Source organism: Oncorhynchus kisutch, linkage group LG5 (genome assembly GCF_002021735.2).
Source record: "Oncorhynchus kisutch isolate 150728-3 linkage group LG5, Okis_V2, whole genome shotgun sequence".
Lineage (NCBI taxonomy): Eukaryota > Metazoa > Chordata > Actinopteri > Salmoniformes > Salmonidae > Oncorhynchus > Oncorhynchus kisutch.
The window spans coordinates 48,239,966-48,311,099 of NC_034178.2; the positions used below are offsets into that span (position 1 = coordinate 48,239,966).

The following is a 71,134-nucleotide window of genomic DNA, read 5'->3' on the forward strand; positions in this document are numbered from 1 at the left end:
GACAGTCTGTGGTGCAACGTGGCGTTGGTGGATGGAGCGAGACATGATGTCCCAGATATGCTCAATTGGATTCAGGTCTGGGGAACGGGCAGGCCAGTCCATAGCATCAATGCCTTCCTCTTGCAGGAACTGCTGACACACTCCAGCCACTTGAGGTCTAGCATTGTCTTGCATTAGGAGGAACCCAGGGCCAACCGCACCAGCATATGGTCTCACAAGGGGTCTGAGGATCTCATCTCGGTACCTAATGGCAGTCAGGCTACCTCTGGCGAGCACATGGAGGGCTGTGCGGCCCCCCAAAGAAATGCCAACCCACACCATGACTGACCCACCGCCAAACCAGTCATGCTGGAGGATGTTGCAGACAGCAGAACGTTCTCCACGGCATCTCCAGACTCTGTCACGTCTGTCACATGTGCTCAGTGTGAACCTGCTTTCATCTGTGAAGAGCACAGGGCGCCAGTGGCGAATTTGCCTATCTTGGTGTTCTCTGGCAAATGCCAAACGTCCTGCACAGTGTTGGGCTGTAAGCACAACCCCCACCTGTGGACATCGGGCCCTAATACCACCCTCATGGAGTCTGTTTCTGACCGTTTGAGCAGACACATGCACATTTCTGGCCTGCTGGAGGTCACTTTACAGGGCTCTGGCAGTGGTCCTCCTGCTCCTCCTTGCACAAAGGCGGAGGTAGCGGTCCTGCTGCTGGGTTGTTGCCCTCCTACGGCGTCCTCCACGTCTCCTGGTGTACTGGCCTGTCTCCTGGTAGCGCTTCCATGCTCTGGACACTATGCTGACAGACACAGCAAACCTTCTTGCCACAGCTCGCATTGATGTGCCATCCTGGATGAGCTGCACTACCTGAGCCACTTGTGTGGGTTGTAGACTCCGTCTCATCCCACTAGAGTGAAAGCACAGAAGTGTGATTGACTTGGAGTTACATTGTGTTGTTTAAGTGTTCCCTTTATTTTTTTGAGCGGTGTATTTTGAGCACAACAGCATTTGGTTTTCGTCCCGCTTTGTTCTATGGTGCTTAAATAAATTCAGTAGTTCTAAACCTGCGACATAGGCAGGTTTCCATTGACCCATTTATATTCGACAAAACCAATGTAGCAATTAATATATATTTTTTCACATGTGTAATGAAAATGGCAGGGGTGGATTTGACTTTTGTTAAACTTTCTTTATTGCGACAAATTATGATGTAACCTGTATTTTTTTTAAAGAAATTATAATTGCCGAATCATTTTGAAGGTACGTGATGTCATCGCGTAACCATAAAGCGCCACTCCACATTTAATTCTAAATGCCTACTATACTTGCAAAGTCATTTTCAACTATAACAATTGTTTCTTTCAGGACAAGGATTGTCTTGACTTTCAAGAATGCCTTGCTTTTCTGGTTGGCTGGCAAGTTTCACCATTCAATTATTTCAGATCTACACGAGTGAAAGTTTCACCATGGCATGGACCATGGCGATATTTTTCCACACGTGAGAATTATTATAATAGGTCTATCCATGCAGGCTTTCACGGGCTACCTGAGATATGAAATGGATACAGTGCCTTCAGAAAGTATTCACAGCACATTTTGTGACACAGCCTGAATTCAAAATGGATTACATATATTTTTTCTAACTCACCCATCTACACACAACATGTTTTCAGAAGTGTTTGCTCATATATTGAAAATGAAATACAGAAATATCGCATTTACATAAGTATTCACACCCCTCGGTCAATACATGTTAGAATCATCTTTGGCAGCGAGTACAGCTGTGATTCTTTCTGAGTAAGTCTCTAAATATTGCACACCTGGGTTGTGCAATATTTGCACGTTATTCTTTCTACAATTCTTCAAGCTCTGTGAAGATGGTTGTTGATCATTGCTAGACAGACATTTCCAAATCTTGCCATAGATTTTCAAGACGATTTAAGTCAAAACTGTAGCTAGGCCTCTCAGCAACATTCAATGTCATCTTGTTAAGCAACTCCAGTGTATATTTGGCCTTGTGTTTTAGGTTATTGTCCTGCTGAAAGGTGAATTTGTTTCCCTCCCGGGTTAGGGGAGGGTTTGTCTAGCAGGGATGTCCTTGTCCTCTAGCGACTCCTGTGGCGGGCCGGGCACATGCACGCTGACACGGTGGACAGGTGTACAGTGTTTCCTCCGACACATTGGTGTGGCTGGCTTCCGGGTTAAGCGGGCATTGTGTGAAGAAGCAGTGTGGCTTGGTTAGGTCGTGTTTGCATGGAAACCAACCTTTCAGGATTATCCAAGTCGGATAAAAAAAAATGTCAGGACAGGCCGGATGGCAACAGCAAATGTGTCAATAAACTTCCCAAATGTCTACAAAAACATGCTAGACAAGGTGTTTTTGTATCTGTAGAGTTAATTATGCGGTGAAAAAGCTTGTATGTGCAAATATTGATATAATAACCAAGTCAATTTGGAGCCACGCGATATTATGTGGACCTCCCACTACGACTCGGGAAAGCATGCCGTTTTTTAGGCTAAAGATGAAATTCACAGGGTCGTGAAATTTCACGCCATTAGCTTGATGCTCCTTTCCAATAAATATTGAGGGGCTTATTTCTGGTCACAGGATGATCGATGCTTGGCTGAGCTTTTTTTAAATATTTTTTTTTACATTTTACATTTTTATTAACAACAAATCAATACAGAAAGTACATGAGGTAACACAAGTATATATAGATTATATAGATTATATACAATGGACAATCGAGCTAGGGGGTTGTTAGTAGAGTATTTAACTGTCTTAAAATACAGTTAAATGTATTTTTGTAGGGTAAGAAAATGTGTTTTTTTGTTTGTAAATTTACATTTGTGTATATGAAATTTGGCCAAAAGAATAATGAAATTAATTACATAAAAATGTTTCAGCTTATTTCTATCATATGTAAAGACTCCAAGCAGTACATCTCCACAATAGTTTAACATTTTCATAAATGTGTTCAATTATAAATCTACTGATGTCTTGCCACAGTTTTCTTACATGAATACAATGCCAAAAAAGATGCAACACTGTTTCTAGGTGGTCATTACAAAAGGAGCAATTTGAGTTGATGTTTTCCTTAAACTTCTTCATATAGTGGTTGGCAGGATAACATTTATGAATAATTTTAAAGGAAACTTCCTTAATTTTTATTAACAAGTAGGTATGTGTGTGGCAACATCCAAACTTTTTTCCAACAGATATTATCAATAAATCCATTCCAATAAGGCATGACATAAGGTACAACATCCTGCTGAAACAAGGTTCGTATCGCTCTATTGTTGAATGGACCAAAAGAGAAACAAATCTTTCCTACTGATGAGTCAACAGGGTCAATAGAAGGTAGGCTCTGAGGGTCAGGTCTTGACACGTTCCTGAATAACAGAGCAACACCTGAGGGAATGGCATCTAAAACAATTGCAAAATCTTTAGGTGTTACAGAGACCTTGTAAAGTGATAAGAATTCCTTATAACTGAGTAAAAAACTCTCTGCATTTACCAGTTGGCTCACCAATAGGATATTATTTCGGAACCAATATTCTAAAAACAAAGAAGTATTTTTATACAATATATCTCGATTATTCCGTATATAATATCTGTGTGGAGAAAAATTGTGTTTATAAATTAAGGACCATGACAAGAGAACCTGCCGATGAAAGGCAGAAAGTTTCACTGGAACTTTGTGAATATTATAATTGCAAAACAACATGAAGTTAAGGCCACCAAAAGTAGAGAAGACATGATGAGGAATACAATTCCAGATAGAAGAGTTGTTGCCTAGAGCGCCAACCTGGTTGCGAGCACACATGCCAATACCAGAGTGGGCACATTCGCTATACAACGCAACATTTTATAACGAAACTATAAATTGAGTTGAAAATGTGCTGAAAACCGATGTAACTATTTTTTATTCAGTACTTGGGAATGTAACAGCAAAGGTTGTTTTTTATGTGCACAACATCATTACGCACAGCCTTGTATCCTCAACGAGTCAATTCAATAGAAATCTCTAGGGAGATTTTTAAAAATATATATGGATTTCAGAATATTTCAGGTGAAAATTTGTCACCAATTGGATGGAAACCTAATGATTTTTTTTCTACACAGAATATAATTTAAAATTATTGCCTGATGAATACCTTTCTGATGCTTTTTAACACAGGAGGCTGGTGAGGGGAGAACTGCTCACAATAATGGCCAGAATGGAGCTTGTGCTTGATGTATTTGATACCACTCCACTAATCCCGTTCTCCCTAATTAAGTTTCCACCAACCTCCTGTGCATTTCAGTCACTTCACTTCCTTCAGATTGAAATACTATCAAAAGTACTATCAGGCTGATTTGTAAGACTGTCATAGTCCCAATTAAAAAAGTAAACATGGGCCTTTGATTACATGAACATTTTTACATGGTGGGGTCACAACTTTTTTTTTTTATCAAAGTGGGGTCGCAGGCCAATAAAGTTTGGGAACCCCTGACTTACCAGTTAAAAAGTATTGCTAACGGCCTGGTTTCCGTAGCCTGCTTTATAACACTAACAATTAAAATAGCTTAGAATATTTCCCTCTGCTTCCTTCTTTAGTTTTTGGCCGGCATACAGCTAAAGTCGTTAGCCATGTTGTGATTCCCAAGAAATGTTTTCTTTATGTGGATTCTAGAATATATATTCACATGAAACTGTCGCCAATTGGATGGAAACCTAGCTCCAAAAATCACTAGCCAGTATTGCCATTTTCCTGATGTTTTTGAGACAATCAACACAAAATGTGCATCTTAGAGTGCAACATGCACCTAATGTTGTGTCAAATATTGCTATCCTTCTGTGGTCCAATGATATTTGGTGAATTGACTGGGACACTTTCTGACCCTCAAAATCATTTTGATCAAAATAGATGTTAATCAGTCCCTGCGGCAAGGAGAGCAGAACACAAATGTATGGCTGAGGGCAGCAACCAGAGGCTGTATTGGCAGATGTTATGTGTATGGACTAACTATGAGAAAATACAAGTCTTGATCCTACACAGCCTATACTATATTCCAGTAACACCTTCAACTAGACATCTATGAATGCTACCCTTGAGCCAAACACTCTCAAGCCACTATGTCAAAAACATGGACAACTTACTTTTAAACAGTTTATTACAATTCGTTTGAACAATGAGGGAAAACACAATAACAACAAGTGAAAGACACAAGTAGAATGACCCCAGTTAAAGAGCTGACGACTCATTTTGGCACTCCCTCTTCATGTGGCTCAAATTATCCTGGCTCAGCCAAAGTGGAAGGATATTTCTACAATGCATATTCTTTAAAATCTCCATAGGGGTGGGTACACTCCTTCACATAATCACTTTTGAATTAACCTTATAAAACAAACTTTCCCCTATTAGGATGTCCTTAACTAGTTTTGATTTGCACAAATACATTATGTTAGTCCGTGATCAAATAAATGCGATGCAGAGCTAGTGTGCAAAGTTTAAGATAGCATTAAAGAGTCAATCCATTGTAACATTGTGGGAGATGCTGTGGTATTATAGTCACCCTCCAGCAGCCAAATACACACAGTGTGACGTGTCTTGTGGTCCCACAGACCAAATACAAAATTGTAAAAATACATAGCTAGTAATAAAAATAAAATAAAAAGGACAAACATGGAAATGGTCACAAATGTAGTTTTCATCCCTCAGCCAAACTGCAACACCCAGTCCCAGCATACCATCTTGGTTTAGGTCAATGTCTCTCCTTTTGTGACCTAAACAGAAAAAGAGGGTTAGAGAACACATTATGATGACATCCAGTACTGTACAGGCAAAACAAACTGGAAACATTTAATGTATTTACAACGTAGAATTTGAGTGGCAATTCTGACACTTACCCTTGCTTCAATGTACTCAATTCTCCGCTCTAACGCTGTCAGCTTTTCGTTCAGGGTGGCCAAACGAGACCGGCAGGACATATCTAAAGCAAAGGAAATATATGTTCCACCTATTTTCATTTCTGATCACATCAATGTTACTCATAAGAAAATATGGTTAATTGACTTTGAATAAAATTGCATCAATATCATAGGTTATGAAGATTATGAACATGTGCATTATCTCCCAAAAGACAATGCACATGTTCATAATCTCCCAACTGTGGGCTAACTATTGCACTGTAGTTCAATAATGCAATCAATTTGTCTCAATTGACAGTATGCATGGGACAGGTAGGTACCAAAGTACATAGAGGCTAGCTAGAGGCTAAAAAAAGTACATTGAGGCTGTTGTAAACGTGTTCAAGCTAATCAAATCAAAGTGTATTTATGATACAGAAGTGTAAACTGCACAATACAATGAAATGCCTACTCGCAATTAAAGCGCTCTCCTCAAACAGTGCAATGCTACTTGTATTTACATTAGGCTACAGCCTACAAATAACTATACCACATAGTCAAAGCCCGTAACCAACAATTTCGTTAAGAAAATACCTAATAAAAAGCAAAAAGTAAGAGAAGAATAACACAATTAAAGAGCAGCAGTAAATAACAATAGCGGACCTATAAACAGGGGGTACCGGTACAGCATCAATGTGCGGGGGCACCGGTGTCGAGGTAATTGAGGTCATTTGTACATGAAGGTAGAGTTATTAAAGTGACTATGCATAGATAAACAGAGAGTAGCAGCATTGTAGAAGAGGGGAGGCGGGGCAATGCAAATAGTCTGGGTAGCCAATTGATTAGCTGTTCAGGAGTCTTATGGCTTGGGGGTAGAAGCTGTTTAGAAGCCTCTTGGACTTAGACTTGGCGCTCTGGTACCACTTGCCATGCGGTAGCAGAGAGAACAGTCTATGACTAGGGTGGCTGGAGACTTTGACAATTTTTAGGGCCTTCCTCTGACACCGCCTGGTATAAATGCAAGTAAAACTAAATGCATGCTCTTCAATCGATCGCTGCCCACACCTGCCCGCTCGTCCAGCATCACTACTCTGGACGGTTCTGACTTAGAACATGTGGACAACTACAAATACCTAGGTGTCTGGTTAGAATGTAAACTCCCCTTCCAGACTCACATTAAGCATCTCCAATCCAAAATTAAATCTAGAATCGGCTTCCTATTTCGCAACAAAGCATCCTTCACTCATGCTGCCAAACATACCCCCGTAAAACTGACTATCCTATCGATCATTGACTATGTCATTCACAAAATAGCCTCCAACAATACTCAGCAAATTGGATGTAGTCGATCACAGTGCCATCCGTTTTGTCACCGAAGCCCCATATACTACCCACTTGATCCCGTTGAAGGAGAGGTTGTTGTCCTTACACCACATGGTCAGGTCTCTGACCTCCTCCCTGTAGGCTGTCTCATCGTTGTCTGTGATCAGGCCTACCATTGTTGTGTCATCAGCCAATGTAATGGTGGTGCTGGAGTTGTGCCTGGCAGTGCAGTCAAGAGTGAACAGGGAGTACAGGAGTACAGGGGCTGAGCACGCACCCCTGAGAGGCCCCCGTGTTGAGGATCAGCGTGGCGGATGTGTTGCTACCTAACATTACCACCTGGGGGCAACCCATCAGGAAGTCCAGGATCCAGTTGCAGAGGGAGGTGTTTAGTCCCAGGGTCCTTAGCTTAGTGATGAGCTTTTAGGGCACTATGGTGTTGAACGCTGAGTTGTAATAAATTTAATAGCATTCTTACATAGGTGTTCCTTTTGTCCAGGTGGGAAAGGGCAGTGTGGAGTGCAATAGAGATTGCATCATCTGTGGATCTGTTGGGGCGGTATGCAAATTGGAGTGGGTCTAGGGTTTCTGGGATAATGTTGTTGATGTGAGCCATGACCAGCATTTCAAAGCACTTCATGGCTACAGATGTGAGTGCTACGGGTCAGTAGTCATTTAGGCAGGTTACCTTCGTGTTCATGGGCACAGGGACTATGGTGGTCTGCTTGGAACATGTTGATATTACAGACTCGGACAGGGAGAGGTTGAAAATGTTAGGTGAAGACACTTGCCAGTTGGTCAGCACATACTCGCAGTACACATCCTGGTAATCTGTCCGCCCTGCGGCCTTGTGAATGTTGAACTGTTTAAATGACCTTACATCGGATGCAGAGAGCGTGATCACACAGTCGTCCAGAACAGTTGATGCTCTCAAGCATGTTTCAATGTTACTTGCCTCGAAGCGAGCATAGAAGTGGTTTAGCTCGTCTGGTAGGCTCATGTCACTGGGAAGCTCTCGGCTGTGCTTTCCTTTGTAGTCTGTAATAGTTTGCAAGCCCTGCCACATCCGACGAGCATCAGGTGAAGTACGATTTGGTTGGGGTATGTACATACAGTCACTGTGGGGACGACGTCCTCGATGCACTTATTGATAAAGCCAGTGACTGATGTGGTGTACTCCTCAATGCTATCGGAAGAATCCCGGAACATATTCCAGTCTGAGCCGATAAGGCGGCAGCCAACCCCTCCGGCTCCAACTTCCATAAAGAAGTCGTAAGCCTATTAGGCTATATTGCAACAACAACAAAATAATCATGAACTGGCTGAATGGCAGAGCTATAATTCAGCTATGCTTCAGCACCACAAGTTGGTTCAACTTCTCTAACATCATTGCTCGATCCTAGCGCTGTCCTTTCAGAACCACGAAGGGCGCTCCGATAGTTTAAAATAACACTCAAGATATGTTGCCTATGCCTAATAGTCCTACTCATCACTTATTATTACAAATAAAATATTGTTACTTCTCACAATTGTGTTAGAGCAAAGCTGAAGCAGTGTCTCGCAAGATCACATAACGATTATTTCATATTTAACATAACCGAATATAACAGCATAGTTACTCAACAAAATCATGTTTAGTGAGATTTTATGATTTTTATTTAACTGGGCAAGTCCATTAAGAACAAATTCTTATTTACAATTGACGGACTACCCCGGACAACGCTGGGCCAATTGTGCGCCCAATCACGGGCGGTTGTGCCTGGATTCGAACCAGGGACTGTAGTGACTCCAATTGCACTGAGATGCACTCGGGAGCCCTAATGGTTAGATGAAGCTGAATAGTCACATTTTCTCATGCGCCAAAACACAACAGAGGGCGCCACGAAGCAGGATATATGATTTGATTGAAACAAAATACAAGAAAAGCTAATAGTTAACACCAACTGTGCTAATTTGCTCACAAAACAGTCATTCAAGAAGATCGAAATGCGTAGGCTATTCCCATTCAAATAATTGAGATCAATCAAATGATTGAAAGTGCATCTGCATGCCACTGGTAAAATTGAAAGAATTATCATTCACAATTGACAGCAATGGCCTATTTTGAAATTAACTTGGTGTTTGAGGGTATTAAAAATATAAAATGTTTAAACTGTGTGGGCATAGGCAGACGTTGCAATCGTATGCATATTCTATAACAGGGCTCCCCAATCTGTTCCTGGAGGGATACCATCCTGCAGGTTCATGCCAACCCTAATCTAGCTCACATGATTCTAATAATTAGCTGGTTTATAAAATGCATCAGGTTAGTTACAACTGGGGATGGAGTAAAAACCTACTGGAGGGTAGATCTCCAGGAACAGGGTTGAAGAGCCCTGTTCTATAATGATAGGTTTACTCAATACATTACATCTGTCGGTACAAACTATTATGCACCGCCAATGTCAAGAGCTGTTGTAGTCTTCCGACCTGCACGGATGCATGTACATTTAAATTTGAAAGTACATACCGGTCTTAACGGGAGTAAATGGAGATAGTAGCTAAGTGATGCTCATTTGGTGAGTAAGGAAAGTATTTTGACTTCAACGCTCGCGGAGCTTCCTGGGCGTAGACTAGACACGTCATATACTCATCGTCGGCATCGCACAGATACACCCCTCCTTAATAATCCAAGTTCACACTCGTTGCAAACTGGTGATAGCTATCCATTTTAGAACACACAGATACAAAATCAGTGTTGGCTCACTTCATCTTATGTAAAGTTTATACTACATGTATTTACAAAATAAACATACGTGTATCGAGTTCAGTCCAATCTCATCGCAATTAGATAGCAAGCGCAGTTAACCTGTTTCATCGATTGCGCGATAAAGTAAACGTAGCCATAACATTGCAAGTATAATTCTTAACCCGTGTTATACATATTAGTAAGAGAGTTGTACTGCAGGTATATTATATTATTGCTGTCTTGGATGGAAACCAACTAACGTACTACGTTAGCCAAGAAGACCAGCAGGGCTGGAAGTAGGTTAGGCCTTCACATTGACAGCCTTTTTGTTGCTGTTGCCAAGTCATCTAGCTACTGAGTACTTACCGAAGGAATTTAGAAAATCTGCTATTTTCTTGATACTGCTCGTGATAACCTCAATGTATTCTCGATTTGCCCAGTCTTGGTGAATCTCCCTCTGCACAGGATCTTCTTGACCGGCCATTTTCTCTGTTTTGACGAAGCTGTGTTAGCGCTAGCTACCAGTAGGTAGCGATAGTTCCCTGAAAAGTGAACTACTTCTTTGGTGGGATTTATCGACATCCAACTTTATGGTGCATTACCGCTGCCTACTGTATTGGAGGTTGGGCCAGAGACGGGGAGAAACTAAATCCTACCTGCCTGCCCCGTTTCTCTTAAAATATAACAAACTATTTGAGACTGTATCTAATGACGTTCAACTCATACCCTTTAAACGAATGTAATGTATCCCCTTCATATTAGATCTATGCATACTGCCCACACTATCAATACATGCTCCACTGTCTGTTTCCTGGCAATAATTACACTTTCCGATTGGATGCTTTATCACATTTCAAGTATTATTTAACCGTTTGTGTCCCACCCTTAATCTTGTAAAAAATAGCCTCCTCTCCTGTCCTCTTTCCTGTCTTTCCCCTGTACTTGAAATAAATGCCTGCCCTTAGTATCTCTCTTCTGCTGCTCCTGCCATCTCTGCACCATGGCTGTCCATATCAGACTGTTTGCCTCTGCCTTGCTAATTGAAGCAACAACATCAACACTACTAAGTGCTTGTTTAGCCAGTACATCAACTGCCTCATTCCCCTCCACATGGGCTAGGACCCAAGTAAATCCTATCTGTATACCCATCTGTCTAATCCTGCCATGGGTTTGTAGTACATCATAAAGCAGGTCTTGTCTGCTATTTGAGCTAAAGGACTACGGAATCATAAACAATGCACATGAATCAGAGCAAATAACTACTCTGTCTGGCTTGACTTCCCCCACCCACTGCAAGGCCAATAGTATGACCATCAGCTCTGCCATATATATATAGACAGATGATCTGTAATACGTTTCCTGACTGCCATCCCACAATCCTGCATTACAAATGTTGATCCAGTATGTCCTGTTCTTGGATCTTTTGAAACATCTTTGTAAATGGCCACAAAATCCTGATACAGTATCCAGGCGTCTATTAAACAAATCAGATGGATCAACTCCCTCCCTATCTTTCCCGTAATCTCTCCAACAGTTCTAGATCAAATACTGGAGGCGGGAGTAGCCATGGTGGGTTTACAGGAATAGCTACTGTTGGACTAAACTCCCTTCCATACAGTCCCATCTCCTTCGCCTGGATATTACACACCCTCCCTAAGCTTGTGTTCTGTCCTCGCTCACGTTCCCAGCATGCCTGTAAAATCCCTTTCACAGGATGAGACACCCCATGTCTTGGGCTCCTGAGAGGCGCAGCGGTCTAAGGCACTGCATCTCAGTGCAAGAGGTGTCATTACAGTCCCTGGTTTGAATCCAGGCTGTATCACAACTGCCCGTGATTGGGAGTCCCATCGGGACATTTGGCCCAGTGTCGTCTGGGGTAGGCTGTCATTGTAAATAAGAATTTGTTCTTAACTGACTTGCCTAGTTAAATGATTCATTGCGAACTGCTGTCTCCTAATCTGCAGTGGCATATCCCTCATTTCCACCTGTAGTGCAGACACTGGGGATGTCCGAAACACCACACTACATACTCTGAGTCCTTGCCCCTGTATGACACCTAACCTTTCCAATGAGGTCCGGGCTGCCGAACCATACTCTATACTGCCATAGTCTATTACAGATTGGATCAATACAACATACATGGTCCTCAATAAGGAACACCCATCAGACAGTGCATCACATTTAGCACCTTCTTACACTTTCACACCACTATGTGTGTTCTGCCCAGGTCAGCCTAGTGTCAAAGTACACCCGAAGGAACTTGAAAGCCCCCAACCTCTCCCAAGTTTCTCCCATATAACCTCAAGCATACCTTGAGGTATTCTTCCTCCTGGTAAAGAACACTGAGTTTTTGCTACAGAGAACCTGAATCCCCACATTAATGCCAACTGCTCTACCTCATCAATTGCTTCCTGACTATATATGGCACATTTCTTCCCCTCTTTCATAAGTCCCCATCTTCTGAAAATAACAACCTCCTAACATCCGGCTGTACCTGACAGTAAACATCATTGATCATGATTGAGAACAACAAAGGACTAATCGCGCTCCCCTGCGGTGTACCTTTATCCACCAGGTAGCTGCCTGACAGAGACTTCTCCAATCTCACCTGGACAGACCTTCCAAACAGGAAATCCTTAATCCAGTTGTACATTCTTCCTGCTACTGCCATAATATCAAGCTTGATTAACAACCCCTCCTTCCACATCTCCACATCAAAAAAGACAGCTACAACAGTCTCCTTGTTCACTGAGCCTTCCTGACCTCTGCTTATAATAAGAGCACTGAGTCCATAGTTCCCCTCCCCTTCCTGAATCCACTCTGATGTGGCGATACTAGTCCCCACCTCTCCGGGAAGTAAGTTAGCCTTTCTGTAAACATACATGTAAGGTTAAAGCTATTGGCAGATGGCTTGTTTGCCTCATTGGGTCCTTCCTGGCTTCCGGATTGGTACCACTACTGCCTCTTTCCAGCTGCCTGGTAGTTTCCCCTTCTCCCACGCTCTGTTGTTCAACACCTATACCTTATCCTGTGCCTCATCACTAAGATGGGCCAACATATCATAGCACACCTCATCTTTCCCAGGCGAAGTTAACCCAGCCTTACCTATTGCCCTTTTCATCTCTGCCTTGGTAAATGGTGCATTCAGCGCATTATTTAAATCAAATTGTATTAGTCACATGCGCCGAATACAACAGGTGTAGACCTTACAGTGAAATGCTAACTTACGAGCCCCTAACCAACAGTGCAGTTTTAAAAAAATATGGAAAAAATAAGAGATCAAAGTAATTCAAGTGCAGCAGCAAAAAATAATAATATATACAGAGGTACAGAGTCAATGTGCGGGGTCACCGGCCAGTTGAGGTAGTATGTATATGTAGGTAGAGTCATCAAAGTGACCATGCATAGATGACAACAGAGAGTGGCAGTGGTGAGATGAGGGGAGCAATGCAAATAGTCTGGGTATCCATTTGACTAGATGTTCAGGACTCTTATGGCTTGGGGGTAGAAGCTGTTTAGAACCCTCTTGGACCTATACTTGGTGGTCCGGTACAGTAGACACCAAGGAACTTGAAGCTCTCAACCTGCTCCACTGCAGCCCCGTCGATGATAATGGGGGGCGTGCTCGGTCCTCGTTTTCCTGTAGTCCACAATCATCTCCTATGTCTTGATCACGTTGATGGAGAGGTTGTTGTCCTGGAATTACATGGCCAGGTCTCTGACCTCCTCCCTATAGGCAGTGTCGTTGTTGTCTGTGATCAGGCCTACCACTGTTGTGTCATCGGCAAATTTAATGATGGTGTTGGAGTCGTGCCTGGCCGTGCAGTCATGAGTGAACAGGGAGTACAGGAGGGGACTGAGCACGCACCCCTGAGGGGCCCCCGTGTTGAGGATCAGCGTGGCGGATGTGTTGTTACCTACCGTTACCACCTGGGAGCGGCCCGTCAGGAAGTCCAGAATCGAGTTGCAGAGAGAGGTGTTTAGTCCCGAGGTCCTTAGCTTATTGATGAGCTTTGAGGGCAGTATGGTGTGGAACGCTGAGCTGTAGTCAATGAATAGCATTCTCACATAGGTGTTCCTTTTGTCCAGGTGGGAAAGGGCAGTGTGGAGTGGAATAGAGATGGCATCATCTGTGAATCTGTTGGGGCGGTATGCAAATTGGAGTGGGTCTAGGGTTTCTGGGATAATGGTGTTGATGTGAGCCATGACCAGCCTTTCAAAGCACTTCGTGGCTACAGACGTGAGTGCTACGGGTCGGTAGTCATTTAGGCAGGTTACCTTAGTGTTCTTGGGCACAGGCACTACGGTGGTCTGCTTAAAACATGTTATTACAGACTCGGACAGGGAGAGGTTGAAAATGTCAGTGAAGACACTTGCTAGTTGGTCAGAACATGCTCCCAGTACACGTCCTGGTAATCCGTCTGGCCCTGCGGCCTTGTGAATGTTGACCTGTTTAAAGGTCTTAATCACATCGGCTGCGGAGAGCGTGATCACACAGTCTTTTCCATGTATAACTGGCGCTCTCATGCATGTTTCATTGTTATTTGCCTCATAGCGAGCATAGAAGTAGTTTAGCTCGTCTGGTAGGCTCTTGTCACTGGGCAGCTTCTGTCTGTGCTTCCCTTTGTAGTCTGTAATTGTTTTCAAGCCCTGCCACATCCGACGAGCGTCTGAACTAGTGTAGTACAACTCGATCTTTGTCCTGTATTGATGCTTTACCTGTTTGATGGTTCGTTGGAAGGCATAGTGGGATTTCTTATAAGTTTCCAGGTTAGAGTCCCACTCCTTGAAAGCGGCAGCTCTAGCCTTTAGCTCAGTGCGGATCCTTCCTGTAATCCATGGCTTCTGTTGGGGTAAGTACAGTTGAAGTCGGAAGTTTACATACACCTTAGCCAAATACATTTCTACTCAGTTTTTCACAATTCCTGACATTTAATTCTAGTAAACATTCCCTGTCTAAGGTCAGTTAGGATCACCACTTTATTTTAAGAATGTGAAATGTCAGAATAATAGTAGAGAGAATGATTTATTTTAGTCTTTCATCACATTCTCAGTGGGTCAGACGTTTACATACACTCAATTAGTATTTGGTAGCATTGCCTTTAAATTGTTTAACTTGGGTCAAATGTTGTTTCAGGTAGCCTTCCACAAGCTTCCCACAATAAGTTGGGTGAATGTTGAACCATTCCTCCGGACAGAGGTGATGTAACTGAGACAGGTTTTTAAGGCCTCCTTGCTCGCACACGCTTTTTCAGTTCTGCCCACAAATTTTGTATAGGATTGAGGTCAGGGCATTGTGATTGCCTCTCCAATACCTTGACTTTGTTGTCCTTAAGCCATTTTGCCACAACTTTTCAAGTGTGCTTGGGGTTATTGTCTATTGGGAAGACCCATTTGTGACCAAGCTTTACCTTCCCAACCGATGTCTCGAGATGTTGCTACAATATATGCACATCATTTCCCTCTTGATGCCATCTATTTTGTGAAGTGCACCAGTCCCTCCTGCAGCAAAGCAACCACACAACATGATGCTGCCACCCCCATTCTTCATGGTTGGGAAGGTGTTCTTCGGCTTGCAAGCCTACCCCTTTTTCCTCCAAACATAATGGATGGCCATTATGGCCAAACAGTTCTATTTTTGTTTCATCAGACCAGAGGACATTTCTCCAAAAAGTACGATCTTTGTAACCATATACAGTTGCAAACCGTAGTCTGGCTTTTTTATGGTGGTTTTGGAGCAGTGGCTTCTTCCTTGCTGAGCGGCCTTTCAGGTTATGTCGATATAGGACTTGTTTTGCTCGGCTGCGTGGTCCCATGGTGTTTATACTTGCGTACTATTGTTTGTACAGATGAACGTGGTACCTTCAGGCATTTGGAAATTGCTCCCAAGGATGAACCAGACTTGTGGAGGTCTACAATTCTTTTCTAAGTTCTTGGCTGATTTCTTTTGATTTTCCCATGATGTCAATCAGAGAGGCACTGAGTTTGAAGGTAGGCCTTGAAATACATCCACAGGTACACCTCCAATTGACACATATGATTACAATTAGCCTATCAGAAGCTTCTAAAGCCTTGACATCCTTTTCTGGAATTTTCCAAGCTGTTTAAAGGCACAGTCAACTTAGTGTATGTAAACTTCTGACCCACTGGAATTGTGATGAAGTGAATTATAAGTGAAATAATCTGTCTGTTATCAATTGTTGGAAAAATGACTTGTTTCATGCACAAAGTAGATGTCCTAACCGACTTGCCAAAACTATAGTTTGTTTACAAGACATTTGTCGAGTGGTTGAAAAACGAGTTTTAATGACTCCAAAGTAAGTGTATGTAAACTTCCGACTTCAACTGTATGCACGGTCACTGTGGGGACGACATCATCGATGCACTTATTGATGAAGCCAATGACTGATGTAGTGTACTCAATGCGATCAGAGGAGTCCCGGAACATATTCCAGTCTGTGCTAGCAAAACAGTCCTGTAGCTTAGCATCTGCTTCATCTGACCACTTTTTTATTGATCTAGTCACTGGTGCTTCCTGCTTGTAATGGAGGGCGAGGGAGAGCTTTGTATGCGTCTCTGTGTGTGCAGTGTGTGTGTGGTCCATGGAGTTATTTTCCCTGTGGTTGCACATTTAACATGCGGATAGAAAATGTGTTAAAACGGATTAAAGTTTCCTTGCATTAAAGTCCCTACTAGGAGCGCCACCTCTGGGTGAGCATTTTCTTGTTTGCTTATGGCGGAATACAGCTCATTCAATGCTATCGTAGTGCCAACCTCTGACTGTGGTGGTACAGTGGGGCAAAAAAATATTTAGTCAACCACCAATTGTGCAAGTTCTCCCACTTAAAAAGATGAGGCCTGTAATTTTCATCATAGGTACACTTCAACTATGACAGATAAAATAAGAAAAGAAAATCCAGAAAATCAAATTGTAGTATTTTTTATGAATTTATTTGCAAATGATGTATTTGGTCACCTACAAACAAGCAAGATTTCTGGCTCTCACAGACCTGTAACTTCTTCTTTAAGAGGCTCCTCTGTCCTCCACTCGTTACCTGTATTAATGGCACCTGTTTGAACTTGTTATCAGTATAAAAGACACCTGTCCACAACCTCAAACAGTCACACTCCAAACTCCACTATGGCCAAGACCAAAGAGCTGTCAAAGGACACCAGAAACAAAATTGTAGACCTGCACCAGGCTGGGAAGACTGAATCTGCAATAGGTAAGCAGCTTGGCTTGAAGAAATCAACTGTGGGAGCAATTATTAGGAAATGGAAGACATACAAGGCCACTGATAATCTCCCTCGATCTGGGGCTCCACGCAAGATCTCACCCCGTGGGGTCAAAATGATCACAAGAACGGTGAGCAAAAATCCCAGAACCACACAGGGAGAGCTAGTGAATGACCTGCAGAGAGCTGGGACCAAAGTAACAAAGCCTACCATCAGTAACACACTACGCCGCCAGGGACTCAAATCCTGCAGTGCCAGACGTGTCCCCCTGCTTAAGCCAGTACATGTCCAGGCCCATCTGAAGTTTGCTAGAGAGCATTTGGATGATCCAGAAGAAGATTGGGAGAATGTCATATGGTCAGATTAAACCAAAATATAACTTTTTGGTAAAAACTCAACTCGTCGTGTTTGGAGGACATAGAATGCTGAGTTGCATCCAAAGAACACCATACCTACTGTGAAGCATGGGGGTGGAAACATCATGCTTTGGGGCTGTATATCTGCAAAGGGACCAGGATGACTGATCCATGTAAAGGAAAGAATGAATGGGGCCATGTATCGTGAGATTTTGAGTCCATCAACAAGGGTATTGAAGATGAAACGTGGCTGGGTCTTTCAGCATGACAATGATCCCAAACACACCGCCCGGGCAACGAAGGAGTGGCTTCGTAAGAAGCATTTCAAGGTCCTTGAGTAGCCTAGCCAGTCTCCAGATCTCAACCCCATAGAAAATCTTTGGAGGGAGTTGAAAGTCTGTGTTGCCCAGCAACAGCCCCAAAACATCACTGCTCTAGAGGAGATCTGCATGGAGGAATGGGCCAAAATACCAGCAACAGTGTGTGAAAACCTTGTGAAGACTTACAGAAAACATTTGACCTCTGTCATTGCCAACAAAGGGTATAGAACAAAGTATTGAGATAAAATTTTGTTATTGACCAAATACTTAATTTCCAACATAATTTGCAAATAAATGTGTTAAAAAAATCCTACAATGTGATTTTCTGGATTTTCCCCCCTCATTTTTCTGTCATAGTTGAAGTGTACCTCTGATGACAATTACAGGCTTCTCTCATCTTTTTAAGTGGGAGAACTTGCACAATTGGTGGCTGACTAAATACTTTTTTGCCCCACTGTACGACAGTTGGTTACACAAAAGAAAAGGGTCTGGGTTTGAGTGAAAGAGCGGGAAGACTGGGGAAAAAGCTGTGCTATCGTAAATACAGTATATTTTGCATTCTAAATTACCGCCCATTTGGAAAAGGAAAATGCAATAAATATTTACTCGGAGCTGCGCTTCGGTAGGTTGGTGGTAGATGGAAGGCCGTGTTGCCAAACCGAGTCCTTTGAAGAATGTCTCTGGTGTTCAATTGGATACGTTGTAGTTACGTCTTTGGGTGATAGACGTGATACTCTGTCTGTTCCTTCCTAACCCTCGTTGCATCTGCTGTTGCCAACTCAACGGCTAGGAGGTATAACTTCTGTAGTGAATAAGAGTTCAAAGTTCATACCATTCGCAACCAAAGCTCACACTGATGTTGGCTTCGTTCTGTAGTTATTATCTGAACCATTCTGACATAGGACCGTCATCCTACATCCTCGGAACAGGAAGTTATATTGCCGTCAAGGGCTTATATAGGAAGGGAGAGGAGGGCGTGTTTGAAAAGTTTTATAGCCCATGTCCCTTCACAGGGGAGGGCCACTGATTGAGCAGAGCCCATGGCTGCTGTCCCTGTACAGGGATCAACATCAGGGGAAATTTCAGAGTGACAACTAAAAATACAATTTCGTAACATTAAACATTCTTGAAAATGCAAGTGTCTTACACCCTTCAAAAGATTAGAATCTTGGTAATCAAACTACGTTTTCCAATTTAAAATAGCTATTACAGAGAACAAATCCCATGCTTTTGTTTGAGAAGAACAATCAAGAACAGAAACATTTTCTGCCATGACAGTTTTTACACATTTACATTTGAAGGTAAAATTATGACATACATTCTGATATCTTGCTCTTATTTCTCTTCCTGAGTATCCCATTGATCAAATGAAGTGCCGTTTTCTTTGATAAAATCCATTTTTATAGCCCAAATCTAAACTATTTGTGCAGTGAATTCCATCTCTATAAAAAAATTTACGGAGCATTCGGCGTGTTTCGCCCCTGTAAACAATCGTTTACATAGTCATGGTGGGTGTCAGTGCATTCCTTTGTTTGTTTGCAACACAGTCAAACAGCGTTGTTTTTTTTGCGGGGAGAATTGACCGAAGTGAGCTGATTTGAAGACAACGATAAATGACTACCTGACGCACCAATAATTTTAGCGAAGCTTCATTGATTGACTATAGTTCTGCCCAATGACCACTGATCTTCTTGAAATCTAGCTGGGTAGATAGCCAATGAGCTGAGGTAAACGCCAGTATGTAATGGTTTGGGGTTGGACCACAATTCCTTGGTTGTAATCGCACGCACAGGGAACTCCATTTTCGCCTTGACGATCAGAGGGGTTGCTGTAAAGGCTTTTTACGCGCAGCTGTATTTCGGAAAGTTGTAGTTTCAACGATTTCATTAAAGATATCCTGGCGAATACTTCATGTAAAGCGAAGTCAAACTCTAAAGTAAAAGTGAGACAGATTTTTTGTTTGAGGAATCTTGGAGTGTTATCATTCAAACGAACTGAGGAGCTGTTTCTGCAAGGACAGGACGTACTTCTGGACGGGTAAGTGCCAATGCCGTTTTATGAAATATAAAAATATATATATAAAAAAAAAATTATAGGTTTTTTTTGCAATGAAATGTGTAGTTTCTTTTTCTGTGTGCGTATACATACATACATACATACATACATACATACATACATACATACATACATACATACATACACAAGAATGGCCGGAGTTGAATGGAACACCTTAGTGACTGTTCCCTCTGCTCTATACAATCAATACATATCTGTTTATTTTATGTGATGATAAAAGGCTCATACAATACAAATATTTTTTTAATGTTTTCTTTCAGTGATAGCGACTCCGACTGGGAGGCCCCGGTGCCAAGCTGCCCGCTCTACCTGTGCCCCCAATGGTGTTCATATGCCACAGTTCATTACTGCAGGCATGACTGTGCCTCAGAGCCAAAAGGGCACAGCATGGAGGCGTCGTTGTGTTCTGTGTCGCATGAAATGCACCACTTGTTCAGTTTGCCTCTGCTTTACATCAGAAAGAGACTGCTATGGGACAAGGCACAGGCAGCAAAATATTATGTCGAGGACTTCCAAGTACAGTTTTTTTTATTTGTATATTTATTTTCTAATATAAAAAAATAATAATGTGTGTGTGTTAGAATTGCTTTTTGATATGTTGTATATAGTTATTTGCACTGCTGTATATAGTTATAGGTCATTTCACCAATTCGGCCACTTGGGTACATTTGGGCAACTTGTGTGGGACACCTGGGTGACTTCATGCTAAATGTCATGTAGCTCACCCATTCCTGAAGTTATCAGTCTCAAACTTTGCACACCTACAGTTGCCCTCTTGTGTTATCCATCAAAATTATCTCCAGCATCCTATCTGACTGTGTGGCTATTCTAGTACATGTGAAAGATGATACTACAACAATAAAAAACTGAAAACGTATGCCCTTTCTTTCTCTTTTCTTCCACCAGATCTACTGTGTTATATTCTCCTACATTCAATTAACATTTCCACAAACTTCAGAATGTTTCCATTCAAATGATACCAAGAATATGCATATCCTTGCCTCTGGGGCTGAGCTACAGGCAGTTAGATTTGGGTATGTCTTCAGGCAGAAATTGAGAACAAAGGGTTGCAGCCATAACAGGTTTTAACGTGACTTAAGTACATGTACAGTTGAAGTCGGAAGTTTACATACACTTAGGTTGGAGCCATTAAAAATTGTTTTTCAACCACTCCACAAATTTCTTGTTAGCAAACTATAGTTTTGGTAAGTCAGTTAGGACATCTACTTTGTGCATGACACACGTCATTTTTCCAAGAATTGTTTACAGACATAATTTCACTTATAATTCACTGTATCACAATTCCAGTGGGTCAGAAGTGTATATACACTAAGTTGACTGTGCCTTTAAACAACTTGGAAAATTCCAGAAAATTATGTAATGGCTTTAGAAGCTTCTGATAGGCTAATTGACATCATTTGAGTCAATTGGAGGTGTACCTGTAGATGTATTTTAAGGCCTACCTTCAAACTCAGTGCCTTTTTGCTTGACATCATGGGAAAATCAAAAGAAATCAGCCAAGACCTCAGAAAAAAATTGTAAACATCCACAAGTCTGGTTCATCCTTGTGAGGAATTTCCAAATGCCTGAAGGTACCACGTTCATCTGTACAAACAATAGTACGCAAGTATAAACACCATAGGACCACGCAGCCATCATACCGCTCAGGAAGGAGATGCGTTCTGTCTCCTAGAGATGGATGTACAACAGCAAAGGACCTTGTGAAGATGCTTGAGAAAACAGGTACAAATGTATCTATATCCATATTTTTTTTTTAATGCAAAGGTAGCTAGCTAGGTAATTTGAAAAATGCTAAACAAGAATACTCACAAGAAGTACACTATCAATTATTTACATGAGAAAAAACTAAAAAGGCTATAATATCTACTTGCTATGTTACTTACTTGTTGATGAGTTTGCATGGAGAAATTGATGTTTTTCCTCACCCTGCACCTTAATAAATATTTTTTTCTTATGTTATATCATGAGGTCACTTTTAAGGTGTATTGCCCCCCCCCACACACAAAAAAAAACAACAACATCCCGAGCCCCTCAACCCATTAAACTTTATATCATGCTGAAAATCCACCCTTGGGATTACTCAGCATGTCCACAACCATTTCAACAGTAACATCTGTTACCCCCAATAACTATTTGGCCGTATCCCAAATAACCTTCAACCTGGCATTTATGCCTTCCACAACCCAAGTCATGTTAACTTCATAGCTTTCATTGTAAATGTTAACTTTATTCACTATTAAAAGTATCTCAGCACCTCCATGAGCGCAAGACTTCTGAACAGGTTTCGAAACCATGCAAGGACCAGCAGAAGCACCAGCACTGACATTAAGTCCACTTAGTAAAAGAGCAGCCATGGAAGCGCCATCATTCCACACTGTAGCTCCACCAATCTGTTTTACAGCCCTTGCATACGATATAGATTCAATCATGATGCATCTCTGAGCCTCTCTCTGCACCTGGCATCCACTAAATGTTGCACTATGTTCCCCCTCCCAATAACAAGACTTAACCTCCACATTGCTCCCACATTCACCGAGAGTTCTGTATGAAAGTCACATAGGGGAATATATTGATAAAAGTTACCTTGTCCCATAGAGATTTGCACGGTTAACAAAACGTCATGCCTGGGTAAGCCTACACGAAACACAGACCTTGCATGAGGTAGTTCTAAAACCCGCTACGGAAAAATGAATGGTGGAAAACGATTGGAACCATTTTTCGGGTTTTGCCGCACGGTTTTATGGGTATTATGACGCGTCCACTGTGCCGGACTATAGACAGTACCCTAATTAGCATAGCAACGTCCGAGATATGTAACCACGACACACGTCTTTGCCAAACGAAATAGCTACATTCGGTAAGATAAACATCAAACACGGCAGCGTTTTGTTTCCTAACCGGTTGAATCGTGTATTATTAGCTAGCTGTAGCATCTTTCAACCTACTCATTCTCTCTCGGCTAGCTAACAGTCAGTAGTAGCTAGATAGTTGCTCGCCAGTCAGCTCTTTCCAGCAGCTCTTCTAGCTAGCTAAAGTACTGTTATTCTGTTTTTGGAAATTGGCAAGAATGCCAAGATGGTACATGTTAACAGTATAAGTTATATAGTTAGCTGACTAGTTGTGCATTCACAAGTAGCTTGCTATACGACCAAATTGACAGTAACGTACTGACAGGTATTTGATCTAGCTACTGTAACTAGCTAACGTTAGCTCGTAGTAGCTAGCTAACATGGTGGTGCCAGTAAGCTAAAATATGCGATTCATTGTTCGCTAGCTAGCTAGCTAACGTTAGCAACTTTGGAAACAGGACTAACGTTACATTGCTGCACTGTCCAGTTTGTTAGACGCCAAAATGCTTGTGCAATGCATTCACCAGGGCCCTGTTTCCCAAAGGTATCTTATTAAGTTAAGGATACGTTCGTCGTTGGGAAGCCGGGCCCAGTTCTCTCGAAACATAGTGCTGATATTAACTTACTTCCATGTTCAAGATTTTGTCATATCAGAAGTTATTCCTATGAAACCTGCTCTTACACATGTTCTCTGTCTTATCACCTTGCTAGATATGGCTGAGCCTGAGCTTCTGCTGGATTCCAATATCAGACTTTGGGTGGTCTTGCCCATTGTCTTCATCACTTTTCTTGTTGGGGTGATTCGACATTATGTCTCCATTTTGCTTCAAAGTGACAAGAAGCTGACATTAGAGCAGGTATCAGACAGGTAAGGGTATTGTAAGCATGTAGCCCTGCCTAGATGGTCTGTGCATTGACCATTTATAAAAAGGCTTTCAGAACATGTAGGGTTAAAGTAGAAATGTCTTACCGTAAGTTTGTTTTTGACATATTCCTCTCCAATATTCAGCCAGGTTCTCATCAGGAGCAGAATCCTCAGAGAGAATGGGAAGTACATTCCAAAACAGGTGAGATCAATGTTGAATATACCATAAAATACTGATTTGCACTGTTTGACTCTTCAAGTTATAAATTGTTTTTTAAGTGTAGGCTAGTTGCGCTCAGACTTTGAGAATTCTCTCTTTTACTTCAGTCATTTTTGATGAGGAAGTTTTACTTCAATAATCAAGAAGATGGATTCTTAAAAAATACCAAAAGAAAGGTTGTTCCTCCCTCCCCAATGACAGGTGAGCATAAGAGAATCACATCATTCCTTCTCATATAATCCTATTCTCATTCCATGATAGGCAGGTATTGGCCGTGTATCACTATTAAACCCTGACACATGATATGGAGCATATTATTTCTAATAGCGCACCATTTACAACTCAGTTTGTTTGCGATTGTACTCTGTAAAGCTACGCTAACTGTTTCTTTGTCCAGACCCCAGCATGCTGACAGACATGATGAAAGGCAATGTGACCAATGTTCTTCCCATGATCCTCATCGGAGGCTGGATTAACTGGACCTTCTCAGGGTTTGTCACAAGTAAGTGACATCCTCCTCACTCACTGCACTGAGACTGGGTTGTTTGGATGATGATTGTCACTAGAGAGCTTCGATATCAACTTTATTTTATGGTACAGAAATTACCAGGTATTTACTAAGAAATTGCATGGTTAAATTGTTATTACATAGAAATAACCTATGAATAACAGTAGTATATAATTAAGTTAGTTTCTTTGCTATAAGCAGTTTGTTCTACATTTGAATTGCCAAACTTACAATGTTCTCTAACTATTTTCTTGTTCCTCACAGCCAAGGTTCCATTTCCTCTCACCCTGCGCTTCAAGCCCATGTTGCAACAAGGAATCGAGCTACTCTCACTTGATGCATCCTGGTTAGTTGAGGAAATACATACTTGTTAAATTATCTGAGTTCCGTGAAGTTAATATGGTATTATTGCCTCTGAGTCCTTTTGCTAGTGTAAGCATTGATGAATTATAACCTCACCCTCATTTATGTTTTAAGGGTGAGCTCAGCGTCGTGGTATTTCCTGAATGTGTTTGGGCTGCGAAGCATGTACTCCTTAATTCTAGGACAAGATAATGGTAATTTTCATCAAACTTCATAATTCAGTTTAGTTTTTCCTGCAAAGGTTACTGATGCATGTGTTTCTGTAAACTAGATGTGACAGTATTGAATCATAGTTTGTAACCAACTTACAGCAGTATTTGTTATCAAAAATAATAGGTCATTGACAGAAGGTCATTGACTTGATTTGAGGCAACAATAAATCATTTGGAAAAATGAGACTTCTAGTAGGCAAGGTGTCTTGCCTTGATTTGATAATAGGCGTGTCTGCAACCATTCAGTGTCATGTCAGCAGCAAGGCTGGTTTGAATGGAACATGATTCCATATTGTCAACTATGTTGAAGTGGCAGGCCTCCAATTCTTAACAGTCCTGGTTTTGTCATTAAAGCGATATGAAATAACAAGAGTGTTGATGCTGGTGTAATGTGACACATGCAGGTGCAGACCAGTCCAGGATCATGCAGGAGCAGATGAGTGGTGCTGCCATGGCCATGCCTGCAGACACCAACAAAGCCTTCAAGGTAGAGTTGTCTCCTCTTGATAACATTGACTTACTCTCCATGGTGAATTAAATTCCTACAGGTCCCAGCAGAATCATCTGACAGACAGATGTTTATTTCCCCCTTTTAGGCAGAATGGGAGGCACTTGAGCTAACTGACCACCAGTGGGCACTGGAGAATATTGAGGAGGAGCTGATGAGCAGGGAACTGGATCTGGATGGAATGTTCAGTCAGGAGTTACCAACGGGTATCTTCTGATTGCCAGTTCATTACTGCAGGGAACCTGCCGCTGGACAACATTTTAGTTTTACTTAAAGTGGCTGACTTTGAGTTTTTCTAGGAAATGACATAGAGAATGATGTCTACATTAATTTCAGTGCCATCATTGTCCATTTAATTTTAATTGGAGATTAATAGTAGATTAATGAACAGAAAACATAGTACCAAGTTCAATTAATACTTTTAACTATTTGGAAGATTCAGTGTCAGCTATGTAAAACTCATTACAAAAAAGGATAATAGTAATGGAAAACTTAGAAATAATGTACTGTCAAAAACAAAACATTTAAAAGGTGAATGAAAACGTGTTGTATCACCACTTTGAATCATGTTTGACCTTGTAGTCTGATTCCACCTACCTGCCATTTGTTTGGTCATACTTGTTGGTTATTTGTGAGCTTGTCGTAAAAAAAAAAGGTTTTAATATTATTAGTAACTAAACCCATTTGTAAGAGTTGGCTCTTAGCAACATAAGACAACTAGGTGTTGAAGTAAAAACAACAACAATTAAACATGGTCATTGCTGATGATTAAATTCCAGTTAACTATCTTTTATCATTCCTCTGAGTTTGTGTGCAGCATCCTGTCATGGCTGACATGAGACAAATCTAGACATTGGGTGCTGGAAAACTACTGTTTGTGATAGTTTTATGCAATGTGTTATTTTTTATATTTATTTCTCCCAATTCATTTTTTAACATTTCCCTTGTGTTTTTGTATAAAGACTGTTTTGACTAAATTGCAGTTGAGTTTTATTTACCTCTTAATTGCAAAGAGACACAAGGAACCCAGTTGTCATGGCAATGGCTTGGGACCTTTCTGAAGACAGCAAACACTGAAGGCATCATTTAGCTATCTGACTGTCGTGAACTTTTAATCTAAGAAAATTGTAAGCAAAGTATTTGCCTACCAAGTTGATGATAGTAATTACAGATAGTTCCAATACATTAAGAAGTTGCTTCTACTTTAGTGGAGCCCTATACCGTCAAGCTCCAGCAACTTTCTGCGGTTTCTACTAGATATCACAGCCACAAAGTAAAATTTGGGTAGGGTTAGGTTTAAATATGAATTTTAAGAAATGTAATTTAAAAAATGGGGGTGTTAATGACTTTGTGGCTGTGGTAACTAGGAATGACCCCCAGATCACGGAAACAGCAAATCTCACCAACATTGTGGTGCTCGTGCATCCGCGGTTCTTCTACTGCGCGTTCACGACTCCGGCTCACTCACTGCATGATGGCCGAGGGAGGCGGACCCGAGTCGGGTAGCGCGGCAGACCCCGAGCCCGAGTCTGTAGCCGCTCAAATACCTACACCTTCAACCGAGAGTCAAAAACAGAGTATTGGAACACTTCTCAAAACAACTCTACGAAAGAGCGACGAGTGGTAAGGAAGTGTTTTGAATATATCTTTAGCAGCTAGACAATAGCTACGGTAATGTTAGCTAGGCTAGCTACTTTTCAGTTCACGGGAACTAACGTTAGCCAGCTAGCTACCTAGTAGCATAGGCCTGTCAAGAGACGGGTAAACCGGTTCCTATTGCATTGAACGGGAAATCGTTTGATTTGAGGGGTTAGTTGGGCCAGAGTAGACATGTGACTAACATGAACAACTTAACGTTTTTTCTCGCCCGATAGTTACTGTAGCTAGTGCTAGCTAGTTGTACTTAGTTAATAACTAAGGTTAGCTAGCCGGCAAGCTATCCAAGCGAAGGCATTGCGCAAGTTAACTCTGTCTACTCACATTAGCTTGCTAGCCGGCTAACTAGTTACGACATGACGAGGTGTCGTCAAAAGGCCCCTGTTCAATGCGATAACGAGTGACTACGAAGTAATGTTATCTAGCTAACGTTAGCTATTTTACAAGCTAACTAATGCTTTGTCATTGAAACTGGATAACACCCAGCGACTGGCCCTCTCAGATATTCAGTTGCCAAGGCCACAGGTTTCCAGTTAAGATCTTTGCAAGGTTTTAACTTTAACTAGCCATATCCATACTGAACAACAAGGGACGGGAAACAACCAATGTGGGCTCAGTAGAGCAAGGCTAACCAGACAGGCACTACCAGTACCTGCGACTATTAAACACTGAATCCCTGAACACGTTGTCTTGAGACAGCAAGCTGCCGGGTCATAACGTTTAGTTTGTTATGGTACATCTAAATAACCGTAGCTAAATTCACAACGTGTTTATTTAGGTTAAGTAAGCAATCGTTTAAGTTGGGATCGATGGCAAGTATGATATGTTTTTGGGGCAAGACTTACAGACAACTTCGATTGTTTTGGCCTTCGAGTCTTTCTAAACAGGGCAATGTCAACTGGGTAGGTGTTTTTAGCAACGCAGGTGTACAGTGCCTTCAGAAATTATTCACACCCCTTTACTTTTCCCACATTTTGTTGCTACAGTCTGAGTTTAAAATAGATTAAATTTAGATGTCTCATTGATCTACACAACACCCAGAAATTTTGTTTGTAGAATTTAAAAAATTATAGTAATACAAAATGAGAAGCTGAAATGTCTTGAGTGAATAAAGTATTCTACCCCTTTTGTTATGGTAAAATGTTATTAACAAATTGCATCATATGTTGCATGGACTCATTCTGTGTTGATTAATAGTGGTTAACATATCCATCTCTGTACTCCACACAAACAATTATCTGTAAGGTCCCTCAATCGAGTAGGGAATTAAAAGCACAGATTCAACCACAAAGACCAGGGAGTTTTTTTTCAATGCCTTGCAAAGAAGGGTTAAAAACAAAATTTAAAAAAGTAGATGCTGAATATCCCTTTGAGCATGGTGAAGTTATTAATTTCACTTTGGATGGTGTATCAATACACACAGTCACTACAAAGATACCGGAGTCCTTCCTAACTCAGTTGCCAGAGAGGCAGGAAACTACTCAGGGATTTCACCATGAGGCCAATGGTGACTTTATAACGGTTAGTTTAATGGCTATGATAAGAGAAAACATTGTGAATAGATCAACAACATTGTAATTACTACACAACGCTAAGCTAATTGACAGAGTGAAAATAAGGAAGCCTGTACAGAATAAAACATATTCCAAAACATGCATCCTGTTTGTAACAAGGTGCTTAAGTAACACTGCAAAGAATGTGGCAACAATGAACAACAATCAACTTGACAGAGCTTGAAGAATTCAAAAAATAATTATGTGCAAATATTGAACAATCTAGGTGTCTGTTCACATTAGCTTGCTAGCCGGCTAACTAGTTACGACATAGCGAGGTGTAGTCAAAAAGCCCCTGTTCAATGCGATAATGAGTGACTGCGAACTAAAGTTAACTATTTTACATGCTAGCTAATGCTTTGCATTTGAACTGGATACCCTGAAAGACTCTCAGCTGTAATCACCACTAAAGTTGCTTCGACAAAGTATTGAATACTCTACATAGTGAATACTAATACAAATTAGATGAATGTATTTAATTTTCAATACATTTGCAAACATTTCTAAAAACATGTTTTTACTTTGATTATGGGGTATTGTGTGTAGATGGGTGAGAACGGAAAAAAACTATTTAATCCATTTTGAACTAACACAAAATGTGTAAGTGTATGAATCCTTTCTAAAGGCACTGTATTTACATACACGAGCATTGGTTTAAACTGTATTGGGTTGCACAAAAACAGTTAGTGGGAAGCGAAGTTAAATACAACTCCATTTCAACTTACTGTGCCGGAGGGCAGGATTGTTGGGTATTTGAGGCCAAATATTTTAAAGGATGGTATTAATAAACATACTTTCCAGACGTTGGTGTGTTGTAGACCCACTCCCTCTGCTTACCTCATGAGCTCCCAAGTGGCACAGTGGTCTTAGACACTGCATCTCAGTGCAAGAGGCGTCACTGCAGTACCTGGTTTGAATCCAGGCTGCATCACATCTGGCCGTGATTGGGAGTCCCATAGGTTGGCGCACAATTGGCCCAGTATCGTCCGGGGTAGGCCATCATTGTAAATCAGAATTTGTTCTTAACTGACTTGCCTAGTTAAATATAAAAACATGTAAAAAATAAGTCCCCTACAAGTTGTTTCTTTTTTGTCTTCATATGATGCACGTGCAGGACTTTTATTTTGACATGAGGTAACCAGAGTCAACAGACCCACTTTTGGAAAATCTCTTAATACGATCCTTTAGATATTTTGTCTGAAATTCCCCCATTATAATGACCAACTCTCCTGCCCACTGGCACAGTAAATTAAAATGGAATTCAATTTCACTTCTGGCTTCCCATGGAATGTCTTTGTGCAACCCAATACAATTGACAGCAACGCTAGTGTATGTAAATATACCGCGTTGCTAAACGCACCTATCAGCTGGGCAGCTATGGGCTATCTGACAGACTATGGCTGAATTTACACAGGCAGCCCAATTGTTTTTTTTTTTGCCACCAATTGATCTTTTGACCAAACAGATCTGATGTTTTGTCAATAATTGCGCAAAAGATCAAAATTGGCCTGGCTGTGTAAATAGAGCCTAGTATGCTGACTCCTGACCTCATTTTAAACACAGCTGAGATGGGCATTGTAAAGGCTTTAGTTGCATTGCCATGTGTCTCATTTAAAGTACACCTAGCTAATTTAGTCACAAAGTTCTCAATTCTAATAAGGGTTCTTTAGAAATAAAGTTTCCCTTGCCTGGGCTTTGGACCATGTGTAATCCTGCTTGAGATGAGATTAAAGACATCCTAGCTCACTGTTACTATATGTGAATGTGACCTAGAGCGCAAGACAGTTTGTTTTGGAGTTGCATAATATGTTGACAGATTAATACTAACACTAACCAGGTTTCCATTCAACCTTTTTATGCAAGTAAAGTACATTTTGGATAAATGTCATGACGGGCCTGATGGAAAAATAACTTTTTTTGTTAAACTTTCCTAATGCCGAAAATACTAAATACGCTAGACAACGTGTCATCCTTTTTGTGTCAGTAAAATCAATAATGCATGAAATGTTGATGTAAATGAGTCACACGATGACGTGTGGTCCTCCCACTATGGCTCTTCGAGGAAGCATGCAGTTTATTAGGCTACAGATTAAGTAAGTTATGATCAACTTCAGGGTGGTGAAAGTGCAACGTGTAGAGCTTGATGCTCCTTTCCAATAAATATCGAGTGTCTTATTCTGGTGACATGATGCTTGGCTGCCGTTTGAAGAAAAAAACATCTTGCTCTTTTGTCAATAAAAGTCTCATGTAGGCTTTACGTGAGTTTTAGCCATTTGGAACGCACAGAGAGTTGTTGGCTAGAGCGCATGTGCCAATACCAGAGTGGGCACACTCGCTATATAAAGCAACATTTTTTGTGAGAAAACCTTCGGAGTTGAAAATGCTCTGGAAACCCATTTTAACTACACTGAACAAAAATATAAACGCAACATATTTGGTTTCATGAGCTGAAATTAAAGATCCCAGAAATGTTCTAAACACACAAAAAAGCTTCTCATGTTGTGCACAAATTTGTTAACATCCCTGTTAGTGAGCATCTCTCATTTGCGAAGATAATCCATCCACCTGACAAGTGTGGCATATCAAGAAGCTGATTAAACAGCATGATCTTTACACAGGTGCCCTTTGTGCTGGGGACAATAACACAATGCCACAGATGTGGCAAGTTTTGAGGGAGTGTGTAATTGGCATGTTGACAGCAGGCATGTCCACCAGAGCTGTTGTCGGGATTTAATTTCTCTACCATAAGCCTTCATGTGGGCGAGCGGTTTGCTGATGTCAACGTTGTGAACAGATTGCCCCTTGGTGGAGGTGGAGTTATGGTATGGGCAGGCATACGCTACAGACAAAAAGTATTTAACACATTTTGTTATGTTACAGCCTTATTCTAAAATAGATTAAATTGTTTTTTTCTTTATCTACACACACTACCCCATAATGACAAAGCAAGACAGGTTTTTAGAAATTTTGGCGAATTTATAAAATAAACTGAAATCTCATTTACAAAAGTATTCAGACCCTTTACTCAGTACTTTTTTGAAGCACCTTTGGCAGCGATTGCAGCCTCAAGTGTTCTTGGGTATGATGCTACAAGCTTGGCACACCTGTATTTGGGGAGTTTCTCCCATTCTTCTCTGCAGATCCTCTTAAGCTCTGTCAGTTTGGATGAGGAACTTTGCTGCACAGCTATTTTCAAATCAAGTTTTATTGGTCACATGCTTAGCAGATGTGTTTACGGGTGTAGCGAAATGCTAGTGTTTCTAGCTCTGACAGTGCTGTAATATCTAACAATTTCACAACATATACCCAATACACAACACACATTTAACTAAAGGAATGGAATCAAGAATATATCAAATATATGGATGAGCAATATCAGAGTGGCATAGACACAGTAGAATAGAATACAGTAAATACATACGAGATGAGTAATGCAAAATATGTTAACATTAACGTGACTAATGTTCCATTTATTAAAGTGGCCAGTGATATCAAGTCTATGTATATAGGCAGCAGCCTCTGTGCTAGTGATGGTTATTTTAACAGTCTAATGACCTTGAGTTAGAAGCTGTTTTTCAGTCTCGGTCCCAGCTTTGATGCACCTGTACTGACCTCACCTTCTGGATGATAATGGGATGAACAGGCAGTGGATCGGGTGGTTATTATCCTTGATGATCTTTTTGGCCTTCCTGTGACATCGGGTGCTGTAGGTGTCCTGGAGGGCAGGTAGTTTGCCCCCGGTGATGCGTTCGGCATACCACACTACCCTCTGTGTGTCTGTAAAAGTTGGTGAGGGATTTAGGTGCCAAACCAATTTGTTTTCAGCCTCCTGAGGTTGAAGAGGCTCTGTTGCGCCTTCACCACACTGTCTGTGTGGGTGGACCGTTTCAGTTTGTCAGTGATGTGTACGCCAAGGAACTTGAAGCTTTCCACCTTCTCCACTGCAGTCCCATTGATGTGGATAGAGGGGTGCTCCCTCTGCTGTTTCCTGAAGTTCCACGATCATCTTCTTTGATTTGTTGACATTGAGTGAGCGGTTATTTTCCTGGCACCACACTCTCAGAGCCCTCACCACCTTCCTGTAGGCTGTCATTGTTGGTCATCAAGCCTACTACTATTGTGTAGTCTGCGAACTTGATGATTGCGTTGGTGGCGTGCTTGGCCATGCAGTCATTGGTGAACTGGGAGTACAGGAGGGGGCTGAGTACGCACCCTTGTGGAGCCCCAGTGTTGAGGATCATCGTAGTAGAGGTCTTGTTTCCTACCTTTCAGGTCTCTCCAGAGATATTTGATCGTGTTCAAGTCCGGGCTCTGGCTGGGCCACTTAAGGACATAAAGAGACTTGTCCCGAAGCTCTATGCTTAGGGTCAATGTCCTGTTGGAAGGTGAACCTTTGCCCCAGCCTGAGGTCCTGAGTGCTCTGCAGCGGATTTTCATCAAGGATCTCTCTTGTACTTTGCTCCGTTCATCTTTCCCTCGATCCTGACTAGTCTCCCAGTCCCTACCCGCTGAAAAACATCCCCACAGCATGATACTGCCACCACCATGCTTCACCGTAGGGATGGTATTGGCCAGGTGATGAGCGGTGCCTGGTTTCCTCCAGATGTGACGCTTGGCATTCAGGCCAAAGAGTTCAATCTTGGTTTCATCAGACCAGAGAATTTTGTTTTTCATGGTCAGAGTCCTTTAGGTGCCTTTTGACTATCTCCAAGCAGGCGGTCATGTGCCTTTACTGAGGAGTGGCTTCCGTCTGGACACTACCATAAAGGCCTGATTGGTGGAGTGCTGCAATTTCTATCTCCACAGAGGAACTCTGGAGCTTTGTCAGTGACCATCAGGTTCTTGGTCACCTCCCTGACCAAGGCCCTTCTCCCACGATTGCTCAGTTTGGCCGGGTGGCCAACTCTAGGAAGAGTCTAGGTTCATAACTTCTTCCTTTAAGAATGACGGAGGCCACTGTGGTTTGGAGACCTTCAATGCTGCAGACTTTTTTTTTTACCCTTCCCCAGAACTGTGCCTCAACACAATCGTGTCTTGGAGCAACGCAGACAATTCCTTCGGCCTCGTGGCTTGTTTTTTTCTCTGTCATAGGCTGTCAACTGTGGGATCTTAAATAGACTGGTGTGAGCTTTTCCAAAACATGACCAATTAATTGAATTGACTGCAGGTGGACGCCAATCAAGTTGTAGAAACTTCTTCTCACGGATGATCAATGGAAACAGGACACACCGGACCTCAATTTTGAGTCTCCTAGCAAAGGGTCTGAATAATTATGGAAATACGGTGTTTCTGTTAAAAAAATTTAACGTTTTTTTTGCTTTGTCGTTATGGGGTATTATGTGTAGATTGAGGAAAAACAAATGATTTAATCCACTTTGGAATAAGGCTGTAGCGTAACAATGTAGTAAAAGTGAAGGGGTCTGAATACTCTCCGAATGCAGTGTATCTATATTCCCAGTCATGCGAAATCCATAGTTTAGGGCCTAATACATTTATTTCAATTGACTGATTTCCTCATATGAACTGTAACTCAGTAAAATCTTTGAAATTGTGGGATGTTGCGTTAATTAAATGTTTTTATTTGGTACATGGGAATATAACTGCAAAATGACTGCATCATTCACAGACTTATCTGCAAGAAGTCAATTTGATGGAAACATCTCTGGTTTAAAAATGCTCATATTGCTTTTATGCAGATTTTGGAATATTCACTTGATAATCTGTCACTGATTGAAACCTAGCAATTGTTAGACATAATTTAGAAACTAGTCGCACAGGTTGTCTGCATGCAGGGCAAGTTTATATAAAACATTTGTTTTACCGTTGTGTGATATACATTTTAACCTGCAAGTTATCATTCCACCCAATACAGTAGCACTTCTTTTTGCAGGTTTCTGATTGATAGTCGGTGGTTCAAGCAGTGGAAGAAATATGTGGGATTTGACAGTTGGGATATGTACAATGTTGGAGAGCACAGTCTCTATCCCGGCCCTGTTGACAACTCTGGCCTGTTCTCAGGTAATGCAGGCATCATATTCACTTCCACAAAATGTCACATTGTATTTTAATCTGTGTGTAGGCCTGTGTGTTTTCTTTTGTCTCTGCTGTGAGCATGATTCTAATAAGTGCAAAACTAGTTATAAACGAGCACTCTAAATAAAGAGTGCTCAAAACTTGTCATAAACTTACCTTGACACACTCGCTCTTTCTCCTTAGACCATGAGACCCAGATCCTGAAGGAGCACCTTATAGATGAGTTGGACTATGTCCTAGTGCCCACTGAGGCATGGAACAAGTTTGTCAGCTGGTATGGTTGCCTTGAGGGCCAGCGTCCCATCGTCAGAAAGGTGATACCATTAAAAAATGTATATTTTCACTCTTTTGCTTTAGTCTCTCTCTTTAACCTTGTGCTTTCTATCTAGGTGGTTGAACACGGCATGTTTGTCAAGCACTGTAAAGTGGAGGTCTATCTGTTGGAGCTCAACTTGTGTGAGAATGACAACATGGACAATGTGGTCACACGTCATTTCAGCAAAGCTGACACTATAGGTGAGAGAGAACAGTGTACTGTACTGTGAGTCAGAGAGCAAACTCACGTGTGAACTAACTAGATATGTATCATCTTCAGCCACTTCTGACTTTTAATTAACTAAATATTGTGTGTGTCCTGTCCAGACACCATAGAGAAGGAGATGCGGTCACTATTTGAGATCCCAACGGGGAAGGAGACTCGACTGTGGAACAAGTACATGAGCAACACGTACGAGCAGCTGAACAAGCCAGACAGCACCGTACAGGATGCTGGTCTCTTCCAGGGCCAGGTAGATTACTGGCTCCACCCCAACATCCAAATCCGCTCACTCACTACTAGGCCACACACAACTAGAACTAGACCCTTTGCACACTGGCACTTTCTTCTTTAGACACACCGCACACATGAATATTTTTGAGGGGAAGCTGCTTATAATCTCATGAGCAGGGTTCGCTTGAGGTGCTTAAAGTACTTGAATTTGGCACTTTGAAATTACAATACTGGAATACCTTGATACTTTAAAAGTACTTGAATTAAAATGAGAGGAGAACAGAAAATCATCTAATCTGAAAATTATTCGGAAAATGTATTGGTTTTACGAATACATTTCCAGGCAGACTGCCAAATTTGATTTCCTCAGGTGTTATTCACGATCTGCTTGCCAGGCTAATTCCACTGCCACTCAGTCAGGCAGGCTTATAACTGACTAACTATTTGCCCCCAAACATCACATCATAGCTAAAATGCCGGTCAAATGTACATTCATACATGAGTATGTTATGACACATGTTATGTTATGACACAGTTGTTGAAATCAGCTGGGTTCAGCACGGCTCTCACTAGTGTGATGCCCACACAGGTGCTTGTGATTGAATGCAAGAACGAGGACGGCACGTGGCCCAGACAAGCCTCCCATCCAAAGTAAGTCTATCATTATATGGTTACCCATCCTCAATTCTAGGACTTTGACTAAGGTTGCAAAGCGGCACTATATTACTGGATCTTTCGAAGTTCATCAGTAAACTACTAGAATTTTGTTATCTTTCAAGGATATTATGTTATCTAGCACAAGATGTCTAGTGGCCATTTTGGGTACTTCAGATTATCACAGGTGTCTGTAATATTATCTTTAGCCTTATTACATGTCAAATTTAAGAAATAATTCAGATTTTTAAATTTAAAAAAGAATAGAATGACCAAGCTGTAAACGTTATCCTAAATATTAACCATCAACATAGTGAAACCCATTGGTGTTTTAATATGGGGGGTTCAGCATGAAATATCCTTTACATTTTATTTTTTACACACATTGTCAATGTATTTGTTTTCAATGTTTTGGCCTCAAACTGGTGACGGGTGTGAAAAGTAAATAGTGGGAATAGTTGCAGAGTTTATTGAAAATAATGCCATTGTTGATCATTTTTTAATTATTAGGCTATTTTCTCTTGAACCATACTAGATACCGTCTTGAACATCTAGTGGAAAATATCAGGAAAAAAATGAATATATATGAATACATAAAAAATATAAAAAATCCAAGTATAAATTACGATAGATTGTCATAGATTTTCTGTTTATTTCAAAAATTACAGAAGATTCACGAAACTTTAATAAATGACCTGTAGCTTTGCAACCCCACTTGAATTGTCACATTTACTATTTTCTGTCTGATAGGCTTGGGCGGTATACTATATACCAGGGTATTTGGTAATAGCCACGAGATAGTTTCAACGGTATTGAAAAACCTTTGAAGTTTTAATATTTGTAGCTACTTTTGAAGTAAATACCTGTAGTCCACTTGTGCAATATGTTAGGAGATAAAGCAGATCACGTTCTTTATTTTACCTGTCACATTATTTTACATTTACATGAAGCCATGATTGCCATAGTTCCCCAGAACAGTTGAGCCAGTCATGTTTGTTTGTAAATAGCACAATGGGAGAAAGTGGGAGCAGGTGAGTCCAGCTATGTATTGACAGGGATTGTTATTTATATAGAAAGTGTTTTATTTACTTCAATAGTCTAATCAGGGATGTGCAACTATAGTTTTCCTTTGCAGAAAATACTTTAGGGCAACACATTTGGCAGATAGTAGCTTAATTTTCATCAGATAACAACTGAAGTGCAACAGTATTTGGCTGGCAGCCACCCAAGTAAATGAGCTTACAAAAAAAAGCAAGGTCTTTTTTGCAAAAACGATGCATGGCCATCATATTTCCAATGTTTTATCATAGAAAGAATGTAGCGGACTACATTTTCTAATGTTTTTCTGACAGAGAAAAGTAGGCTGACTACACCAAACAACACATCAGTCAGAGGAGCGCTGTCAGCCAATACAATGCCCATTCGTGAATTTTTATCTGAGTGGAGAAGTGTAACGGAAGCACAAAATTTGTCTGATACTGAGCAGGAATTACAATTAAAAGGATTTTAGATATGTGTTTACAAAATGCAGCAATATATTTCTTATACAATTCCCTTAAGTTTAACTTGCTAGTTATCAAAGTAAGTGACTTAATTAATAAGGTGGCGGGGCATCAAATTGTACTAGCTTTCTGCTGTGTTTCAGAAGTCAAAGCCTGTTTGGATGGGTTATCTGTACAGCTGGTGCTGCCATCTTGGTTTTCTGTGTGTGTTTTTTTCCCCTCCTCTCTGTTCTCGGCCTGACTGCTCGCTCCCCCCACAATCTCTCGTTCACATTTGCTTGTAATTACAAAATGACATTCAAAGCTGGATTGCCTGTCTTTGCTATTTGTTTATTTTAGTTAGCTCTTGTAAGCATATTTAGCTAGCAACCTCCATGGAAATGAGCTTTTGTGCTGATTTTGTTAGCATTCTGGTAAAAGACATCCAATGGGCTTTTTACCATTTCAGGCACCCCATGTGTACTAAGACGGTAATACCGTAAACTATATGAAAATCTGGATACCGCTCAACCCTAATGTTTGAATGCAGAAAATAGTATATATCAGATAATGTGTCTGAAACATATCCAGTAAGTCTATGTTCATGTTATTCAGATCCAGTACGGCTACATCAAGGAATTTCACTACCTCTCCAAAGCTCTCTTCCAACTCATCGACAACCATCTCCTCAACAGTAACAAATGGGGACAGCAGCAGCAACTCTGGCTATACACTGAACAACAGCACCTCCTCTGGCAATAGGCAAGCAAACTGTGTTTTTATCACTATGCCACAATATGCAGTCACTGGGATATCACTAGCCAGTCAGACCAAGTCAATGGAGTCTCATTTACACTACCGGTCAAAAGTTTTAGAACACCTACTCATTCAAGGGTTTTTCTTTATTTTTACTATTTTCTACATTGTATGAAATAACACATGGAATCATGTAGTAACCATATTTCATATTTGAGATTCTTCAAATAGCCTCCCTTTGCCTTGATGACAGCTTTGCACACTCTTGGCATTTTCTCAGCCAGCTTCACCTGGAATGATTTTCCAACAGTCTTGGAGTTCCCACATATATGCTGAAGCACTTGTTGGTTGCTTTTCCTTCACTCTGCTGTCCGACTCATCCCAAACCATCTCAATTGGGTTGAGGTTGGGTGATTGTGGAGGCCAGGTCATCTGATGCAGCACTCCATGATTCTCCTTCTTGGTCAAATAGCCCTTACACAGCCTGGAGGTGTGTTTTGGGTCATTATCCTGTTGGAAAAACAAATGATAGTCCCACTAAGCGCAAACCAGATTTGATGGTGTATCGCTGCAGAATGCTGTGGTAGCCGTGCTGGTTAAGTGTGCCTTGATTTCTAAATAAATCACCAACAGAGTCACCAGCAAAGCACCATCACACCTCCCCATTCTTCACGGTGGGAACCACACATGCAGAGATCATCTGTTCACCTACTCTGCATCTCACAAAGACACAGCGATTCAAACCAAAAATCTCAAATTTGGACTCCTCAGACCAAAGGACACATTTCCACCAGTCTAATGTCCATTGCTTGTGTTTCTTGGCACAAACAAGTCTCTTCTTCTTATTGGTGTCCTTTAGTAACTTTTAAAAATTTAAATGCAATCCAGGTGAAGCTGGTTGAGAGAATGCCAAGAGTGTACAAAGCTTTCCTCAAGGCAAAGGTTGGCTATTTTTGAAAATTCTCAAATATAAAATATATTTGGACTTGTTTAACACTTTTTTTTGTGGTTACTACATGAATCCATATGTGTTATTTCATAGTTGTGATGTCTCCACTATTATTCCACAATGTAGAAAATAGTAAAAATAAAAAGCCTTGAATGAGTAGGTGTTCTAAAACTTTTGACCGATAGTGTATGTTTTGGAATATTTGTACAATCCATTGATGTTTGACCTGTTAAACAGTGGACTAAACCTTACTGTTTCTACAGATTGGGAGGTTACAATTCATACAGCTCCTCCTACAACTACAGAGAGTCACCATCCCAACCTGGCCTCTGTGGTCTCAGTAACCTAGGCAACACCTGTTTTATGAACTCCGCTCTTCAGGTACCACACACACACACACACACACACACACACACACACACACACACACACACACACACACACACACACACACACACACACACACACACACACACACCAAACAAAGTTTGAACTGTATATTTCCCCCTTATTCACCTCACTGTTTTGTTGCAGTGCCTGAGCAACGCGTGTCCTCTCACGGAGTACTTCCTAGATGACCAGTATGAGGCGGAGATCAACCGGGAGAATCCATTAGGAATGAGGGGGGAGATCGCAGAGGCCTATGCAGACCTGGTCAAGCAGATGTGGCTTAGCCGCAGCAGCTATGTGGCTCCACGCACCTTTAAAGTGAGCATCACCACGGATACATGAGACTGAATTTCTATAGGTTACTGCAATGTAGTTCTGTTGGAGTGCACCTTCCTCATCCTCTTTTTGACCAGTAGATTTTCCAATTGTCAGTTACCAGTAGATTTATCCTGTAGTCAGTTACTAATTTACGAACTCATTGCAGACAGCAATGAGCATGAAACACTCTGTCATAATTACTATAACACGTGTGACTAACAAGCTGCAGTCTGCTAACCTCCACCCTGTGTTCCCCCTCTATCTCAGACCCAAGTGGGTCGCTTCGCCCCCCAGTTTTCAGGGTACCAGCAGCAGGACTCCCAGGAGTTGCTGGCCTTCCTGATGGACGGGCTCCACGAAGACCTGAACCGTGTTAAAAAGAAGCCTTACCTGGCCCTGCAAGATGCAGGGGGGCGGCCAGACGAGGTACACATACACACAATCTTGGTGATGCTAGAAAGGAGGATTTCCCATAGCATTGTCATTAAGTCCTATCTCGTTTGTGATCACCTCTGTACAAATCTCTTAACAGTTTTTTTCCCCCTTCTTCTGAGTGACAGATTGTAGCTAAGGAAGCATGGACTAATCATCGCCTGCGCAATGACTCAATCATCGTGGACATATTCCATGGCCTGTTCAAATCCACTCTGGTGTGTCCAGAGTGTGCCAAGATCTCTGTGACTTTTGACCCATTCTGCTACCTCACACTCCCTCTGCCCATGAAGAAGGACCGCACTATGGAGGTGTTCTTGGTCCGCATTGACCCCCAGTCCAGACCCACACAGGTAACACACACACACACACACACACACACACACACACACACTGGATGTGTGCTGCGGTTCCCCCTCAATGTCTTTACACTGTCATTATTATAACAATCTTTTTTTATTTATTAAGGATTTCACAACAATGACGAAAAGGACAAGACAAACACAGAGTAATATAAAACCAAACAATGATATCAGACACACCAAAAACAAGAGAGAACTAATAGATAATAAATAATAGCACCACTGCTATACCCCATTATAAACTGACTTTAGATACATTTCACCTTTTAAGGTCCATTTGACCAAGCAATGAAAGGGGCCCCAAGTATATTCAAAGTAGTTTATCCAGAAGCGAGTAAGAAATTCTCATAGCTAGCCAGCTGTGCTATGGTACTGGCCCGTTCATCAAAGGGAGGGGGGGGGTCTTCTTTCTTCCAATGCCTTAAGAGTAAGTGCTTAGCAGTTGTGATGGCCAGGAAGTGAAAACATAGGCTCAACAGCTGAAGATGAGGACTAACATATACAGTTTTACTGTGATCAGGAACTTTCTTAATAACCTCAATCAACTTGTTGTATATTATTCCACCAATCTCTTAGCACTTGACATGACCAGAGTATGTGTATTAGAGGCATCATCACCTTTACATATCCAACATTGGTCTTCTGGTATTAACTTTGTGGAGTCCAATTGAATAAATGTGTTTACCATTTCTTTATACATAGTATTCAAATTAGACAAGCATTATTTCCACTCTTCGTGGGATATATGTAGAGCCAAATATAGCAGATATTTAATCTGTAGCAGATTATAAATTATTAATTTTATCGGGAAGGCTATGGGACAGGTAAGGGTGTTTCCCAACCACTTTGACAAATAACTTCGTAGCTGGAGGTGTCTCCAATATTCATTATGTGGCAGCTTATATTTCTCTGTAATTTGGGTAAAGCTTAAGAGTTGCTTAGAATGCTCATCAAATAGATCTAACAGATAATGTATTCTGTACCTCAAATGTATTACATCCAATTAGGATACTCTTTTTGTGCCACGGAGGAGATTTATAAAGGTCCCTTTTTATCTTACCCCTCAAGGTTCTAGTGTTTGTAACAGTGGGGTGATTGTTCAGTTGTGGTCTTACTCTGCCAAAAATTCCAAGCCAGGTCAAAATCTGGTACCAGCTGGGTTTCGCCCCTCCCTTCCAACATGACAACTAAATACTGATATGTTTGACATTGATAGCCCAGCAGTACTTCCTCAAGTTATGGAGACCAGATCCACCTTTTTGGGGGGAAGACTGACTTATATTTTAAAAAATATATAAATATATGTTTTATACCTAAACTGCTGAGAGTTACCCCAAATAAAATCTAGAACATGCCTGTAAATATCAAATGTATTTATATATCCCTTTGTACATCAGCTGATATCTCAAAGTGCTGTACAGAAACCCAGCCTAAAACCCCAAACAGCAAGCAATGCAGATGTAGAAGCACGGTGGCTAGGAAAAACTTCTAGAAAGGCCAAAACCTAGGAAGAAACCTAGAGAGGAACCAGGCTATGTGGGGTGGCCAGTCCTCTTCTGGCTGTGCCGGGTGGAGATTATAACAGAACATGGCCAAGATGTTCAAATGTTCATAAATGACCAGCATGGTCCAATAATAATAACAATAAGGCAGAACAGTTGAAACTGGAGCAGCAGCACAGCCAGGTGGACTGAGGACAGCAAGGAGTCATCATGTCAGGTAGTCCTGAGGCATGTTCCTATAGCTCAGGTCCTCTGAGAGAGAGAAAGAAAGAGAGAATTAGAGAGAGCACACTTAAATTCACACAGGACACCGAATAAGACAGAAGTACTCCAGATATAACAAACTGACCCTAGCCCCCCGACACATAAACTACTGCAGCATAAATACTGGAGGCTGAGACAGGAGGGGTCAGGAGACACTGTGGCCCCATCCGAGGACACCCCCGGACAGGGCCAAACAGGAAGGATATAACCCCACCCACTTTGCCAAAGCACAGCCCCCACACCACTAGAGGGATATCTTCAACCACCAACTTACCATCCTGAGACAAGGCCGAGTATAGCCCACAAAGATCTCCGCCACGGCACAACCCAAGGGGGGAGACGCCAACCCAGACAGGAAGATCACATCAGTGACTCAACCCACTCAGGTGACGCACCCCTCCCAGGGACAGTATGAAAGAGCCCCAGTAAGCCAGTGACTCAGCCCCTGTAATAGGGTTAGAGGCAGAGAATCCCAGTGGAAAGAGGGGAACCGGCCAGGCAGAGACAGCAAGGGCGGTTCATTGCTCCAGAGCCTTTCCGTTCACCTTCCCACTCCTGGGCCAGACTACACTCAATCATATGACCCACTGAAGAGATGAGTCTTCAGTAAAGACTTAAAGGTTGAGACCGAGTTTGCGTCTCTTACATGGGTAGGCAGACCGTTCCATAAAAATGGAGCTCTATAGGAGAAAGCCCTGCCTCCAGCTGTTTGCTTAAATTCTAGGGACAATTAGGAGGCCTGCGTCTTGTGACCGTAGCATACGTGTAGGTATGTACGGCAGGACCAAATCAGAGAGATAGGTAGGAGCAAGCCCATGTAATGCTTTGTAGGTATCTTCAAAGTAATTATCTGGGATATATAGAGGGAGATGAGGTAGAGGATAATATATTACAGGTGCCAGCATCGTGTTAATAGAATACATTTTACCCCATAATGAAATGTATATATTTGACCATCTAGCAAAGTCCTTCATTTTTAGAAGAAAGGGTTTTCATTCTCCAACAATATCCCTGTGGGTGGGTGTTATTAGAATGTCAAGGTTTCTGATACTCTTAGTGGACCATCTACACTACAGTTTCTAAGTGACCCCAAACTTTTGAACGGTAGTGTAATATTCTTAAGCACAGCCTCAGACAAAACATTCATTAGTTTAAACCTGGGCTAGTTGAATTTCATTCAAATATAGTGTCTGTGTATGGTTAATGTTCAGAGGTGCCCCTGTTGTGTTTCTGTTTTCGTGATGAGGTCTGCAAAGTAAATAAGATATTTGCCTATACTCATTGAGTCATTGAAGTGGTTCTCAAAACAAGACCAGTTTTTTAATGGGGACCTAGAAACAGTGGTCTTTGTACATACTGCTGCAACGCCTTCGATTTCAGAGTGGACGGCAGTCATACCATCTGTGTCGAAGTCAATATTTGTCTCTCCATCCTTCTCTTTCTCTCCCTCTGCATCTCTTTTTTTTCTCATCTCCAGTACCGAGTGGTGGTCCCCAAGCTTGGCTCAGTGACAGACCTGTGCAGCGCCTTGTCCCGGCTTTCTGGAATCCTCGCTGAGAATGTGAGAGCTTTACCCTTTATGTGCTGCTAGTTGAATAAGGGCCATTGTACTTTTAGACTCTCTTTTTACAGTCCCTGCCTGGCATTTGCACACATGTCCTTTATGCTTGTGTGCTCATGATGACATTTTTGTTGTGACTTGATAGGATTAAAAGTATCGGTCAGTACGCCTGGCAATACTCTGGCATATATTTTGACATTTCAATACAGTAAAAAAATTAAAATAGGGGGATTTGGGGCATCCACGCCTGGTGTCAAGATCAAGCTTCTTGGTTACAGCAGAGACATTCTAGCCTGAGTACCAGTCTCTTTAGCGAACAGGGACTGGCCTTTCTGCCATCTACAAACATCTTCTATTAATAAGCTCGAGGAGATCAGAGGAGTTGATCCTGATTCGATAACCCTCAGCTATTCTTCAATCACAATGATTATCCAAATATTTGGACTATATCACCGTTAATTTTTTTTTTTTTACACTCCTCAGAACAGGGGTATCAGGTTTGCTAAGCAACCGTTTTTTGTTTGTCCACACAGCACGTCTAAATTCAGAAACTACGGGTGCTTTCGTAAATTCTGGCTATCTACTCTGATTTCAGAGCACTCTCGTCTGAGTTGTGCCAGAGTGCAGAATAACTGATGAATTTACGAATGCTCAACACCTGTTGATAATGGCCTGTGTAAGTAAATGTTGGCAAAAAAAGCGTAATTAAATTGTTGGCAGCACCACAGCTACACTCCCCAATGCTATGGATAACATGAAAACAGCTTAACCAGCTCTGCTAGGGCAAGTAAAATTGGCAGAGTGAGTTGTTTGGAAGTAGCTAGCCAACATTAGCCAGTTAGCTTGGGTGCTTGACTCTCTTTGTGGGGTCAGAACTCTCGGATCAACCCTTCTCCTCGGCCAGAGCATCCAGTGTGCGCTCTGAACGCTCCGAGAGCGAAACACTCTGAATTTACGAATGGACAATCTGACAACACTCTTAAATTTACAAATGCCCAGAGCGTACTCCAGATTGAATTTACGAACAATCTAAACACATTGCAATTCCAACCACAAAACCTATTTGCATTGATTTTAAGCCTCAAAATACAACGTCTTGCCTATCTAACAGCTAAATATTTGTTTTTGACATTGTTATAATTCTAATTCCTATTTTAAGGTTCAACATGTTGCCATGGAAAATATTAATGTTATTTCTAACAACCAATGAGCAACTCTGCCATATATCCAGCTGCATATTGAATGTTGTGATTGCCGAAATGCCAGTCTCTTTGGCAATGGCAAGGAGTGGAACGTTAGCTAAAGACTGGTGCCCAGACTAGAGAAATTCACACACCCCAAAAAAAAAAGATGGCTTCCGGTAATACTGTATACCCCAGTAAAGTACAGAAACGGTATGAAAATGTGGATACCACCCAACCCTATCGGCCAGTAAATGTGTAGATTAGGTTACAATTATTTAATGCTTTGTAGCCTTTTTTCAATTGTGAGGATAACATTTTGTGCCACTGACGGGTCTGATAAAGGGACTCCAGTTGAGAGGAAACCATAAATGCTCCCTCCTGTCTTCCTAGATGGTGGTGGCTGATGTTTACAATCACCGGTTCCACAAGATCTACAGACGAGACGACGGACTCAACCAAATCATGGAGAAAGATGACATATTTGTGTAAGCCTGGTCTCTTCTCTTGCACTGGAAGATAACATATTGAACAGTGGTTGGGTATGAGCAGACGTCAAACAGTATCTTTATTGTCCCAGGGAAATTAGTTTACAGAATAACCACGTACAGTGCCTTCAAATTATTCACAAACCCTTGATTTTTTAAAACGTTTTGTTACAGCCTGATTTTAAAAAGGATTCAATTGAGATGTTGTGTCGCTAAGGGCTCCACAGATAATACCCAATAATGTCAATGTGGATTTATTTTTTATTTTTTTGAAATGTTTACAAATTAATTAAAAGCTGAAATGTCTCGAGTGAATAATTATTCAACCCTTTGTTATGGCATGCCAAAATAAGATCATGAGTAAAAATTTGCTTAACAAGTCACTTAAGTTGCATGGACTCATTGTGTGAGCAATAATAGTGTTTAACATGACTTTTGAATGACTGCCTCATCTCTGTACCCCACACGGGGCGGCAGGGTAGCCTAGTGGTTAGAGCATTGGACTAGTAACCGAAAGGTTGCAAGTTCAAATCCACGAGCTGACAAGGTACAAATCTGTCGTTCTGCCCCTGAACAGGCAGTTAACCCACTGTTCCTAGGCCGTCATTGAAAATAAGAATTTGTTCTTAACTGACTTGCCTAGTAAAATAAAATAAACACATACAATTGTCTGTAAGGTCCCTCAGTCGAGCAGTGAATTTCAACCACAAAGACCAGGGAGGTTTTCCAATGCTTCACAAAGAAGGGCACCTATTGGTAGATGGGTAAAAAAAACAGACATTGAATATCCCTTTGAGCATGGTGAAGTTATTAATTACGCTTTGGCTGGTGTTTCAATACACTCAGTCACTACAAAGATACAGGTGTCCTTCCTAACTTCGTTGCCAGAGAGAAAGGAAACCCCTCAAGGATTTCACCATGAGGCCAATTAAAACAGTTACAGAGTTGAATGGCTATGATTAGAAAAAAACTGAGGATTGATCAACATTTTAGTTACTCTGCAATACTAACCTAAATTACAGTGTGAAAAGAAGGAAGTGCATCCATCCTGTTTGCAATAATGCACTAAAGTAAAACTAAAAATGTGGCAAAGAAATTAACTTGATGGCCTGAATACACAAACACAACACATCAGCATATCACTCTTATATTTTCAAGCATGGTGGTGGCTGCATCATGTTATGGGTATGCTTGTCAGGAAGTTCTTTAGAATAAAAAGAAACAGAATAGAGCTAAGCAGAGGCAAAATCCTAGAGGAAAACTGGGAGACAAATTCACCTTTCCTCACGACGGTAACCTAAAATACAAGGCCAAATATATGCTGGAGTTGTTTACCAAGACGACAGAATGTTCCTGAGTGGCCTAGTTACAGTTTTAACTTAAATCTATGGCAAGACTTTAAAATGTCTGTCTAGCAGCAACTAACTTGACAGAGCTTGAAGAATTAAAAAAAAATATAATGTGCACATATATTACAATTCAGGTGTGGAATGCTTTTAGAGACTTGTCTTTCTGGGTATCGCTGCCAAATGTGATTCTAACATGTAATAACGCAGAGGTGTGAATACTTAAGTAAATTAGATATTTCTGTATTTCATTTTCAATCAATTTTCCAAAACATTTGTGCTTTGTCATTATGGGGTATGGTGTGTAGATGGGTGACGAAAATGTGTTTTTATCCATTTTGAATTCAGGCTGTAACACAACAAAATGTGGAATACGTCTAGAGGTATGAATACTTTCTGGAGGCACTGTACAGTATCCACCACAGATACAAAATGTATTAAAATCGTAAAAACGGAACACCCTAAGTGTGCTACTGTATCATTCTCCATGTTTGTGGTCCAGGTATGAGGTGGCGGAGGAGGACAGGGAGAGGATGAACCTGCCTGTGTACTTCAGAGAGCGCCACTCCAAACACACGGGCGGCTCCACGGGAACCATGCTGTTCGGCCAGCCCCTCCTCATCACTGTTCCCCGGCAGAACCTGGCTGCTGACATGCTCTACGAGAAGGTGCTGGAGAGGATCGGGTGGGTACGCTGTCTGTCTGTGGGCCTGCTTTTGTTTCCACTTCTGCTCATATGTACAGTATGCAGCACATAGACTTGAGATATTGAACATGTACTTAGTGTGCTAAATGTGGGAATAGCACGTGGCAAAAGGTTAACGTGCGATATTTACCCACTGTTTTCCCGTTCCAGGCGCTACGTGAATCGCGCTCAGAGCTCCACCGGTGAGGGGAGGGTGAATGCCTCTGCCTCCTCGGCCAGCTGCAGCCTGGCAACTGAGTGCTCCGCATCATCCTCCAATCACAACACTGCAGGGAGTGGTAGCCCCCTGTCAGAAGGGGCGTCCTGCAGCTCCAGCAACGGCAGCAACCACTCCGGGACCTCCAACAGGTCCAACGGGAATGGTGTGTGTGAGGGTAAGCAACAACATGGATCAGAGTGTTCCAGCAGCAGTAAAGGCAGCACAGTTATTTACATCTCGTACACCTATTGGTTTCTTTATTATCCCATGATAAATTGTGTACTAAGCAGATTTTAGTTTTGCATTCATGTAGAAGTGCAATATTTCATTGCCACGGGCTGACATGGCTTGTGTGAATCCGATATTGGGATTTCAGACTTGTGTGTGTTGGTTCCAGGTGAGGAGGAGGCCATGGATCACCAGGTGAGCCCGGAGCCAGAGAACGGACAGTCGGGGGAGGAGGAGGAAGCCTCAGACCTGGAGAATGGCCCTAAAACCAAACAGTGCTCCAGCACCCCGCCCAAACTCTTCTCCTTCAGCATGGTCAACTCCTACGGAACGGCCAACATCAGTCCACTGCCTTGTGACGGAAACTTCCTCAAACTCAATAGTTAGTATTCAGTCTCGCCTCTGGCTTTTCAGTGTTTTGACCAGTTACAAGAGGAGAAAATGTCTTGAAATACATGTGTTAAACTTTTTTAGCAATGTTTATAGTTAAAGGCAGGTGGTTAAAATATGTTTGTTGAGTTGCCATTAGAAAACCGTCTTTCGATGTGTGTTGAGGGCTGACCAAACCTCCTAATCTCCTCCATAGCACATTCCACAGTGGCGATTGACTGGGACTCGGACACAAAGAAACTGTGTTACGATGATCAGGAAGCAGAGGTCAGTACAGTTTCAGTTGATTAGGATGACCTAAAGCCCTTTTATTAATGTCAAAATTTGGATGCAAGTCTGTCTATACCGTGTGTATCTGTCTGTGTGACTCAGTCCTCTATCCTCTGTGTGTACTGTAGGCCTATGAGAAGCACGAGAGCATGCTGCAGGCCCAGAAGAAGAAAGCCACAGTGGCTCTGAGGGAATGCATGGAGCTCTTCACCACCATGGAGACGCTAGGAGAGCATGACCCATGGTGAGACCAGGCGCAAGAGAAACAGGCCTTCATTACTCTACTCGCTAAATCATTGAAACCACTACTTTATAATGTTGTTTTCTGTGTTTCTGTCTGTTTCACTGATATCAACGATGTCTCACCTTGTCCTAACAGGTATTGCCCCACCTGTAAGAAACACCAACAAGCCACAAAGAAGTTTGACTTGTGGTCGTTGCCTCGCATCCTGGTGGTCCACCTAAAGCGTTTCTCATACAACCGCTGCTGGAGGGACAAGCTGGACACTGTGGTGGACTTCCCTGTCAGGTACAGACAGCACTATGCCAAGAGGTTCTGACAGATACGTGTCCTCTTTTAGTTTAGTTTATTTGCACACATAGAAATAGTTTGTAACAGTAAAAGTCCAGCTACTGGGGATGCAGAACTGTGATGTACATTAGGTACCTCTTTTCAAATTTTTTCAAACAATGACTGGATAGCCTGGCAAAATCAGTTGGGAGTGAGTGCCAGATCATAGAGGTAATTCATAGAGGTAATTCAGAATGGGTTGTTCTTGAATGTGGGTAACGTAGATGTTGTCTGTTTCTTGTTGAGTACTTGAATTTATATGTGGTGGTGAATTAGAAGAAAGAGGGTAAAACTGATTTTAAAGAGCCGTAAAAAAATGGAGCAACTTTTTAAAGGATTAATTTTCTAAATATTCAGGAGTTCTCTTTTTTTTTTTTTGTCATGTGCAGTATGGTCTAGGGAGGGGCATAAGTAATTGAGTATTCGAACCTAGTCAAAACTCAATCTTTACCAGATATTAAAAAAAAAATACTGAACCTATTTTGTCAATGTTGTCTTGAAGACAACTTTAATATACTTTGACTCTAGTGTTCCATTTGTACATGTGTTGTTTGCGGGACACAACAAAGAGTAAGCCAAGCATCACAAAGTTCTGCTCCCTAAATTCCCTTTCCCCTCCATGTCCGACTCACTCAATTGTGTTCCGAATACTGCCTACACATGCGTGCTGTGTGCGCTTACACAAAATAAATGCCTATAAAAATATATCTAACTGATGGGATACACAAGCTACATTCCTTGCCAAATTATGACAGTTTTATCACAAATTCAAAGTGGACTGGTTGACTAAAGTGGGGAAATATGTGTTCCAACATGGGGATGAATTATGATTGTATCAGTTTGGAATAATTGCACCCCCCCCTAAAAATTAAGGTTCCACAATAAAAATAATCAAAAACATTTGTTTGATAAAGACTAAGCATATTTTCATCAGAATCATTCAGCTTGGGCCTACTCACCAAGCAGATGTCCTGGCCATAATTCATTCCCATGCCATGTTCAATGTAGAATTGTTAATCTATTTAGAAATTCCAAGGAACAGGCATAATAAACTCAACTGAATGTCTGTATATCGAAAAGAAGACCGATTTTGGTTTGTAACCCTGACAAATTTCTTTCGTCTTGTCGTTTCAAATGATCACTCTTTGAGAAAATCTATTCCAGACCTGAGATCCGAATCACTTCGCTATTTTATTCCGTTATACATGTTTTAGTTTTTTTCCAATTATTAAAAAATCTGCCCTGTACTCGAACAGTCAAAGGTAAAATGTCTCTAAAACCGGCAGGTTTTATTATTCTTACAGAGTTTTTCTGCAGGTGACAGATTGATAGTAGTTTGGTATGGTGTGCTGGCCCATATAATGTTAAGTAACTGATGAACGGGGAGATCATTATGTAATAGAGACAGAGAAGTGCTTCTGTTTGAGATATCTAACTTTGCCAAGTATCCTGGCATTTTTGCTGATCTTGGAGGTTGTCTTGGTGTTTTGATTGATGAATTGTCATGGAAACACAAAGACAACCTCCAAGATCAGCAAAAATGCCAGGATACTTGGCAAAATTAGATATCTCAAACAGAAGCACTTCTCTGTCTCTATTACATAATGATCTCCCCATGTTGTACTGGCTGGATCAACAGGAATATTATCAAAATGGACACCTATATAGTCTCTCTTGTATTTTCTGTTCTTTGGACCAGATAGTAAAACATTTGTTTGTTTTTAGATTTAGTGATAATTTGTTGATTTTTAAACTACTCTTATTCATAAATTATTCACATTAAGAAGGGACATTGTCTGTGCTCTTTATTCTTTGTACTTTAAGAGGTGAAGTTATGAAAGCATCCTTTTGATTTTGTAGTCAACTTTTATGGACCCACGGTATTGACAGCTTTTACACTAGAGGGTGCTGGTTTGCTAGATATGTCAGAAAAAGGTCTTTGTCCATTTTGAGGAAATCATGGTCACATATATGTGAAGTGTGTCTAAACTGTCAGGGAGATTGACGTCACACTCCAACAGACAAAGATGATTCTAACCATATATGCTATCCGGTAATAACTGCTCACAAGGAAATTTCACAATCACAAAAAAGGCCTTTCACCTAAACCATAAAATAAAAAATGTATTTTCCATTTGCAGAATACCCAAGTTATTCCCCAGGTGGTGACATGAAGCCAGTGGAATACTGTGCTGTGGTATAAAAGCAACCTGTGTGGAGGTTGTCTTGCTGAATGCCTGGGAGCCTCCCTGTGTTCACTGACCCCTACTGAGTCACATTATCCAGCAAGAAGTAGAACTAAATGTTGCTGACATAGACAACCACTGCTGCGTCCAAGAACCTGACTCATGCTTACTGAGGAGTTTTGAGACCGACAGAGCCATCTGTTGTACCTCACCCCTCTCACCATCATATCAGCTGTAGTTCTGGCTGACCATCATCCCCCCCCACACTGGGTTCAGTACTGATGACATGTCCAATATTAATCACATTTGATATAATAAAATTGGCTTTCTGTACAGCCCTGTGCTTATGTTTCTAGCTGTCAGTTATTGTATATGGGTGTATAAGGCAGGTTTTGCTGATGACATGTCTTCTCTCTCCACACAGGGACCTGAACATGTCTGAGTTTGTGTGTGACCCCAAGGCCGGCCCCTATGTTTATGACCTCATAGCAGTCTCCAACCACTATGGAGGAATGGGAGGAGGCCACTGTGAGTAATGTTTGCCTCTGCTAGCAACACACTGGTCAGGTCCATCCTTATTGCAAACCTAGATAATGAGATACACAGTACAAACACCCTACCCCACCCACATTAATGACACAGTCCGCTCTCACTTTGTTACATTTCAAATTTCTGTTTACCTGGGAAATAGTGTGAAGCAATTGGTGCTTTTTGAGGTTGGTTCAGATTCGATTATTTAAAAAATCACATTTCGGTTTCAATTTTTGTTCAACATTAACCCACATAATGCTTAGTGCATTTAAGTGCTGTAACACAGAATAAAACAATTAATAAAAGTCCCATGATGGTAGTGACGGCCTATTACTGTTTATCACTTATTAACCATCATTAAGTCACATTCTATTTCAGTTGTGTATTTTACATTTATTTTGTTTGCTAACTTTATTTAATTCCAAGTCACCTCATCTCTATAGAGCTGCTGCCTGACAAAAATCACAATTTTATTAGTTCGTCAAAGTAAATAAGGCATACTTTTATGAATACCATCTATTGATCACTTAGATAATGTATCTCCAGGTAGATGCCTCGCAAAGCAACTGCTTTCTACCCCTCTCGATAGCATGTGTTCGGTCTCTTCTCTCCCTCTTTGTCTGTCCACAGACGAACAAGTAGGCGCGCAATGGATGATGGTCATTATAGTTAATTACCATGTTTTCTGCGCTAAACTATGTAGAATATTGGCCTGTTGGAAACTACAACTCCATACTACATCGCACAGTTTGGGCTTGATCTGATTCATCTCTGGAGAAATTGTGAATTGAACTCATAGAAAGAAAAAAATTAATTAAATGTTTTTAGTGGTTTAAAACGAAAATAACCGAAATTGTAGTTAATCGTTCTGCACTGCTGGGAAAACAGAACAGTTTGCTGAAAGGCAGGTTTAACTGCAGTTGATCGGAGGCCATTGTTCTTTTTATATTCACTCTGTTCCTGTTATTTGAATACTACTATCTGCTAACATAGGTATTTGTTTTAGTACCTGGTAACCTGAAGCAGGCCAACTATGCAGAATGTATGATAACAGATAAGGTGTCTGGCTTATGCCTTTTCTATAAGGAAACAGATTTTATAATCAGCAGTATTTAATTAGACTGTTGGTTCCCACTTACTCACTGTCAACTTTTGATGTCAATTTCGATTTGCTCAAACCTTTTTGTGTGTTTTAGCCAAGCTCTTGTTTGGTGACTAACCAGGCCTGCTAGTGGAAACCAGTTCATCAGAAAGTCATCCTAGCTCAACTTTAGTCCACCATGACCATAGTTTTATAATGTCCCTCCAATATCTTTTACCTGCAGACACAGCCTACGGCAAGAACAAAGCTGATGGGAAGTGGCATTACTTTGATGACAGCAGTGTCTCAGCTGCCTCAGAGGATCAGATTGTGGTGAGTGAGCCACCTCCACCCTTACTTTCATGTGTAACTCTATATGTTATTTTAGAAAATGTGATTATGTATATACATTTCTATGACGTGGGACTCGTTATTGCCCGTTTGAAAGCTATACACGGAGTATACAAAAAATTAAGAACACCTTATCTTTCCATGACAGACTGACCAGGTAAATCCAGGTGAAAACTATGATCCCTTATTGATGCCACTTGTTAAATCCACTTTAATCAGTGTAGATGAAGGGGAGGAGAGAGGTTAAATAATGTTTTTTTAAAGCATTGAGGCATGAGTTGTGTAAGTGTGCAATTGAGGGCGAATGGGCAAGACAAAATATAAAGTGCCTTTGAATCAAATCAAATTAATCAAAGTTTATTTGCCATGTGCGCTGAATACAACCGGTGTAGTAGACCTTACAGTGAAATGTTTACTTACAGGCTCCAACCAACAGTGCAATTTTTTTTTAAAGAAGGTATTAGGTGAACAATAGGTATGTAAAGAAATAAAAAGACAGTGAAAAATAACAGTAGCAAGGCTATATACAGGCACCGGTTAGTCGGGCTAATTGAGGTAGTATGTACATGTAGATATGGTTAAAGTGACTGCATATATGATAACCAGAGAGTAGCAGTAGCATAAAAGGGTGGTTTGGCAGGTGGTGGGTGGCAGGACACAATGCAGATAGCCCGGTTAGCCAATGTGCGGGGTCACTGGTTGGTTGGGATAATTGAATGTAAAGTTAAAGTGACTATGCATGTATGATAAACAGAGTAGCAGCAGCAGCATAAAAGAGGGGTTGTTGGGGTGCAGGCAATGCAAATAGTCCGGGTAGCCATTTGATTACCTGTTCAGGAGTCTTATGGCTTGGTGGTCAAATCTGTTGAGAAGCCTTTTTGTCCTAGACTTTGCACTCCTGTACCACTTGCCATGCGGTAGTAGAGAGAACAGTCTGACTGGGGTGGTGGGGTCTTTGACAATTTTTAGGGCCTTCCTCTTGACACCGCCTGGTGTAGAGGTCCTGGATGGCAGGCAGCTTAGCCCCAGTGATGTACTCGGCCGTACGCACTACCCTCTGTAGTGCCTTGCTGTCGGAGGCCAAGCAGTTGCCGTACCAGGCAGTGATGCTCTTTATTTTGCAGCTGAAGAATCTTTTGAGGATTTGAGGACCCATGTCAAATCTTTTTAGTTTCCTGAGGGGAATAGGCTTTGTGGTGACCTCTTCATGACTGTCTTGGTGTGTTTGGACCATTCTAGTTTGTTGGTGATGTAGACACCAAGGAACTTGAAGCTCTCAACCTGCTCCACTACAGCCCCGTCGATGAGAATGGGGGCGTGCTTGGTCCTCCATTTCTTGTAGTCCACAATCATCTCCTTTGTCTTGATTATGTTGAGGGATAGGTTGTTATTCTGCCAGCAACCGGCCAGGTCTCTGACCTCCTCCCTATAGGCGGTCTCGTCGTTGTCTGTGATCAGGCCTACCACTGTTGTGTCGTCTGCAAACGTAATGATGCTATTGGAGTCGTGCCTGGCCATGCAGTCGTGGGTGAACAGGGAGTACAGGAGCGGACTGAGCACGCACCCATGAGGGGCTCCAGTGTTGATGATCAGTGTGGCAGATGTGTTGCTACCTACCCTCACCACCTGGGGGGCGGCCCGTCAGGAAGTCCAGGATCCAGTTGCAGTGGGAGGTGTTTAGTCCCAGGATCCTTGGCTTAGTGATGAGCTTTGAGGGCACTATGGTGTTGAATGCTGAGCTGTTGTCAATGAATAGCATTCTCACGTAGGTGTTCCTTTTGTCCAGGTCGGAAAGGGCAGTGTGGAGTGCAATAGAGATGGCATCATCTGTGGATCTGTTTGGGTGGTATGCAAATTGGAGTGGGTCTAGAGTTTCTGGGATAATAGTGTTGATGTGAGCCATGACCAGCCTTTCAAAGCACTTCATGGATGTGAGTGCTACAGGTCTATAGTGATTTAGGCAGGTTGCCTTCGTGTTCTTGGGCACAGGGACTATGGTGGTCTGCTTGAAACACGTTGGTATTACAGACACAATCAGGGAGATGTTGAAAATGTCAGTGAAGACACCTGCCAGTTGGTCAGCACATGCCCGGAGCACATGTCCTGGTAATCCGTCTGGCCCCGGAGCCTTGTATATGTTGACCTGTTTAAAGGTCTTACTCACGTCGGCTACGGAGAGTGTGATCACACAGTCGACCGAAACAGCTAATGCTCGAAGCGAGCATAGAAGTTATTTAGATTCTCTGGTAGGATCGTGTCACTGGGCAGCTCACGGCTGTGCTTCGCTTTGTAGTCTAATAGTTTGCAAGCACTGCCACATAAGACGAGCGTCGGAGCCGGTGTAGTACGATTCAATCTTAGCCCTGTATTGATGCTTTGCCTGTTTGATGGTTCGTCGGAGGGCATTGCAGGATTTCTTATATGCTTCTGGGTTAGAGTCCTGCACCTTGAAAGCGGCAGCTCTACCCTTTAGCTCAGTGAGAATGTTGCCTGTAATCCGTGGCTTCTGGTTGGGGTATGTACATACAGTCTCTGTGGGGACGACGTCCTCGATGCACTTATTGATAAAGCCAATGACTGATGTGGTGTGCTCCTCAATGCCATCGGAAGAAGAACAGGGTGTGGTAGTAGGTGCCAGGCACACTGGTTTGTCAAGAACTGTAACTCTGCTGGGTTTTTCATGCTCAACAGTTTCCTGTGTGTATCAAGAATGGTCCACCATACAATGGACATCCAGCCAACTTGACACATCGCAATATTAGGAAGGTGTTGCTAATGTTTGTTATGCTCAGTCTGTTGTTCCATGTGTCCTGTGTCTATTCATTAATAGCGTCAGCAGTGATGAAAGCTCCCATTGACTTCCTGTCCTTTGGTGTTGTCAGTGTTGCTACAGTGTAACACTATCTCCACCTCTCCCCTCCACAGACAAAAGCAGCCTACGTGCTATTTTACCAACGCAGAGACGCGGGCGACGTCCATGCCAAGCCTCCGCCCTCTGCCTCTCTGGGGGGTGCCACCGCTGAAGCAGCCGATCACATGGATACCAACTGAGCAGCGCTGATGCTCAGGGACATGCACTGAAGCAAAAAATAATGACAAAAGAGATACTTTGATGCACACACCAAGCTACTTCAGTGACATAAGACTTCTCAGTCGATATTATTAACTCCCCCCAGCCCTGTGTTTTATTTTATTTTGCTCATACATCGTCACAAAGAGCCAAAAGCCTTGTTGGATGCGTGACCCTCGAGACTTCCTCCCAGAGCTGGTGGCCTGCTGATGTATGAAACCTAGTTTACTCGTTTGGAAAAAATAAGGGGAATAGAAGGCAAAGAATCCTCTCACTGGACATACAGAATGTTAGTTGTACCCTAAAATGCATAGGTATTATTAACACAAACTTTTCTGTTACCCACTAGAAAAGTACAAAATAAAAACAGCCAAATGAGAATCTTGTTTTTACCAAAGTGTTCCAAATTGTACATCGTAAAGAACTGTACCAACTTCACTGACGGATTGGGGGAAAGAGAAACCTGTCCTTGAGTTGTCTCTGAGCGGTATCTGTGATGATAACCCTCCAGTGCAGGGGTGAATTTATGCAAAGTTGTATTTAACATTGAGATATGCACACAATTTAACACATGACACCGATGGATCCTGTGACCTTCTACCTCCTGTGAATGGATCCAGTTAGAAAGTCACACTGGATGTGTTCCATCTACACACTCACAGAAACAAACACACTCAGGCCCTCTCATTTTAGTCTTCCTCTGGGTTGGCTTGCAGGGCCTGTGTTTAATTGATCAAGGTCCTGTTTACTGGGCCTTGATGTATGCTGTGGCAGAGGCTATTTATTTTCATAGACACGAGTTCAGTCAGATCTTAGCGCCTGCTCTTTATAAAGCCCAGCATGCTAACTCTCTCATTCATACACTGCCCTCTGTATTTATTTGGACAGTGAAGCTAAAATATGTGCATTTGCTCTATTTTCCAGCATTTTGGATTTGAGATCAAATGTTTCATGAGGTGACAGTACAGAATGACACTGAGTGATATTTCGTACATCTGTTTTATCATTTAGAAATGAAAACACCGAGTCCATTTTTTTTTTCTCCACAAGTGCACAAATTCACTTATAGGGTGTTAAAGTAGTCAAAAGTGTAGTATTTACTGGAACAGAGAGCCAAATGTACAAATGTTTGCTTCACTGTACAAATAAATATTGTGGGAAGGGTACCCCTTTTTCTCTGAAGTCTCATCCTGATAAGGTGTGCTGTGCCCCCTCATCACACAAAGCAACAGCGGCCTTTTAATCCTGCAACCTGTTTAAAAAGGAGGCACTTTTAGTTTTACTTTCGTCACATCTGAAATTTTAAATATGTATGACGTTATGTATGACGTGGCGAGGCCCTGACCATTCGTACATTTCTGGATAATATTGCTGTAGTTTAGAAGAAAATTTGATTGCTGACTGAATGGACCCCCTTGACTGCCCCGCTATGACTTATCCTTAGACTACCTGTCCTGTATGGTATTACGGTCCTGCATTGAAATTGCTTTAGTTTTTTCTTAAAAGCACACTGCGTGATGCAAAATGTGATGTGTATGAAAGGTGCTAAATTTATGAAACTTGGAAATTGTTGCTGTTCACAAGGCTCCTATCCGTTAAATAGAATTTGGACAGCAATAACTTAAAGGCGTCCTCAGTGTGTTTAGGACTGCAGGCATCTGTGTTCTCCCAACAATGGACTTTCAGACAACCAATCAGCTGTTAAATAAAATATGTTGGTGACATGACAGTTTGCTCATCAATGGATGGAACAAGGACTCCCAACAAATCGGTCTGCTTGTATGTTGGACTGTTGCTACGTAGCTCTATATTCTCAACTGACACTTAAATGTGTCCCATTGAGTAGTAGTAGTCTTCAGTAGTAGCTGTTCAGCTTGTGAGGGCTAGTGGTGGCAACACAATACATGATGGCAGGATCCAGTGTCTCTGATACCAGTTACCCAGATTCAACACCCTGACCTTACCGTAATATTTCTCTATGTCGCCAAGTGTCTTGTAAAGGTTCATACAAGACACCAGTAACCAGAGCTGTACAGTATATGGCTCTGCCAGTAACTACTTCATGGATCAATTTCCCGTAAGATCATTTCTAGCTCAGTGGCGTTTGTCTTGTTTTTTCATGTGGCACAACAGCATGGAAATGTCTTTGGGATTGCAGATGTCATACTTGCTGGTCAGTCCATTTCTGATTATGCCCTCCTAAGATGATTACATGATTAATATAACCATATTTATGCCAATGAATAGAAACTCTTTATATATCTGTAATTATTATTCTATTATTATTCTGTAATTATAGCAAATGAAAAAGACATCCAGCTGTCCAAAACAGATTTGATTTTAAAGTTGATTTTCTTTACAATCCTCATGAGAAACTTAGCATTTTGAGCTTCATTTGATGTCAAATATCTTGAATAGATCTAAATATCAAATCAAAGTTTGTTCCCATACACATATTTGCAGATGTTACCGAAGGTGCATCAAAATGATTGTTTCTAGCTCCAACAGTGCAGTAATGCCAAGCAAAACAATACACATAATCCAAAAAAGTAAAATGAAGAAATATAACGAGCAATATCAGAGTCCGGAATATAAATATATATATATATATATGGTGTATAGACAGTATCAACAGTATATGAATGGAAACGGTGTGAACCGCAGTAGTTATATAGAATGGGCCATGACTATAATACAGTATGTAAATATTATTAAAGTGACCCGTGTTAAATTACTATGTACTTAGGGCAGCAGTCTCTTAAGGTGCAGGGAAGAGTACCGGGTTGTAGCCAGCTAGTATCATGTTACTAAGGTTCAGGGCAGGGTACTGGCTAGTGGCCACTGTAATAATCACACTATTTCAAAAATAGGAACATAACTGTTCTAATAATCATATTGCCAATATCTGCAATATACATTTTTTATGGATAATTATTTGGAATGAAAATACAATAAAGACTGGAAGCCTAAAAGGGTGTCTTGTTTGGACAAGTTGCTTTTCAAAACAGTAAGAATTGGAAGAAAACAGCTATTTCATCACAATAGACATTCTTGCTTAAAGTGTATTGCGTGAGTACACACTGTTATTTACCATATCCTTAGGCAATAATGTGATGCAACCTGAAATTGCATCCATTTCCTTGGTGTTTTTTACAGAATAACTTCCTGGAGTCATCGAATGAACTAAACTAATGGCATTCAAAGCATCTAAGCAAATAAACATCTTTCAGGAATTTTTTCCTTAGTGATAGGTGGTTGTCTCACCTAGCTATCTTAAGATTAATGTCCTAACTAAGATGCACTGGTTAAGAGCATCTGCTAAATGACATTTTAATATCAGGCTATTTCCTCCCTCAGATCATTTAAATCCCCTCCCCACTCAAACGGTGCTATAAATTCTCAAAAATAAAGTTCACAATCTACTGCCTGTTCACACAACCACACTGGTAACTGGCGAGGTAATCCTGCTATGATTCATTGACCTACTTATAGATCAGCCTCAATGATTCAGAATGGCATTCACCTGAGAACTTGAATAACCAAATGTAGCCTGTCAGAATGACTTGCACTTCCTCGCCTGGCTATTCTGAGAGAAAAAAAATCCATTCTCTTTCAGCCTTTTTGGCTCAGGTGCACATCTAGTATCAGCAGCTTCCCCTCCCCCAATCCTTACCTTAACCCTAAGTGGGGAAAATATTAACTGACCAAAGATCCTCATCTAAGGGCAACAGCACATTTTTGCGTTTGCCACACTTTCACATTTGACCTGAGCATTAATCACATGAAACTCCTGTAAAAGACTAAGACAGACAACACAAAGGGGAAAATAATTTATTTGGCCAACTTCTTACACTTCTTGAAACACAGTCGTGCTTTACATGGGCCAAAGGCAACTTATGTTAAGTCTTTTACATTTCATCAGACATCCCTCTCACAAAAGGCTTGGTTTCAATGGATGCCTTCATTTAATAAAAGTTCAGAACACAGCAGCTTTTTGCATATGAGAGCACAGCACATGATTTGAAAAGATAATGGGTGTGCTGCTGTCACACAGAAGCTAATCTTGTATGGAGGAAGTATTTGTTGAATGGGGAGCTGTTGAAAGTTGTTTCTTTTTTAAGTCATGGCCAAGCACATGTCCCAAAGTGTGACAATACTTAATCATTTGAAAAGCCATTACAAGTCATTGACATGATTTCCACTCCCCACCATTGCTTCTGTGTGACCAACATGGCCGGTTTAGTTAGCCGTATTGAGAAGCTCCTTGATGTCACCCTCAATGTTGCTGGTAAGGAATCTCCTGCCATAACGCTTGAATGGCTCTCCAGCTGGCCCAATGAGGAACTTCTCAAAGTTCCAGGCGATGTCAGTCCTGCAGACTGGACTCCAGATGATGCACTTGGGGTCATTCATTAAGGCCATGGGCTCGTCGCTTGGGAATGGCAGCTTCTCCTTGAGGTACACAAACAGCGGGTGGGCGTCCTTCCCATTCACATCCACTTTCTCAAGGAGCTGGAACTTCGGCTCAAAGCCATTTCCCGGACGGACATACTTTAAGGACATCAGGATCTCTTCGTTCTTGCAGTTCTCCTGCAGGAGTAGATGGGAAGAATATGTAACATGTACAGAAAAAAAATGTGTTAGATGTTTGATCTCAAAAGTGGCCTAATATCAAGATGAGTCCATTGTCAAAAGCCATAGCTAGAATCCTCAAATTGGATGGACACCATCTAATTTCATAATTGATAGTGCCCTTTCCACTTCATTAGGAATTGAGACTAGGCTATATACAGTATAAGGACACTGAAGCCCAACCTTGGTATTTTTTCCCAGCCAATGGCAAAATTAGTAGAATTGCGTGAAATTACTTATAAAATTGCCTTTGCTACAGCAACCAAAATGGTAATGGCTGGGTCATTTTTAACTTGTTTTTGCTGTTCTCAAAATAGAATGAGTTTTAAAATTGTATAGAAATGGTTTAGTCCTAAATTAGCTTACATTTTCTAAAACTGGATGGGGGGAGGCTATAATGAGAAAGAATACAGTGACATTAGCCAATATTTAGAATAAGAAAATGCATCCCCTCTTACCTGATGTCCGAACTGATTGCAGGGCACCCCCAGAATCACTAGCCCCTTGTCGGCGTACCGTTCATGGAGCTCATTCATCTGGGTGTAATCCCTGGTGGTCGTGCCTCAGAGAGACGCCACATTCTCGATCAGCACCACTTTACCCTGAAGAGACGAGAAATTAAACAATTCTCCTGTAAGGAGCTTTGCTGTCAGGTCGTAGAACATCTTACATACAGCCATTTGCCTGGTAAATGTCACTCCCCGCTTCTGTCTGCGAAAATGCTCTGTTGGACTTTTTATACAAGGTATCAACACGGAAATGGGAGGTACTTCATGAACATTTTAGGGACGGTCTAGAAATATTGGGATATTTTGAACTAAAATCGCACGAGTATGCGTTATCCAGGACAAACAACTATGTACACTTGAAGAATACAATACGATACAAATTATAATGACACCCCTTGGACGTCAAATGTAAAGACAAAGATTGTTATAACTAAACCAAGATAGACCACTGCTTGTCGTTTCCAATGTGAACAAATTAGTCATAGTGGGCAGAACAAGCAAGGATGGTCGGGCAGAGCCAAGCACGCGCAAGCGATATCCTATTGGCGCGTTCTAATATGCATCTGCATATTTCCGTTAGGGAACGCCTACTATGTGAAGTGCGCATGTGCAATAACTCCATTCGCATTTGCACTCCTAAACATCGCGATTTAAAAAAATATTAAAAAACCTTTGCAAAGGGTGAAGTCTAGTTTTGGGAACAGAAAACTGTATTGAGATAAAACATTTAATTGATGAGAAGATTTGCAGAATGTCGGTCAAAATCCACCTGTTCCATCTTCTCCCACGGCCCACAGTGGGCTTCCTCTCACTACCATATTTGGATTAGTGTCCCCTCTACCATATTTGGTAGTGAGTGGAAACGCCAACCGGATGCTTCGCATTTACACACCCAGTCAAATATCTGTATCATTGTTCTTTCTGTGTTAGAAACCTAGTAGACAGCTAGAGTTTCACTGGTTTCACAATATTGCTACTGTCTTGACTTTATACAAGGTCCCTCACTGCATTGCAAAACACGGGTGGGAATTCTTACAGTACGTCTTACAGTACGTTTCATTCTCTATAATCCTTCCTAAGTAAGTAAAATGAACAAATTATTGCAGGCCACGCTTCTGTGAAACATCTGTCTAATTTACAATCTATCAGTTTAGAGAGTTAGCTAACGTTAGCCAATGAATAATTGAGTAACACTAGACTAGTCTTATACTTGCGGTTACTCAACCTCTACGGGATTAGTGCACGCCTCCAACTCAATCATCAAGTTTGCAGACGACACTATAGTGGTAGGCTTGATTACCAACAACGACCTACAGGGAAGACGGCCTACAGGGAAGGAGGTGAGGGCCCTCGGAGTGTGGTGTCAGGAAAATAACCTCACACTCAACGTCAACAAAACAAAGGAGATGATTGTGGACTTCAGGAAACAGCAGAGGGAGCACCCCCCCTATCCAGTTTTAAGTTCCTCGGCGTACACATTACGGACAAACTGAATTGGTCCACCCACACAGACAGCGTTGTGAAGAAGGTGCAGCAGCGCCTCTTCAACCTCAGGAGGCTGAAGAAATTCGGCTTGTCACCAAAAGCACTCACAACCTTCTACAGATGCACAATCGAGAGCATCCTGTTTGGCTATATCACCGCCTGGTATGGCAACTGCTCCGCCAACAACCGTAAGGCTCTCCAGAGGGTAGTGAGGTCAGCACAACGCATCCCCGGGGGCAAACTACCTGCCCTCCAGGACACCTACACCACCCGATGTCACAGGAAGGCCATAAAGATCATCAAGGACAACAACCACCCGAGCCACTGCCTGTTCACCCCGCTATCATCCAGAAGGCAAGGTCAGTACAGGTGCATCAAAGCAGGGACCGAGAGACTGAAAAACAGCTTCTATCTCAAGGCCATCAGACTGTTAAACAGCCACCACTAACATTGAGTGGCTGCTGCAAACATACTGACTTAACCACAGCCACTTTAATAATGGAAATTGATGGAAATTGATGGAAAAATGTTTCACTAGCCACTTTAAACAATGCCACTTAATATAACTTTGAGCACCTACTCAGAACCCTGATGGTCAAAGGGGTCGCATGACAAAAGACAGAACCCCAGCAAGTCACATGGGGCCTGAGGCACTGGGCGAAGAGCCAGGGGATCACAGGTCGGCCGCTCCCTCGCCCATCAATTCTCCCCTTAGACATTCAGGTGACACGCCTGTGCGGGAACCCGCAGTCCTCGCAGACAAGCCCCCTGTCTTTTCACGATGCGGGCGTCTGTCCCAGCCACCAAAAATACTTAATCTGTAGGTTTCCCATCAGGGATTGTTGACAGAGATAAAAGTGAAGAGAATATCAAAATGTGTTGTTGTTCTGAAAAAAAAAAACAGTTCATGTTGGAAATTGTTACTAGGTTTGTTTTGTTAGTGAATTGACACCTCCTGTCCTATTTTATTAAATGGGAGATGTTATGGGTGTAAGATGGCACAGTGATGCCATCTGTTGGTAAATGTTCATTACTGCAACTCTTGTGTTTTACCGGGGTGCTTGAGATACTCGGATGTGTTGTGATGTACTGAACAAGACTGGTTACTCGCATCAATGCCTCTGTCTCGTCATTTAACATTCAAACAGCAGCTTTGCGGACTGCTCCATTGACAATTAATGACTTCTGTCAGAACGCAAGGAGTTTGATGCATCTGGTGGAAATGAGACTTAAAGCTTCGTTTACATTTCCCATAAGCACCATTATCTTGCGCCAGATGTCATGCAATTCAATGGGGACCTCGGTAACAGAGTGGAATCGCAACACCCCCTTGAGGTTGAAGGCTCTGTTGCGAGACGGACACTGCATATTTTGACATTTTCCAAACTTTGCATCGTCTTCAGTCCAGCCAGAGTCTATCGAAGAACAGGAAGTTATCAACCCACAAGAGAAGATGAAAATGTGGTTTTCCCTGATGTCTTTATGGGATAGCTATTACATTGTAAACCATTACACATTCCTATAAGTGAGTAGTATTTTAATAGTAATGTAATGCTGCCTCCAGTTTAATTTGATTGTGATGGTAATGATGTTTGTTTTTGATGATAGTTGCTCGCTACTGGTTTCTTCAACCTAGGCTAGCTTTTAGCTAGCTAGCTGCTCTGCAGTGCAAACTAGCTTGACTTGATATGAGGTTAGAGAAACATGTTGAGGAATAAGTAACTTAACAAAACATGTTTTATTATCACCTAAAACAATATATTGATCCTGCCTTGAATGAACAGGTCATGTTTTGGAATCTCCAAAAATAAATGTGATCTCTGACTAGACAGGTTCTCTTCAATCTTGCATTACAAACACTACAGTTGTGGCCAAAAGTTTTGAGAATGACACAAATATTAATTTTCACAAAGTCTGCTGCCTCAGTTTGTATGATGGCAATTTGCATATACTTCAGAATGTTATGAAGAGTGCTCAGATGAATTGCAATTAATTGCAAAGTCCCTCTTTGCCATGCAAATGAACTGAATCCCCCAAAACATGTCCACTGCATATCAGCCCTGCCACAAAAGGACCAGTTGACATCATGTCAGTGATTCTCTCGTTAACACAGGTGTCAGTGTTGACGAGGACACGGCTGGAGATCACTCCACGTGCCGTCATCATTGCTTTGCACAAAAAGGGCTTCACAGGCAAGGATATTGCTGCCAGTAAGATTGCACCTAAAGCAACCATTTATTGGATCATCAAGAACTTCAAGGAGAGTGGTTCAATTGTTGTGAAGAAGGCTTCAGGGCGCCCAAGAAAGTCCAGCAAGCGCCAGGACGTCTCCTAAAATTGATTCAGCTGCGGGATCGGGGCACCACCAGTACAGAGCTTGCTCAGGAATGCCAGCAGGCAGGTGTGAGTGCATCTGCATGCACAGTGAGACTTTTTGAGGATGGCCTGGTGTCAAGAAGGACAGCAAAGAAGCCACTTCTCTCCAGGAAAAACATCAGGGACAGACTGATATTCTGCAAAAGGTACAGGGATTGGACTGCTGAGGACTGGAGTAAAGTCATTTTCTCTGATGAATCCCCTTTCCGATTGTTTGGGACATCTGGAAAAAAGCTTGTCCGGAGAAGACAAGGTGAGCGCTACCATCAGTCCTGTGTCATGCCAACAGTAAAGCATCCTGAGACCATTCATGTGTGTGGCTTCTCAGCCAGGGGAGTGGGCTCACTCACAATTTTGCCTAAGAACACAGCCATGAATAAAGAATGGTACCAACACATCCTCCGAGAGCAACTTCTCCCAACCATCCAGGAACAGTTTGGTGACGAACAATGCCTTTTTCAGCATGATGGAGCACCTTGCCATGAGGCAAAAGTGATAACTAAGTGGCTCAGGAACAAAACTTCGATATTTTGGATCCATGGCCAGGAAACTCCCCAGACCTTAATCCCATTAAGAACTTGTGGTCAATCCTCAAGAGGCGGGAGGAAAAACAAAACCCCACAAATTCTGACAAACTCCAAGCATTGATTACGCAAGAATGGCCTGCCATCAGTCAGGATGTGGCCCAGAAGTTAATTGACAGCATGTTAAGGCAGATTGCAGAGGTCTTGAAAAAGAAGGGTCAACACTGCAAATATTGACTCTTTGCATCAACTTCATGTAATTATCAATAAAAGCCTTTGACACTTATGAAATGCTTGTAATTATACTTCAGTATTCCATAATGCGTACCTGTACCTATGTTTGTCCTGTACAACTGCGGTCCTTCCGCGGGGAGCTGAAATTCATATTTGAATAAAAACTTTTATCTAATACAACCACCAACTTTTTCACCATTTGTGTTGCTCAACTCAGCACGAATGTGCATGTTCCAATTGAATCTCAGCTTACATAGTAAGTAGTTCTAGCAACACAAATGAGGAAAATGTCAGTGGTTGTATTCGCTGAAAGTTTGATTAAAAGTATGAATTTCAGCATCATGCGAGGGACCGCTGTCGTACAGGAAAACATAGGGAGCTACAGGTAAGCGTTTTCAGAATTGACATTTTTACAAGAATCGACTGAAGGTGACTCCATGTTGTTGTTTGCAAATCCCACGACCAGCTATCAAAACTCTGTTCCGCCTCAATATAAGAGAATGGAGTTGAGCGTTTCTCAGCTAACCAAACTATTGCCCTGTGTGCAGACCCAGCACTAGGATAAAGTTACTAAGGGGGCAGTTGAAATTGGCAAGGTGGCAAACATTTTTTGGGTTCTTGCAGTGGAATTATATTGAATTACGTGTATATAATCAGCTATACCACAAACATAAAGTTCAAATGCAGAGACTCCGAGATCATTGAGTGCTTTTGAAATATGTAGCCTCTTCTGCGCTGTATCAGCACAATGGACAGCGCCATACAGCTAGGCCGTTTTGGTCATGAATATAGGCTACGAGTTATGGCAATTCACATTACAAACATCCTATGTGAATGCAGCAGTACACACAGCTGTCTTACCAAAATAATGCAAACTAAATGCTGAAAGTAGTAGCCTAGTTATTCATACATGCAAACAGTTCAGCAACACGTTGTGATATGGTACATTTTGGTGAATCAAATTCGACCCACGTAATCAATTAAGCAATGCCAGCCTACCATAAACATGTTTCCAAAACGTACAGTTCCATTTAAAGCAACGAAAACCAATAGGCTACCAAGAAGACCATAATAGAAAGTAGTCTATCTATTTATATAAACTGTCTGTAGCTATACCCATGGCCGTCATTTGGGTTTTTACATTGGAATTATATTAAATTCTGCTTATACCACAATAAAAAACAAACTTTAAAAAATGCTTTTGACCAAGAAGTGTGTCACGGCCGTTGAATGAATAGGACCAAGGCGCAGCGTGGTGAGCTTTATTAAGAATGACGCCGACAAAAACAATAAACACTACTAAACAAACCGTGAAGCTTAATGCTATGTGCCATAAACAAAGTCAACTTCCCACAAAGACAGGTGGGAAAATGGCCACCTAAGTATGGTTCTCAATCAGAGACAATGATAGACAGCTGTCCCTGATTGAGAACCCGGCCAAAACATAGGAATACAAATAATAGAACATAGAATACCCACCCCAAATCAATCAGGGGTGACAAAGTGACAGGGTCAATGGAACGAAATCTCACTGCACTCTATCAGGACCATGGAGAGTGGCCTACACACAAAAGCAATATTTTTATAAAAACCAACCAGCTAGACTGTTTCAATCATAACTTTTCAGAAGAGTTGCAGCTTTCTAAATTCTCCGTGGAACGTCCTGAGTAATTGATTATTCCATTCTCCCCTATATTAACTTGTAAGATCCCCCTCAAATACCAGTTGGGTTAGTTGAGCTTTCTTCGGTTGTATTACGCCTCTTCTCTACTGACTGAAAATGTTTGTCGAAGTGGATAATTTGTTCTCGCATTTAGCTGTTGACTCCCCAAAAGTCAGTCCATGTTTCAGTGCAGTAAGTATGATCGGGATAGCAAAGAGAGGACCAGAAAAATCATTGCAGGATATCAAGTGGGGTCCATTTGTCCTCATTGGATCCAGAGCGGGTGACTTCGGTCTGCAAGAACTGGCGAGCAACACTAAACTCAGCTTCCACCAAAACACACCAAGACAGTCATGAAGAGGGCACAACAAAACGTATTCCCCCTCAGAAGACTGAAAAGATTTGGCATGGGTCCTCAGATCCTCAAAAAGTTCTACAGCCACCCAAGACCTCTATACCTCTATACTGGTTGCATCACTGCCTGGCAACTGCTCTGCCTCATACCTCAAGGCACTACAGAGGGTAGAGCGTATGGCCCAGTACATTGCTGGGGCCAAGCTTCCTGCCACCCAAGACCTCTATACCAGGCGGTGTCAGAGGAAGGCCCTGTAAATTGTTAAAGACTCCAGCCACCCTAGTCATAAACTGTTCTCTCTACTACCGCATGGCAAGCGGTACCGGAACGCCAAGTCTAGGTCCAAAAGGCTTCTTAACAGCTTCTACCCCCAAGCAATAAGTCTCCTGAACAGCTAATCAACTGGCTACCCAGACTAATTGCATTGTGTGTGTGTGTGTGTGTGTGCGTCTGTGTGTGTGTGTGCGTCTGTGTGTGTGTGTGTCCCTGTTATGCTGCTGCTACTCTCTGTTTATTATCTATGCATAGTCACTTTAACTCTACCTACATGTAAATACTACCTTAATTACCTCTACTAAGCTGTGCCCCCGCACATTGACGATGTACCGGTACCCCCTGTTTTATAGCCTTGCTACTGTTATTTTACTGCTGCTTTAATTTTTTACAAAACACTTATTTTTCTTAAAACGGCATTGTTGGTTAAGGGCTTGTAAGTAAGCATTTCACTGTAAGGTTGTATTCGGCACAATAGACAAATACAATTTGCTTTGATTTGATTTAAACTGTTTTGCTTAGATCCAGAAGTGGTTTCACCTTTTTCATATCTAGAAAGTAATGGCTCTCTGGGTCAAGGGCACACAGGGCCTCCACCAGTTGGCTGTTGCATTCGCTGAATTGTTCAGACATTTCACCAATGACAGCATCCAACGTGCTGAAGAACAGTCTTATAGACTCAGTCTCTTCTCCTCTGTCCTGCTGGCCTACTGTACTGTCCACCACGTATTGCAACGTACATAACGTTGTCGTTTGCTTGGAGCTGGTGGTACGTCATTGCCACTGACACTGCATTTTGTGGAGTATTTGGTTTGGAGGATCGTGAAGACTAAGGATTCTGTGGAGCATGGTGGCTGTAAACTTAAAGCTGGGTACCGTCACTGCCTTCAGAAGCCCTATTGCCTCCACTCTTACTTCTGTGTTGTACAAACGCATGCATTTTCCCCCACTTTTTATGGAAACCCAAAGGAGTCATACCTAACCGCCCAGTGGCTTTCTATAGAACCCCTACACACCGTGGCGCACCCTGTTCATTGTGCTGACACGGTGCAGTGCAGATATAGATTTTGCACCAACCTGTCACTCAATCATTGAAACTTTCTTGCTATTTTTAAATAGAGACATACCACTAAAACTGTGGGGGATAAAGTTTGAACTGAAGGGCTAAGCCCCCTTTAGCCCCCTTGTGGAACCGGGCCTGCCTGTGGATGACCTCTTCATTTGTCTCATTGCGTTTTCCAGACAATGATGCACAAGAAGAGACCCTCTGTGGAAAAAAGCGAAAGTGCTGCTCCACCAGATGTGTCAAGTAAGTAATTTAAGTCCTTCAGGCTCTCAAACAAACAAGGAAACCAGACTGTCTATTGACTTTGTATGTCCCATGAGAAATATACAAACTAGCTAGTGCCAGTCAGTTCATTAGGGATCCATCCCCATCTCATTCAGAACCCAAGAAGAGTAAGACCACTGGGCATCATCCAAGGCCACTACTCAGGAGGACACCAATAATGACTCTGTCTTTGGTCAATTTCTGCGCGCGGGCTGGTGTCATCTTGAGAAAAGGAAGTATATCCAATGAAATTGGTAAGACACACACCCTCAATAGTCATTCATCAACATATTGACTAATTATTGTTCTTAACTGGCAATTGGTGGATAATGCATCATTATATTGCTTTGTAAGCTGTAGAACAAATGGTTTTCCAAAAGAGACTCCAGCAACGACTGAAAAAGAGTCCCAGATACCCCGGGGTGAGTATAATGTTTCCAAACTGTCTTTGGTATTGCACATTCTATAAAGCATGATGCCTGATCTTCTGACCTTGATGTCTAAGATTGTCCAGGAGTTAATCAAAGGACTGGAGTCGCACATTGAGGATCCTGAGAGGTTCAGGAACTGTCTCCTCCCTGTGTACCACGCCTGGCCGATGGCACCTGCAGGTAACGCCACAGATCACACAGCCCCAAGGGGAGCAGGGCACCTGGCTCTCTCAAATTCTCTGAAATGTTTGCTCAGTGGCAGTAGAGAATTGTTACATGTAAACATCACTTTGTGTCCTGTCTGTGGTCCAGCTCTGTCAGTTCATTTTAGGAGAGTCTGCTGTGCATGCTGCTGGGGAATCAAGATGCTGCAGGTATGACAGCCTCTCTCTATGCAAAAACACCTTGGTCTAAGTAGTGTTGGTATTTATCCATCATCTTCCACTGGATGTGAAATTCAAATATGACCACAATTTTGTAAAGCCTTTCCTTTTTTCTTTTTGTTGTAGACTTTGGTCATTAACACTATGACAGCAGATCTAACCTATACTCTACACTAATTCAATCTGTATAT

General features: G+C 41.7%; 5 protein-coding genes and 1 long non-coding RNA gene across 6 annotated transcripts in view; 3 read left to right on the forward strand and 3 right to left on the reverse strand.

Annotated features, from left to right (window-relative positions):
* Positions 1 to 5,131: 5,131 nt before the first annotated feature.
* LOC109891174 (BRICK1 subunit of SCAR/WAVE actin nucleating complex) lies at positions 5,132 to 10,476 on the reverse strand. Its single transcript, XM_020483512.2, has 3 exons — positions 10,303 to 10,476; positions 5,886 to 5,968; positions 5,132 to 5,762 (listed from the first exon to the last, which is right to left on the reverse strand). Exons 1-3 carry the CDS (start codon positions 10,418 to 10,420, stop codon positions 5,736 to 5,738), a joined length of 228 nt encoding a protein of 75 aa, XP_020339101.1. The 5' UTR covers positions 10,421 to 10,476; the 3' UTR covers positions 5,132 to 5,735.
* Positions 10,477 to 14,735: 4,259 nt separating this feature from the next.
* LOC116374216 (uncharacterized) lies at positions 14,736 to 22,684 on the reverse strand. The gene is made up of 3 exons (XR_004210046.1): positions 22,529 to 22,684; positions 21,829 to 21,877; positions 14,736 to 14,781 (listed from the first exon to the last, which is right to left on the reverse strand). It is a non-coding gene; the product is annotated as an uncharacterized LOC116374216 (long non-coding RNA).
* emc3 (ER membrane protein complex subunit 3) lies at positions 22,582 to 26,331 on the forward strand. The gene is made up of 9 exons (XM_020483511.2): positions 22,582 to 22,802; positions 23,506 to 23,662; positions 23,804 to 23,861; positions 23,987 to 24,080; positions 24,277 to 24,381; positions 24,652 to 24,733; positions 24,865 to 24,944; positions 25,367 to 25,449; positions 25,559 to 26,331. Exons 2-9 carry the CDS (start codon positions 23,508 to 23,510, stop codon positions 25,685 to 25,687), a joined length of 786 nt encoding a protein of 261 aa, XP_020339100.1. The 5' UTR covers positions 22,582 to 22,802; positions 23,506 to 23,507; the 3' UTR covers positions 25,688 to 26,331.
* Positions 26,332 to 26,904: 573 nt separating this feature from the next.
* Positions 26,905 to 57,942, forward strand: LOC109891175 (ubiquitin carboxyl-terminal hydrolase 4-like). Its single transcript, XM_020483513.2, has 22 exons — positions 26,905 to 27,093; positions 34,570 to 34,697; positions 34,896 to 35,026; positions 35,102 to 35,228; positions 35,355 to 35,500; positions 36,071 to 36,132; positions 38,232 to 38,378; positions 39,585 to 39,702; positions 39,856 to 40,029; positions 40,297 to 40,455; positions 40,590 to 40,814; positions 44,067 to 44,150; positions 45,725 to 45,819; positions 47,668 to 47,850; positions 48,022 to 48,245; positions 48,468 to 48,680; positions 48,885 to 48,955; positions 49,087 to 49,202; positions 49,338 to 49,487; positions 52,140 to 52,243; positions 53,572 to 53,660; positions 56,604 to 57,942. Exons 1-22 carry the CDS (start codon positions 26,942 to 26,944, stop codon positions 56,727 to 56,729), a joined length of 3,024 nt encoding a protein of 1,007 aa, XP_020339102.1. The 5' UTR covers positions 26,905 to 26,941; the 3' UTR covers positions 56,730 to 57,942.
* Positions 57,943 to 60,565: 2,623 nt separating this feature from the next.
* Positions 60,566 to 63,266, reverse strand: LOC109891177 (glutathione peroxidase 2). Its single transcript, XM_074933815.1, has 2 exons — positions 61,839 to 63,266; positions 60,566 to 61,338 (listed from the first exon to the last, which is right to left on the reverse strand). The coding sequence occupies exons 1-2, from the start codon at positions 62,058 to 62,060 to the stop codon at positions 60,988 to 60,990; spliced, it is 573 nt and encodes a 190-aa protein (XP_074789916.1). The 5' UTR covers positions 62,061 to 63,266; the 3' UTR covers positions 60,566 to 60,987.
* Positions 63,267 to 63,844: 578 nt separating this feature from the next.
* Positions 63,845 to 71,134, forward strand: part of LOC109891178 (Fanconi anemia group D2 protein-like) — a 7,408-nt gene continuing 118 nt past the window's right edge. Inside the window, exons 1-6 of the mRNA XM_020483515.2 lie at positions 63,845 to 64,899; positions 70,042 to 70,108; positions 70,246 to 70,383; positions 70,484 to 70,551; positions 70,635 to 70,740; positions 70,873 to 71,134. The exon at positions 70,873 to 71,134 is cut by the window's right edge and continues 118 nt beyond it. Of these exons, the coding sequence (XP_020339104.1) occupies positions 70,045 to 70,108; positions 70,246 to 70,383; positions 70,484 to 70,551; positions 70,635 to 70,740; positions 70,873 to 70,940 (444 nt within the window). The 5' untranslated portion in view covers positions 63,845 to 64,899; positions 70,042 to 70,044 and the 3' untranslated portion in view covers positions 70,941 to 71,134. The remainder of the gene's footprint in view (positions 64,900 to 70,041; positions 70,109 to 70,245; positions 70,384 to 70,483; positions 70,552 to 70,634; positions 70,741 to 70,872) is intronic.

Excerpts from the sequence above, each read along its gene's own strand:
- LOC109891174 (XM_020483512.2), bottom strand. The coding sequence starts at position 10,420 with ATGGCCGGTCAAGAAGATCCTGTGCAGAGGGAGATTCACCAAGACTGG. Across the intron at positions 5,969-10,302 it reads AGATTTTCTAAATTCCTTCG|ATATGTCCTGCCGGTCTCGT; the intron begins GTAAGTACTCAG and ends CCTTTGCTTTAG. Across the intron at positions 5,763-5,885 it reads TTGAGTACATTGAAGCAAGG|GTCACAAAAGGAGAGACATT; the intron begins GTAAGTGTCAGA and ends TTTTCTGTTTAG.
- emc3 (XM_020483511.2), top strand. The coding sequence starts at position 23,508 with ATGGCTGAGCCTGAGCTTCTGCTGGATTCCAATATCAGACTTTGGGTG. Across the intron at positions 24,945-25,366 it reads AATTCTAGGACAAGATAATG|GTGCAGACCAGTCCAGGATC; the intron begins GTAATTTTCATC and ends TGACACATGCAG. Across the intron at positions 25,450-25,558 it reads ACACCAACAAAGCCTTCAAG|GCAGAATGGGAGGCACTTGA; the intron begins GTAGAGTTGTCT and ends TCCCCCTTTTAG.
- LOC109891175 (XM_020483513.2), top strand. The coding sequence starts at position 26,942 with ATGATGGCCGAGGGAGGCGGACCCGAGTCGGGTAGCGCGGCAGACCCC. Across the intron at positions 40,456-40,589 it reads CAGGGGGGCGGCCAGACGAG|ATTGTAGCTAAGGAAGCATG; the intron begins GTACACATACAC and ends TCTGAGTGACAG. Across the intron at positions 48,681-48,884 it reads AAACTTCCTCAAACTCAATA|CACATTCCACAGTGGCGATT; the intron begins GTTAGTATTCAG and ends TCTCCTCCATAG.